The sequence below is a fragment of the Hyperolius riggenbachi genome, chromosome 2 (assembly GCF_040937935.1).
Source record: "Hyperolius riggenbachi isolate aHypRig1 chromosome 2, aHypRig1.pri, whole genome shotgun sequence".
Lineage (NCBI taxonomy): Eukaryota > Metazoa > Chordata > Amphibia > Anura > Hyperoliidae > Hyperolius > Hyperolius riggenbachi.
The window spans coordinates 112,562,598-112,634,686 of NC_090647.1; positions in this window are offsets into that span (position 1 = coordinate 112,562,598).

Consider the following 72,089-nt stretch of genomic DNA (forward strand, 5'->3'; position numbering starts at 1 on the left):
CAGGCATAGGGGCTCCCACTATCGCCAGGCATAGGGGCTCCCACAATCGAAAGGCATAGGGGCTCCAACTATAGCCAGGCATAGGGGCTCCCACTATCGCCAGGAATAGGGGCTCCCACTATCGCCAGGCACAGGGGCTCCCACTATCGCCAGACATAGGGGCTCCCACTATCGCCAGGCATAGGGGCTCCCACTATCGCCAGGCATAGGAGCTCCCACTATAGCCAGGCATAGGGGCTCCCACTATCACCAGGCATAGGGGCTCCCACTATAGCCAGGCATAGGGGCTCCCACTATCGCCAGGCATAGGGGCTCCCACTATCGCCAGGCATAGGAGCTCCCACTATCGCCAGGCATAGGGGCTCCCACTATCGCCAGACATGGGGACTCCCACTATCGCCAGGCATAAGGGGCTCTCACTATAGCCAGCCATAGGGCCTCCCATAGGGGCTCCCACTATCGCCAGGCATAGGGTTTCCTGCTATCGCCAGGCATCGGGGCTCCTACTATAGCCAGGCATAAGGGGATCTCACTATAGCCAGGCATAGGGGCTCCCACTATCGCCAGGCATAGGGCCTCCCACTATCGCCAGGCATAGGGGCTCCCACTATCGCCAGGCATAGGGTTTCCCACTATCGCCAGACATAGGGGCTGCCACTATGGCCAGGCATAAGGGTTTCCCACTATCGCCAGGCATAAGGGGCTGTCACTATAGCCAGGCATAGGGCCTCCCATAGGGGCTCCCAGTATCGCCAGGCACAGGGGCTCCCACTATCGCCAGGCACAGGGGCTCCCAGTATCGCCAGGCATAGGGGCTCCCACTATCGCCAGGAATAGGGGCTCCCACTATCGACCAGACATAGGGGCTCCCACTATCGCCAGGCATAGGGGCTCCCACTATAGCCAGGCATAGGGGCTCCCACTATAGCCAGGCATAGGGGCTCCCACTATCGCCAGGCATAGGGGCTCCCACTATCGCCAGGCATAGGGGCTCCCACTATCGAAAGGCATAGGGGCTCCCACTATAGCCAGGCATAGGGGCTCCCACTATCGCCAGGAATAGGGGCTCCCACTATCGCCAGCCACAGGGGCTCCCACTATCGCCAGACATAGGGGCTCCCACTATCGCCAGGCATAGGGGCTCCCACTATAGCCAGGCATAGGGGCTCCCACTATAGCCAGGCATAGGGGCTCCCACTATCGCCAGGCATAGGGGCTCCCACTATCGCCAGGCATAGGGGCTCCCACTATCGAAAGGCATAGGGGCTCCCACTATAGCCAGGCATAGGGGCTCTCACCATAGCCAGGCATAAGGGGCTCCCATTATCGCCAGGCATAGGGGCTCCCATTATCGCCAGGCATAGGGGCTCCCACTATCGCCAGGCATAGGGGCTCCCACTATCGCCAGGCATATGGGCTCCCACTATAGCCAGGCATAGGGGCTCACACTATAGCCAGGCATAGGGTTTCTTACTATCGCCAGGCATAGGGGCTCCCACTATAGCCAGGCATAGGGCTTCTCTCCATAGCCAGGCATAAGGGGCTCCCATTATCGCCAGGCATAGGGGCTCCCATTATCGCCAGGCATAAGGGCTCCCATTATCGCCATGCATAGGGGCTCCCACTATCGCCAGGCATAGGGGCTCCCACTATCGCCAGGCATAGGGGCTCCCACTATCGCCAGGCATAGGGGTTCCCACTATCGCCAGGCATAGGGTTTCTTACTATCGCCAGGCATAAGGGGCACCCACTATAGCCAGGCATAGGGGCTCCCATTATCGCCAGGTATAGGGGCTCCCACTATCGCCAGGTATAGGGGCTCCCACTATAGCCAGGCATAAGGGGCTCCCACTATAGCCAGGCATAAGGGGCACCCACTATAGCCAGGCATAGGGGCTCCCATTATCGCCAGGCATAGGGGCTCCCACTATCGCCAGGTATTGGGGCTCCCACTATAGCCAGGCATAAGGGGCTCCCACTATAGCCAGGCATAAGGGGCTCCCACTATAGCCAGGCATTGGGGCTCCCACTATAGCCATGCATAGGGGCTCCCACTATCGCCAGGCATAGGGGCTCCCACTATAGCCAGGCAAGGGGCTCCCACTATAGCCAGGCATAGGGGCTCCCACTATAGCCAGGCATAGGGGCTCCCACTATAGCCAGGCATAGGGGCTCCCACTATAGCCAGGCATAGGGGCTCCCACTATAGCCAGGCATAGGTGCTCCCACTATAGCCAGGCATAGGGGCTCCCACTATAGCCAGGCATAGGCAGATTTCCCCACAAAATGCATCCAGATTTTTGGCAGATTTCCTGACAAAATGCAACCAGATTGTCGGCAGATTTCCCTACAATATGTAACCAGATTGTCGGCAGATTTCCCAACAAAATGCAACCAGATTGGCGGCAGATGTCCCCACAAATCGCAACCAGATTGGCGGCAGATTTCCCCAAAAAATGCAACCAGATTGGCAGCTGATTTCCCAAAAAAAGTTAGGCAGTTAGGAAGTCGGGTAGGCAGTAAGGTAGCTGGGTGGGAGGGTGGGCAGTTAGGTAGCCAGGTGGGAGGGTGGGCAGTTAGGTAGCCGGGTGGGAGGGTAGGTAGCCGGGTAGTTTAGTGGGGTAGGGGCCTGACTCCTATCCCTCCTGCCTCACCTGGGATCCCCCTGCCTTTTATCAGCGGCGGGAGAGAGGCATATGCAGCAGCCTCCGGCGGGGTAATCAGGCGCTAGAGGTCCAGCTGCCTCCCGGGCTACGGTGTCTCCTCTATATTGCTGCTCACAATAAACCAGGAAGCGGTGCGAGCAGCAATACAGAGGAGACAGCGTAGCCCGGAGGCAGCTGGACCTCTAGCGCCTGATTACCCCGCCGGAGCCTGATTACCCCGCCGCTGATAAAAGGAAGGGGGGGCGCGCCAAGGTGAGGGAGGGGGGGCCCGGGCCGGCATAATTAAAAAAAAAAAAAAAGTTCTCTCAGCTGCAGTCCTCTCAGCTGCAGGCTGTGACGTAGAGCTGCCGCGGGCCCCATAGCAACGCTATGGTTGCTATACCCATTGCTACGCCTCTATTCGCACGCCCACTTAAAGTGAGTTATCACTCTTTTTCATGCTTATATGTGGCCCCGTGTTCCCCTAGCATAGACCAGGCGCGGACTGTCCCCGGGGGAGATTCACCTCTCCCAAAACAATCTGGGCCGGTGTAGTGGATGTCCGATTTGAAGCCCCGCTCCGTCTATAAGCCCCGCCCCCACGCATAGGCCTCAGAGAAGCCCGTGGACGGGAGGGCAGAGGGGGTACTTTTATTTGCTAGTGGAAAGACACTGTGTGCAGCGCAGGCTGCTTTGCTGTGAGTGACAAAGATTCAGAATCTTTTTAAAGAAAAAAAAATACACCGAGTATGCTGAGCAAAGCTCAATGTCCCCTCAGCTGCTTCTGTCCAATCCAAGTGCTGCAAGGCAGAAAGTAGGCGTGGCTTCACACCCACATACACGAGTTGGTGTTGTGATAGGAAGCAGCATGGGGGACACAGAGAGCTGCTATAGCATAAACTGCAGTGACCAAGCAGGTATGCATCAACTCCTGTGTCATTCAGCAGTCACTTGAGCCTTTTATCAGGTACAGGGAGCGCAGAATTATTAGGCAAATGAGTATTTTGACCACATCATCTTCTTTATGCATGTTGTCTTACTCCAAGCTGTATAGGCTCGAAAGCCTACTACCAATTAAGCATATTAGGTGATGTGCATCTCTGTAATGAGAAGGGGTGTGTCCTAATGACATCAACACCCTATATCAGGTGTGCATAATTATTAGGCAACTTCCTTTCCTTTGGCAAAATGGGTCAAAAGAAGGACTTGACAGGCTCAGAAAAGTCAAAAATAGTGAGATATCTTGCAGAGGGATGCAGCACTCTTAAAATTGCAAAGCTTCTGAAGCGTGATCATCGAACAATCAAGCGTTTCATTCAAAATAGTCAACAGGGTCGCAAGAAGCGTGTGGAAAAACCAAGGCGCAAAATAACTGCCCATGAACTGAGAAAAGTCAAGCGTGCAGCTACCAAGATGCCACTTGCAACCAGTTTGGCCATATTTCAGAGCTGCAACATCACTGGAGTGTCCAAAAGCACAAGGTGTGCAATACTCAGAGACATGGCCAAGGTAAGAAAGGCTGAAAGACGACCACCACTGAACAAGACACACAAGCTGAAACGTCAAGACTGGGCCAAGAAATATCTCAAGACTGATTTTTCTAAGGTTTGATGAAATGAGAGCGAGCCTTGATGGGCCAGATGGATGGGCCCGTGGCTGGATTGGTAAAGGGCAGAGAGCTCCAGTCCGACTCAGACGACAGTAAGGTGGAGGTGGAGTACTGGTTTGGGCTTGTGGGGCCTTTTCGGGTTGAGGATGGAGTCAAGCTCAACTCCCAGTCCTACTGCCAGTTTCTGGAAGACACCTTCTTCAAGCAGTGGTACAGGAAGAAGTCTGCATCCTTCAAGAAAAACATGATTTTCATGCAGGACAATGCTCCATCACACGCGTCCAAGTACTCCACAGCGTGGCTGGCAAGAAAGGGTATAAAAGAAGAAAAACTAATGACATGGCCTCCTTGTTCACCAGATCTGAACCCCATTGAGAACCTGTGGTCCATCATAAAATGTGAGATTTACAAGGAGGGAAAACAGTACACCTTTCTTAACAGTGTCTGGGAGGCTGTGGTTGCTGCTGCATGCAATGTTGATGGTGAACAGATCAAAACACTGACAGAATCCATGGATGGCAGGCTTTTGAGTGTCCTTGCAAAAAAAGGTGGCTATATTGGTCACTGATTTGTTTTTTGTTATGTTTTTGAATGTCAGAAATGTTTATTTGTGAATGTTGAGATGTTATATTGGTTTCACTGGTAAAAATAAATAATTGAAATGGGTATATATTTGTTTTTGTTAAGTTGCCTAATAATTATGCACAGTAATAGTCACCTGCACATACAGATACCCCCCTAAAATAGCTAAAACTAAAAACAAACTAAAAACTACTTTTAAAAATATTCAGCTTTGATATTAATGAGTTTTTTGGGTTCATTGAGAACATGGTTGTTGTTCAATAATAAAATTATTCCTCAAAAATACAATTTGCCTAATAATTCTGCACTCCCTGTAGATATACATTTCACTAGACATTCTTTGGCTCCCTTTATTTCCTCACCTGAAGCTAAGCCTTCACTGTTTCACTGAGGTTTTGAAAAAATTTAACATTACATTCAATATAAATATTGCATTTAATAAAAAAAAATATGAGAACAAGTGGACTCCTGATCCATAATAAAAATCGATCTGACATTTTTTAAGAACCCCAGTGCCCTTTCTTTATACAAATGATGCTGTTGGGTGCAAGACAGAATTGGCTGCATAGCTGCACAAGCAGCATTCTCACTTCTCTGTACAGAAATAGGTAGTGGCTGCAGGACACTGCGATATGCTATCACAGGGCTTTTCAACCTTTCCACTAATTGTACCACTTTTATTGCCTGAAAACTTTCAAGTACCACCAGTGTGCCTGCACAGTAGATTGGATGCGATCGGGCTTGCCTGTTTCTGCTGGAGCCTGAACGGAGAGCAGCTACTGTGCATGCGCACACCGATAAGGAGAACTATGGGGCTCCCAGCACTGGATCCCATCTACTGAGGACTCGGAGGAGGGGGGAAACCTCTTTAGGATACAAAGGCCTCTTCTTCCTTGAGGTAAGTACCCCTGAGGCACTCTTTTCTTACAAGGTACACTTTAAAGTCAGGAAAAAAAAAACGAGTTTTACTCACCTGGGGCTTTTACCAGCCCCCTGCAGCAGTCCTGTGCCCTCGCAACCAGTCACTAATCCTCTGGTCCCCCGCTGCCAGCTAGTTTCATTTTTGCCGACAGGCCCGTCAGGACTGGCCACGCGTAGCTTTTTCCGCATTCCTGGCCCGGCAATTAACGCTATTGCGGGCCGCAACGTGTACAAAAATACACGTTGCCGCATTACGAACGCTTAGATATGCGGCAACGCGTATTTTTGCACGCGTTGCGGCCCGCAATAGCGCTAATTACAGTCGGGAATGCAGAAAAAGCTACGCGTGGCCAGTCCTGACGGGCCTGTCGCCAAAAACGAAACTAGCTGGCAGCGGGGGACCAGAGGATTAATGAGTGGCTGCGAGGGTACAGGACTGCTGCAGGGGGCTGGTAGAAGCCTCAGGTGAGTAAAACTCCTTTTTTTTCCTGACTTAAGTGTCCCTTTAAGAAAAAAAGGCATTTGGGAGGGGAAAAGTAGGAGACATTGGTGGGGAAAAAAACTACAATTAGATTGCCAATACTGACAATATGTAGGCTAGCAATCTAGAGGTAGATTGCCAATATAGGTAGCCATACAAGTTCCACCCCTCACGTGCTTAATTATAGGTAACCTGGTCCCACCACCTGTGAGCTAAGCAGTGACTCACCACAAAGTTCGGCTCCCCCCTTGCTCCCTCCTTGCTGTGCTGCCCTGCGGAATAGTTCACACCTCATTGGTAAGCCAGCCGCAGTGAAGAGACAGCCAGGCAAACGGTGCACAGTGACGGCGTGTATACTTCAAATGAGCAGTGATGTCACTTTCTGTATCTGCGCCATCACTGTGCACCGTAGGCCTGGCTGTCTCCTCCACACTAATCTGAGGTCTGAAGTATGCCGCAGAGAAGCACAGCAAGGAGCGAGGGAGGGGGAGCTAAACTTTATGGAGGCAGGACAGGACCAGGACAAGTGGCAGGTGGACAAAAAAGTGGCAGGCAAATATGGTGTGTACCACCTGGCCAACAACAAATCACCACCGGTGGCAAGCGTACCACAGGTGCAAAGCCCTGGTCTAGAGGGATTAGCCTGTCTAATTAGGCCTTATCAACAAGTAAACAGCAAGTGTAAATTAGGGTTGTCAGGTGTGCCACTCTATGCCATAGTTTGGGCTAATATGTAAACAAAGGAGGTTAACCCTTTTGTGTTCCTAGGACACCAGAAAGTAAACACTGCAGGGTTTTTGTAAGATTTCTGTAAATTGTAACAAAGAAATGTTTTTCTTTAAAGTTATGATGCTGTTGCTTATCTCCTTAGAGCAGAGAGGAAGCTCTCAGTTTAGGACTGCTTCAAAAGCTGACAGAACCAACAGGTTTTGGACTAGTCCATCTCCTCACGATGGAGTCTCAGGGTTTCCCTTTGTTTTCAAAAGCATTTGCTGAACGGCCATTGTTAAGTCTGACTGCCAACATAGTGTGCGATTAGGGATGCTGGCTGGCCCTATTTTGGCAGTTAGACTTAGCAACTGCCATTTAGGAAATTATTTTAAAACACCAAGAAAACCCTTTGTATCCCCAATTAGAGTTGGGCCGAACCTCCGATTTTAGGTTCGCGAACTTCCGCGGAACGTTCGCTTCGCGGAAAAGTTCGCGAACCGCAATAGATTTCAATGGGGAGGCGAACTTTGGAAAAAAAAATTCTGCTGGCCACAAAAGTGATGGAAAAGATGTTTCAAGGGGTCTAACACCTGGAGGGGGGCATGGCGGAGTGGGATACACGCCAAAAGTCCCCGGGAAAAATCTGGATTTGACGCAAAGCAGCGTTTTAAGGGCAGAAATCACATTGAATGCCAAATGACAGGCCTAAAGTGCTTTAAAACATCTTGCATGTGTATACATCAATCAGGTAGTGTAATTAAGATACTGCTTCACACTGACACACCAAACTCACCGTGTAACGCACCGCAAACAGCTGTTTGTGTAGTGACGGCCGTGCTGGACTGGTGCGCACCATGGCGAGAGTGCAGGTTTTGGTGGCTTTACAGCCCATATGGTCGTCCGGCTGATGTAGCTGATTGACAGAACAGCAGAGCTGGGACAAGGTCCTTCAGCACCCAAGGCTGAGACACCAAGTGCGCCCCTCCATCCCTCCCACTCCAGCCGTCACACACTGATTGCTACTAGACTAAGAGGCGCCCCAGGGCCCCCAACCTCCCCAATACCTTAATCTCTAGTTATCTGACTTGCAGTCACTGCCATGTATCCCCTTTTCCTATTTCTTTCTGCTTCAAACACAATTGGGAATGACAACTGAATGAATTGTGCGCCCCCTCCTACACTGCGCCCTGAGCCTCGGCCCGGCCCTGCAGAACAGTGACTGTCCAGCTGATCAAATTTGGTCTGACCACAATGAATCAACGACCTTATTATCTTTTGTGTGCCCCCCGAGACACTCATCTAGGCGCCGGTCATTGCTTCATTGTGATACGCAAGCCCCTTCACCACGGCAGGGTAATGATCACGAAGGGGAATGGGCGCATGTACATGCCTTTTCTTTTGTTGTTGCAGCTGCCCGCAGTGCAGCCAGAAAAATTGGGCAGTCATGTACACGCACCAGAAAAATTATTACAGCGGCCGCTGATAGCAGCGGCCTAAAAAATTCAGCAATCCGCCTGGAGTCCCGGACCCTGTTGGTGGTGGCGGAGAAGGTAGTCAAGTGGCCTGCAGGCAGACATGCTGTGTGGAGGGACTGGGAGCGACTTAGTCTTCTTGGGGCAGGCCAGGCAGCCAGTCACACGGCGTGCAGGCAGAGATGCTGTGTGTGAGGGGACTGACTTAGTCTTGGGGCGGGCAGCAGCCCTCCGGGATCCATGCCTCATTCATTTTGATAAAGGTGAGGTACTTAACACTTTTGTGACTTAGGCGACTTCTCTTCTCAGTGACAATGCCTCCAGCTGCGCTGAAGGTCCTTTCTGACAGGACGCTTGCGGCAGGGCAGGAGAGAAGTTGGATGGCAAATTGGGACAGCTCTGGCCACAGGTCAAGCCTGCGCACCCAGTAGTTCAAGGGTTCCTCATCGCTGTTCACAGCAGTGTCTACATCCACACTTAAGGCCAGGTAGTCGGCTACCTGCCGTTCCAGGCGTTGGTGGAGGGTGGATCCGGAAGGGCTACGGCGAGGCGTTGGACTAAATAACGTCCGCATGTCCGACATCACCATGAGATCGCTGGAGCGTCCTGTCTTTGACTGCGTGGACGCGGGAGGAGGATTAGTGGCAGTGGTACCTTGCTGGCGTTGTGCTGTCACATCACCCTTAAAGGCATTGTAAAGCATAGTTGACAGCTGGTTCTGCATGTGCTGCATCCTTTCCACCTTCAGGTGAGTTGGTAACAGGTCCGCCACTTTGTGCCTGTACCGAGGGTCTAGTAGTGTGGCCACCCAGTACAGCTCATTCCCCTTGAGGTTTTTTATACGGGGGTCCCTCAACAGGCAGGACAGCATAAAAGACGACATCTGCACAAAGTCGGATCCAGTACCCTCCATCTCCTCTTGCTCTTCCTCAGTGACGTCACGTAAGTCAACCTCCTCCCCCCAGCCGCGAACAATACCACGGGAAGGTTGAGCAGCACAAGCCCCCTGCGACGCCTGCTGCGGTTGTTCTCCTGCCGCCGTCCCCTCCTCCTCCTCCTCCCCCAAAGAAACACCTTGCTCATCATCCTCTGAGTCTGACTCGTCTTCTGCACACGACTTCTCTTCTTCCTCCTCCTCCCCCCTCTGTGCTGCCGCAGGTGTTGAGGAAACAGCTGGGTCTGATGAAAATTGGTCCCATGCCTGTTCCTGCCGTAACGGTTCCTGGTCACGCTCATTCTCAGCTTCATCCGCCACTCTACGCACAGCACGCTCCAAGAAGTAAGCGTAGGGAATTAAGTCGCTGATGGTGCCCTCACTGCGGCTCACCAGGTTGGTCACCTCCTCAAACGGCCGCATGAGCCTGCATGCATTTTTCATCAGTGTCCAGTTGTCGGGCCAGAACATCCCTATCTTCCCAGACTGTTTCATTCTACTGTAGTTGTAGAGGTACTGGGTGACGGCTTTCTTCTGTTCTAGCAGGCGGGAGAACATGAGCAGGGTCGAATTCCAGCGAGTCGGGCTATCGCAAATCAGGCGTCTCACCGGCATGTTGTTTTTCCGCTGAATTTCCGCAAAGCGTGCCATGGCTGTGTAAGACCGCCTCAAATGCCCACAGAACTTCCTGGCCTGCTTCAGGACATCCGCTAAGCCAGGGTACTTTGCCAAAAATCCTTGAACAACTAGATTCATGACATGTGCCATGCAGGGTATGTGTGTCAGCTTCCCCATATGCAAAGCGGCAAGCAGTTTGCTGCCGTTGTCGCACACCACGTTGCCTATCTCCAGGTGGTGCGGGGTCAGCCACTCATCCACCTGTTTCTTAAGAGCAGCCAGGAGAGCTGCTCCAGTGTGACTCTCCGCTTTGAGACAAGACATGTCTAAGATGGCGTGACACCGTCGTACCTGGCATGCAGCATAGGCCCTGCGGAGCTGGGGCTGTGTAGCTGGAGAGGAGAACTGCCACTCAGCCAAGGAGGAGGAGGACAGCGAAGAGCATGTAGCAGGAGGAGAGGAGGTGGCAGGAGGCCTGCCTGCAAGCCGTTGAGGTGTCACAATTTGGTCCGCTGCGCCCTGCTTGCCATCGTTCACCACCAGGTTGACCCAATGGGCTGTGTACGTAATGTAGCAGCCCTGCCCATGCTTGGCAGACCAGGCATCCGTGGTCAGGTGGACCCTTGACCCAACGCTCTTCGCAACAGATGATACCACTTGCCTCTCAACTTCACGGTGCAGTTGGGGTATGGCCTTTCTCGAAAAATAAGTGCGGCCTGGCATCTTCCACTGCGGTGTTCCGATGGCCACAAATTTACGGAAGGCCTCAGAGTCCACCAGCCGGTATGGTAACAGCTGGCGAGCTAACAGTTCCGCCACGCCAGCTGTCAGACGCCGGGCAAGGGGGTGACTGGCCGAAATTGGCTTCTTCCGCTCAAACATTTCCTTCACGGACACCTGACTGCTGCTGTGGGCAGAGGAGCAGGAAGCGCTCAAGGGCAGAGGCGGAGTGGAGGAGGGTGCCTGTGAAGGTGGAAGGGAGAAAGCGTCAGAAGCAGATGATGCACCTGAAGGAGGAAGAGGAGAAGGAGGGTGACTTTTCTTTTGTGTGCTGCTGCTGCTTTTGCTCAGGTGGCCATCCCATTGCTGTTTGTGCCTTTTCTCCAGGTGCCTTCGTAAGGCACTTGTCCCTACGTGAGTGTTGGCCTTTCCACGGCTCAATTTTTGTTGGCAGAGCGAACAGATGGCTTTGGTCCGATCTGAGGCACACACATTAAAAAATTTCCACACCGCTGAGCCACCCTGGGATGTGGGCACTATGGGGACCTCAGCAGCTGATGCTGAAGGGCAAGTTGGCTGGCTGTACATAGGTGGCGATACATGGTGCCGGACACTGCCACCAGCTGTTTCTGACGAAGAGCTGCCCCAGCTTCTTTCAGCAACTTCTCTCCTCCTACTACTCTCTGACTCCCCCTCTGAACTGTCCCCCTCTTCATCTCCTCTATTGGGAACATACAGAGGATCCCTATCATCGTCATCATCGTAATCATCCTGCCCAGCTTTGCTTGCCTCAGAAAAATCCAAACATGCACCATCAGTAGGTCCTTCATCCTGCTTACACGTTACATCCATAGTGTTGCCGCGTAACTCAGACATATAAGCTGGTGAAAATTCATCTGGCTGTAACAACAATGGCTGTGCATCAGTGATTTCAACACTAAATAATTCTTGCGAAGTGTCAAATGCAGCGGAAGTGGTGCTAGTAGTAGCGCTGGTGGCTGAGCAAGATGAGGTGTTCTGTGTCGCTAAATACTCAACCACGTCCTGACAATCTTGGGAGGTGATGGGACGTGCCTTCTTCCGAGCACTGTACTGTGGGCCAGGTCCACACGAAATTACATTTACACGACCTCGCGCAGACCTGCCGGGTGGCCTTCCTCTGGCACTACCTCTTCCTCTACCTGTTTTGTCCATATCGGGTATGCACGGAGTGGTATATCACACTGCGTGCATTCACGTAGGTAGGTGGGTTCACTTAACTGCACAGGTATGCGCACTGATGCGGTGGGTTCACTGAACACAACAGGTATGCAGTGGCGGGTTCACTGAACACAACAGGTATGCAGTGGCGGGTCCACTGAACAGGTATGCAGTGGCGGGTTCACTGAACACAACAGGTATGCAGTGGCGGGTTCACTGAACACAACAGGTATGCAGTGGTGGGTTCACAGAACAGGTATGCAGTGGTGGGTTCACAGTACAGGTATGCAGTGGTGGGTTCACAGAACAGGTATGCAGCCAGGAACAAGCTAAGCCTAACTAATCTTTCCCTATGAGAGACAGTCTGCAGCAGCTCGCCCTACTCTCACTAATGCAGGCACACGAGTGACCGTAATGGCCGCCGCTGCCTGCCTTATATAAGGGGGGTGGGGCTCCAGGGGCTAGTGTTGCCTAATTGGCTACACTGGGCCTGCTGACTGTGATGTAGAGGGTCAAAGTTGACCCTCCATGGTGCATTATGGGGCGAACCGAACTTCCGCAAATGTACGCCTGCGGGACGCAAACGCGAACCATGGACGTTCGCATGGAACCGTTCGCAGGCGAACAGTTCGGCCCAACTCTATCCCCAATGAGGAACTCGACTAGTCTAAAACATGGTTCTGAAAGATTTTAACTGCTTACTTTTTCACTATAGTGGTCCTTTAAAATGGTAATTTGATAACAACCGTGAAGGTCAGGATGTACTGCTGCATTGCTAAGCTTATTTCAGTAATGTGTTAGGCCCAGTGCACACCAAAACTGCTAGCAGATCCGCAAAACGCTAGGCGTTTTTGAGAGCGGATTTCAGAGTGATTCTAGGCATGTTTAGAGACGTTTTCTAAACATACCTAGCGTTTTTGGGCGCGTTTTTGTGTAGCAGATTACAAATATTGCTACAGTTAAGGTGTTACTGAACAGCTTCTGTAACAAAAACGCCTGGAAAACCGCTCTGATGTAGCGTTTTCCAGAGCGGTTTGCGTTTTTCCTATACTTTACATTGAGGCAGAAATGCTTCTGCAAACCACAAAAGTGCAGCAGGAGGGAAGTTTGCGGTTTGCTAAAAACTTCAAACCGCTGGTGTGCACCATCCCATTGAAATACATTAGCCAAGCATTTTCTCAGGTGGATGCGGTTGGCGGATCGCTGCTAAAACCGCTCGGTGTGCACTGGGCCTTTCAGACTCTCGTGCTGTGCTGTGTTCTGACAATAAACTGCTGACAACACAGTGCTGTCTGTCTCATTTCAATTAATACTGCCATGCAGAGCAACACACGTGCCATACATTTTTGTAAAGAGAAGTAAATGGTTGGCACTCCAAAAAATTGGTACAGAAAGATCTGTAATTCATTCTGTAATTAAGATATTTCAAAGTTCCAAAGCAACAAAGTACCTCTTTATCAAGAAAAAAACAGTGCAAGTTAATCTGAAAAACAACTCCACAACAATAAATCACCATAATGCACAATAAATAAATACATTTGAAGTAGCCCAAGAAAAAGAGGGTTACCATCGTAGAGGAACACCAGTACCAAGCACTAAGGTAGAGAATGTGTGGACAAGTTTCAAAGGTGGCTAAAAGTGCTAGCCTGGAAAGAGAACCACTATGAAAGTTGAAAACAATAAATGCGTCATTAGACTGGGAGCAAGATAGGAAGATAAAAAGCCAACATAGGCTTTTTCCTCCACTCCCTCTCTACAGTTATCCATATAATAATTCCTTTTTTTGTATAGCGCTTTTCTCCTGTCGGACTCAAAGCGCTTGTGAGGCAGCCACTAGAGCGCACTCAGTAGGCAGTAGCAGTGTTAGGGAGTCTTCCCCAAAGAACTCCTTACTGAATAGGTGCTGGCTTACTGAATAGGAAGAGCCAAGATTTGAACCCAAATCGTGATGCAAATCTAGCCCCCAAAACACAAAATTAGGTGGCAAATCAACATTCAACATTAATACCACTTAAGGACCAGGGGATTTTCCAGTGGTCGGTGCTGCGTGGGCTCTACAGCCCGCAGCACCGATCAGGTATGTGCCAGGGCGATCAGACTTCCCCCCCCTTTATTCCCCACTAGGGGGATGTCCTGCTGGGGGGGTCTGATCGCCGCCGGCTATTATTGATTTGCGGGGGGGGGGGCTCCTCAAAGCCTCCCTCCGCAGCGTTTTCTGCCCTCACCTCCGTTCCCTCCCGCTCCCTTCCCCTCTGAGCGGCGCAGGACGGATATCCGTCCTGGGCCGGATAGGATAGGCTTCAGCCTATCAAATGACGACGATCCCCGGCCAATCAGAGGCCGGGGATCGCCGATCTCCGTCACTGCGCTGCTGCGTAGCAGCGCCGTATTGATGTAAACAGCAGGGATTTCTTCCCCGCGTGCTTGCACACTGTTCACGGAGGCACCCTCCATGAACTGGCATGGAAAGGCCTCCATGCTATACCACTAACGACCCGCCGAGGCGGTCGTTAAGTGGTTAAGGACCTCAAGGTATGTGTTTGCGAAATAAATAAAATAGGAAAGGAAGAAGGAAACAATTGGAAAAGGATAGTCGAAAAATGGAAGTTGAAAAATGACAGTTAAAATGTGGCTGTTGGAAAATGACAGTTGAGAAATGGCAGTTGTAAATTGACAGTTGGAAAATGGCAGTTGGAAAATGACAGTTGGAAAATGGCAGTTGGAAAATGGCAGTTAAAATTTGACAGTTGGAAAATGGCAGTTAAAAAACAACAGTTGAAAAATGATAGTTAGAAAATGGCAGTTGGAAAATGACAGTTGGAAAATGACAGTTAAACTTTTAACTGCCATTTTCCAACTGTCATTTTTCAACTGCCATTTTCCAACTGTCAAATTTTAACTGCCATTTTCCAACTGTCATTTTTCAACTGCCATTTTCCAACTGTCAAATTTTAACTGTCATTTTCCAACTGTCACTTTCCAACTGTCATTTTTCAACTGCCATTTTCCAACTGTCACATTTTAACTGACGTTTTCCAACTGTCATTTTCCAACTGCCATTTTCCAACTGTCATTTTTCAACTGCCATTTTCCAACTGTCAAATTTTAACTGCCATTTTCCAACTGTCATTTTTCAACTGCCATTTTCCAACTGTCAAATTTTAACTGTCACTGACGTTTTCCAACTGTCATTTTCCAACTGCCATTTTCCAACTGTCATTTTTCAACTGCCATTTTCCAACTGTCAAATTTTAACTGCCATTTTCCAACTGTCATTTTCTAACTGCCATTTTCCAACTGTCAAATTTTAACTGCCATTTTCCAGCTGTCATTTTCCAACTGACATTTTCTAACTGACATTTTCCAACTATCAAATTTTAACTGCCATTTTCCAACTGTCATTTTTCAATTGCCATTTTCCAACTGCCATTTTCTAACTGTCATTTTTCAACAGCCAAATTTCAACTGCCCTTTTCTAACTGTCCTTTTTAAACTGTCATTTTCCAACTGTCAAATTTCAACTGTTTAAAGGACCACTACAGTGAAAAAAGTAAGCAGTTGAAGGAGAAATTAAGTGAGAGGCAGATTGAGGATGCTATATTTAATTCCAGTACCTGGCTATCATGCTGATCCTCTGCCTCTAATACGTTTAGCCACAGCTCCTGAATAAGCACATGCAGATCAGGTGTTTCTGACATTATTGTCAGATCTGACAAGATTAGCTGCATGCTTGTTTCTGGTGTGATTCAGACACTTCTGCAGAGACATAGATCAGCAGGGCTGCCAGTCAACTCATATAGTTTAAAAGGAAATTAATATAGCAACCACCGTGTTCTTCTCACTTAAGTTGCCCTTTAAAGGAGTTCTTTTGCATCCTAAGAATCAAACAAGCTGACATTTACCTGGGGCTTCTATTGGCCCCCTGCAGCGGTAATGTCCCACTCCGTCCGCTTGCGATGCTCTGTTCCCCGCCTGCTGTAATCACACAAGTTAATACACTGCGGCTGTGCAGTAAGCTCCCAATGACGCGAGCAGGAGCTAACATTATTGGTCTCTTTAGATGAATATTAAACCAGGACCAGCGGCGGGAAATGGAGCATCGTAGGAGGACGGCACAAGACATTACAGCTGCAGAGGGCCGATAGAAGCCCCAGATCGGCCCCCCCCTTGCTCACTCCTTGCTGTGCTGCCCTGTGGAATAGTTCACACCTCAGATCATCGGTAAGCCAGCCGCAGAGAAGTGACAGTCAGGCAAACAGTGCACAGTGACAGCGCGTATACTTCAAATACAGGAAGTGAGCAGTGATGTCCCTATCTGTATCTGCGCCATCACTGTGCACTATTTACCTGGCTGTCTCTTCCCCACTGATCTGAGGTCTGAAGTATGCTGCAGAGCAGCACAGCAAGGAGCGAGGGAGGAGGAGCCAAACTTTGTGGAGGCAGGACAGGACCAGGACAAGTGGCATGCGGGCAATAAAGTGGTAGGCAAACTTGGGGTGTACCACCTGGCCAAAAGCAAAGTACCACTGGTGGTACGTGTACCACAGGTTTTAAAGCCTTTTGCTATCATTTAGGCCTACTGAGTTGGGGGAAGTGGCTGCACTATGTGGGGTTACAGGGTTCTTGCTACATGTACAAGGAGACACCACACTGAGCATGTGAGGAAGTATCTGTGTGTGTGTACTGGGAGTGTGTGGTAGGCTGCAGTTGAGAGGACATCGTAAAATATTGGTGGTGGGGGAAAAAACAGTTAGGGCCCTTTCACACTGAGACTCACCCCACCGGCGTGCCATGAAAGTTTATGGAGACTTTCACACTACGACGTTATGGCACGACGCAATGGAAGTGACATTTTCGCCGCATCCCCGACGCAGGTCAAGAACTACGTTACCGCTGGCGCAGCGTTGAGTTGCGGCGATCTGTGTCGGCCCGGAAGTCATGGTAGTCTATGGCGAGGCATGAGTGTTTTTTGATTTCAATAATTTTTATTGAGAAAGTTAACACAGAAATACACATATAAGCATATAATTAAGCATATAATTCAACTGTATGACAATCAGTATACAATAAAATTGTAGTTCAAATAGGGTAGGATAAGGTAAGAATTCTGGTGACAGAGAAACACAAGAAACAGTATAGAGATGTTAACAGTAATATCTTCAATCGCTGCATGAACTATGTCATGCAGAGCAGAACACAATGTTCTTATAATATAACTTATAAAACGTAACACATAACGTTGGTGTGGGTAACATAATGATAAAATAGAATATAGTATGTAGTATGCAGGGATGCTCGGATGTGCCTCATCCACGAATTCGGAAATCCGCGTGGTTGCAAAAAAAAATCCGCATTCGGCCCCGCCGCATGCGGATTTTCGTCCGCGTCCACGCAACCACGCGGATTTTCTGCCGTGAATGGCGTAATCACGTGTTGATTCCCGCCCGGAGGCGGATTTTCTTTTAACGTTAATAACAAAGCCCCCATACATGCTACAATCCCCCAAATTGCATGGATTATCGAGGTGATAAGGGGCAACATAACTTCAACATAAAAAATTCCCCCAAAATTTTTTTTTCTAGAGAAAATGGATTTTAAAGTGAAATCAACACTTTAAATGGGGCTATTAATTGGTAATAAGTGGTTTTAAAAAGGGATATACGCGCTAAGCAGTCAAAGAGGTGAAGGCGAGTTCCAATGGCACTTGGCGGCGAAGGTACCGCTGGAGGAGGATGAGTGGCTGACACCAAAAAGGCCCCAGAGAGGTTTTTGTAATTTTTTTTTTTTGCAGCAATTAGCAATGACATCGCAGCAGAGTTGTCAGTGGACACGGGCAGTGTGAACGCAGAGTGCAGTGGTGGTAGCGACTGAGTCAGGAGAAGGACTATGCGGGCGGTCAGTTCAGCAGCACAGAAGGACCACGGCAACATACTGGTGGTAGTAGTAGTAGCAGCACAGCGTCATAGTGCTGGCCAAAAAATTAAATGCACCCGGTGACCCGGGCAGTGTGAACGCAGACAGAGTACATTGGTGGAAGCGAGTCAGTCAAGAGGAGGAGGACAATGCCGGCGGTCAATTCAGCAGCACAGAAGGACCATGGCAACATACTGGTGCTAGTAGTAGCAGCACAGCGTCATAGTGCTGGCCAAAAAATTAAATGCACCCGGTGACCCGGGCAGTGTGAACGCAGACAGAGTACATTGGTGGAAGCGAGTGAGTCAGGAGGAGGAGGACAATGCCGGCGGTCAATTCAGCAGCACAGAAGGACCATGGCAACATACTGGTGCTAGTAGTAGCAGCACAGCGTCATAGTGCTGGCCAAAAAATTAAATGCACCCGGTGACCCGGGCAGTGTGAACGCAGACAGAGTACATTGGTGGAAGCGACTGAGTCAGGAGGAGGAGGACAATGCGGGCGGTCAGATCAGCAGCAGCAGCACAGAAGGACCATGGCAACATACTGGTGGTAGTAGTAGTAGTAGCACAGTGTCATAGTGCTGGCCAAAAAATTAAATGCACCCGGGTGACCCGGGCCGTGATAACGCAGACAAAGTGCATTGGTGGTACCGTGGTAGCGACTGAGTCAGGAGGAGGAGGAGGACAAAGCGGGCGTTCAGTTCAGCAGCAGCAGCAGCACAGAAGGACCATGGCAACATACTGGTGCTAGTAGTAGCAGCACAGCGTCATAGTGCTGGCCAAAAAATTAAATGCACCCGGTGACCCGGACAGTGTGAACGCAGAGTGCAGCAGCGGGAAGCGACTGAGTCAGGAGGAGGAGGACAATGCGGGCGGTCAGTTCAGCAGCAGCAGCACAGAAGGACCATGCCAACATACTGGTGGTAGTAGTAGCAGTAGCAGCACAGCGTCATAGTGCTGGCCAAAAAATTAAATGCACCCGGTGACCCGGGCAGTGATAACGCAGACAGAGTACATTGGTGGTACCGTGGTAGCGACTGAGTCAGGAGGAGGAGGAGGACAAAGCGGGCGTTCAGTTCAGCAGCAGCACAGAAGGACCATGGCAACATACTGGTGCTAGTAGTAGCAGCACAGCGTCATAGTGCTGGCCAAAAAATTAAATGCACCCGGTGACCCGGGCAGTGTGAACGCAGAGTGCAGCAGCGGGAAGCGACTGAGTCAGGAGGAGGAGGACAATGCGGGCGGTCAGTTCAGCAGCAGCAGCACAGAAGGACCATGCCAACATACTGGTGGTAGTAGTAGCAGTAGCAGCACAGCGTCATAGTGCTGGCCAAAAAATTAAATGCACCCGGTGACCCGGGCAGTGATAACGCAGACAGAGTACATTGGTGGTACCGTGGTAGCGACTGAGTCAGGAGGAGGAGGAGGACAAAGCGGGCGTTCAGTTCAGCAGCAGCAGCAGCAGCACAGGAGGACCATGGCAACATACTGGTGCTAGTAGTAGCAGCACAGCGTCATAGTGCTGGCCAAAAAATTAAATGCACCCGGTGACCCGGGCAGTGTGAACGCAGACAGAGTACATTGGTGGTACCGTGGTAGCGACTGAGTCAGGAGGAGGAGGAGGACAAAGCGGGCGTTCAGTTCAGCAGCAGCAGCAGCACAGAAGGACCATGGCAACATACTGGTGGTAGTAGTAGTAGTTTTGGCCAGCGTCATAGTGCTGGCCAAAAAATTAAATGCACCCAGTGACCCGGGCAGTGTGAACGCAGAGTGTAGTAGCGACTGAGTCAGGAGGACAAAGCGGGCGGTCAGTTCAGCAGCTCAGAAGGAGGACCATGGCAACTTACTGGTAGTACCATAACACCAAAAAATGAACCAAGGTATGCACTAGGCAGGTAGTAACTGTCTTTATAAAGGCAGGCATAGTTAACAACAGCACATGCAGCAGCCACTTCATGTCCCCCTGTGTCCGACAATAGGGGCCAGGAACTCACCTTCCACCCAAGCCTGGTTGATTTTCAGGAAGGTGAGTTTGTCCACAGAGGCGTGGGAGAGCCGAGAGCGCTTCTCTGTGACCACGCCACCGGCCGCACTAAAGCATCTCTCTGAGAGGACACTGGAAGGAGGGCAGGATAGGAGTTCCAGGGCGTACTGGGAAAGCTCGCTCCAGATGTCCAGTCTCTTGACCCAGTACTCCATGGGGTCCACGGGGCTGTCGGTGTCATTGAGCCCACTGGATGACCTCATATAGTCAGACACCATGGTGGTCAGTCGTTGCTTGTGCTGGTTGGTGGTGGATGCTGTGGCGGGCACCTCTGTTCTGGGCTGCTGCACTGCATACAGGCTCTTGCTTAGGCTCTTCAGGTCTCCGGGGCGCCAGTTGCTGCTGCTGCTGCTGGTGGTTGTTGTTGTGCTGCTAGTGGCAATGGCAGGCACCTCTTGCTGGCTTGGGAGAGCAGTTACAGTGGGGGTGGAAGGCTGGGGGAATGCTTCCAGTAGTCTGCGCACAAGGGCCTCCTTCAACTCGCTTGTGCGTTGCTCGGTGGTGGATGGCGTCATTAAGTCTCCCAGCTTCCCTTTCAGACGGGGATCAAGCATCAAGGTAATCCAGATGTCCTCCCTTGAATGCATCTGGATCACCCGGGGGTCCCTGCGAAGGCAGCGCAACATGTGCACAGCCATGGGAAACAAGTGGGCCCTGCCAGCAAGATCTTCCTTGTCCTCGCCATTGTCCCATAACGCATGCCTGGACTCTTCCTGTGCCATGTCGTTGTCCTCCTCAAACCGCCATCCACGTACAACGCCTGCTGCACTCTGCTCTTCCTCCTCCTCCTCATTCAGGTTAGGGACCTCCAACTCTTCCACTACCTGCTGTGAGCCCTCCTCTGAGCTGGACTGTGCTGCCATCTGCTCCTGTTCTTCCAACTGCCTCAGGGCTTCATCCCCACGCTCAATTAAATTGTCCATTGCCTGCTCCAGTAGACAAACCAAGGGCACCCACTGGCACACAGAGGCCCGCTCCTCACTGACCATCTTGGTTGCCTCCAGGAAGGGACTCAGCACCAGGCATACTTGCTGCATCAGTGTCCACTGAGTGGCAGTAATCATGGGGACTTGCTGGTTTCTGGGGACACTTGGGTCTAGCATGTAGGCCCTAAGAGCCAGCCTGTGCTGACACAGCCGCTCCCCTGGTAGGTGCGCAAGAAGCGCTGCACCACAAGATTGAGCACGTGGGCCAAGCAGGGGATGTGCTGGAGGTTTCCCTGCTGCACTGCTGCCACCAGGTTGGCCCCGTTATCAGCTGCCACATACCCCACTTCCAGGCCTCTAGGGGTCAGCCACCTCCGCTCCTGATTCCTGAGGGCGGCCAGGACGTTGGTGGCCGTAAGCCTCTCCTTCCCCAGGGTCACCAATTTTAAAAGGGCTTGGCAGTGCCGAGGCTTGGCGCTGCTGCTGCCGAGGCGGGCTTGCTTCCCAGGTGCAGAGGGAGTGTCGTGACAGGACCCTTCTGCATCCCCCCTGATCCCGCGTGGTGGCACCACTAGCTGGGCTGATGCGCTCTTGTCCTCCCTCCCTTCCATCAGTGTCACCCAGTGGGCCGTAAAGGACAGGTAGCGACCTGTCCCAAATCTGCTACTCCACAAGTCCATGGTCACGTGGACCCGCTTGCCCACAGAGTAGTCCAGGGAACGGGCCACGTTTTCCACCGCAAACTTGTGGAGTGCTGGGATCGTGCTCCTGCTGAAATAGTGGTGACTGGGGACTTGCCACTCGGGGATGCCAAATTGGAGCAGCGTCCGCATGGCGCTCCCCTCCTGCGCCAGGGAGTAGGGAAGCAGCTGTGATGCCATGGCCCGGGCCAGCAAGCCATTTAGTTTGCGGATCCGCCTGTGGCTTGGAGGCAGAGGCTTGGTCAGACCCTGAAAGGTGTCGCTCAGCAGGGTCTGACGACGCTGGGATGCAGGGGAGACAGAGGAGAGAGACGAACACTGGCTGCCAGCCTCAATGTCTGTGTCCTGAGTAGCCGAGGTGGAGGAGCGCTTGCGTGCTACTACTGCTGCTGCTGTGGGGGATTCACGACCCTGAGGGAGGGATGATGCTGCTGCGCTGGTGGGCCTTCTGCTCTCAGGAACCTCTGCCAGCAGTGCCTGCTTCCTCTTAAACTCCACATACTCGCGGCAGTGGCAGCTTCTCAGGTGGCCCTGGAGGGATGAGGTACCCATCTTGCTCTGACTTTTCCCACGGCTCAATCTTTTGCTGCAAAACCTGCACACCGCATACCTTTTGTCATCAGTACATTCCTCAAAGCAATCCCACACTGGTGACTTTAATTTACTGCGGTCCCCACTAGCAGAGGGTGCAGCGGAACAATGTGTGGTAGTAGTTGCCTACGGTTGCATGGTGGTGGTGCCGGCTGAAGCAGTGTCCTGTCTACTTCCTCCACGCCCACTGCTGCCGATGCCCCTGCCTGACATATGGCGATATCCTTGCCTAGGCCGAGGTGACTCGTCATCCTGCTCTGCCTCTGACCATTCTTCCACGGACTCAGCAGGCTGCACATAGTTAGGGTCCACAACGTCGTCATCATCAGCAGCATCATCATAATCCAGCTCTTCCTCTGACTGCCCCGCCTCCTCTTCTGTCCCTACATCCCCAAACACAGACCCCTCTTCTTCATCACCAGAACTCAACAACGCTTGTGATTGTGGCCCGATCTCAATCTCTGCCACATCAGTCCCCAGTAAGTCCTGAGCTTCTTGCATCAGCAGGTTTCCAGAAGCCGGACTGAGGGACAGAACGCTGTCATCCTGGGAGGGTTGCTGACCAGTGGGTGCTGGGGTGGATGTCACAACAAGCGTGGGACGTTGGCTGCTGCTGCTGCTTGGAGTAGTGCTCACAGTAGAGGTCTGGGAGGAAGTCATGATGTCCATGAGTACGTCAGGTTCCATTTGCTCAACCACCACACGGGGACCAGAAACTTTAAAATATTTGGACAATGGCGTCCGCTGACTCGGCCCAGGCTTTGCTGCCCCCCTTTCTGCTGCATCACGACCACGTACAGCTGGGCGTCCTCTCCCTGGACGTGGAGCAGTCCCAGAAGTGGCTGAGGCAATTGAACTCCCTTTCCTCTCACCCCGCGAAACCCTGCCAGACATGTTGCTAGTAATGAATCACTGGATGCAGTGGGCACAGTACAAGGTCACTGAAGGATGCACCAGGCACAGTACAACGGCACTGAAGGATGCAGTGGGCACAGTACAAGGTCACTGAAGGATGCAGTGGGCACTGGATATACAACTAGGTCACTGAAGGATGCAGTGGGCACAGTACAAGGTCACTGAAGGATGCAGTGGGCACAGCAGTGGGCACTGGATATACAACTAGGTCACTGAAGGATGCAGTGGGCACAGTACAAGGTCACTGAAGGATGCAGTGGGCACAGCAGTGGGCACTGGATATACAACTAGGTCACTGAAGGATGCAGTGGGCACAGTACAAGGTCACTGAAGGATGCAGTGGGCACAGCAGTGGGCACTGGATATACAACTAGGTCACTGAAGGATGCGGTGGGCACAGTACAAGGTCACTGAAGGATGCAGTGGGCACAGTACAAGGTATAGACAGGGGACAAGGATAAAGGGAAATAAGGGAACGTTAGTAGTAATAATATGCATCACCTTTCCCAGTGAGGATAAGTGTCCTGAACTATATTTGTATTACAAAATCTTTTGAACAAAGAGCTCATGAGGACACAGCGGTGTATGCAAATGAAAAACCACTTTATTAGCTATACATGAAAGTGAGACCAATCGAACAATACACAACGGAGCTATAAAAGCAACAGCGCTGTTGTCATTAAAACCATAGCTGTCAATCAAACCATACTGACACACCTACCCATACACACACACCAAAGCACTGGGGTACCCCATGAGCAGTAAAAAAGCAGTCCACCTGTAAAAAGCTTAAGCGAGTGGCAAATGACACTGACAAAAGGAGGGGAGAGCAGCACAAAAAGCAGATGTCAAAAGCAGCTTGTCCAGTATCATCCAAACAGACGTAGTAGAGTCTCATTCAAGTGAACCGGCATGCCCGATACTTTACATTCACTCAACCAGTGGTTATACTCACGACCTCCTGAGTGTCCGTCATGAGCAATACGCCTCCAAGCTTCGCCTGGCTATATGATGCCAGCCGCTCAGGCAGGCTGCAAATACTGTAATCCAAAGGGGGCCCCCTGCTTTTGAGTTGTGTTCCGGCGTGAGACCAAGTACCGCTGCAGATCCAGCTCGTTCCGCTGGAGCACCGGTGCAACACGTGTGCGCCTTGTCATCTAGCGCATCTCGTCAGCCTCCGCTGTGCACAGTTCACCAAATGCCCGGGGATCAACCAGCACAGCCGTCTCGTGCTCAGCCTTTCTCCCCAGGAGGGTAGGATGCTTCCGGCGTGAGACGCCGATCTCCACGCGCCGCAGCGGGATTCCCAGCACGTCACCGCCTCTGGGTAGGGGGTCAGCAGTACAAGGTCACTGAAGGATGCAGTGGGCACAGCAGTGGACACTGGATATACAACTAGGTCACTGAAGGATGCAGTGGGCACAGTACAAGGTCACTGAAGGATGCAGTGGGCACAGTACAAGGTCACTGAAGGATGCAGTGGGCACAGCAGTGGGCACTGGATATACAAGTAGGTCACTGAAGGATGCAGTGGGCACAGTACAAGGTCACTGAAGGATGCAGTGGGCACAGCAGTGGGCACTGGATATACACCTAGGTCACTGAAGGATGCAGTGGGCACAGTACAAGGTCACTGAAGGATGCAGCGGGCACAGTACAAGGTCACTGAAGGATGCAGTGGGCACAGTACAAGGTCACTGAAGGATGCAGTGGGCACAGCAGTGGGCACTGGATATACAACTAGGTCACTGAAGGATGCAGTGGGCACAGTACAAGGTCACTGAAGGATGCAGTGGGCACAGTACAAGGTCACTGAAGGATGCAGTTGGCACAGCAGTGGGCACTGGATATACAACTAGGTCACTGAAGGATGCAGTGGGCACAGTACAAGGTCACTGAAGGATGCAGTGGGCACAGCATATACAACTAGGTCACTGAAGGATGCAGTGGGCACAGTACAAGGTCACTGAAGGATGCAGTGGGCACAGTACAAGGTCACTGAAGGATGCAGTGGGCACAGCAGTGGGCACTGGATATACAACTAGGTCACTGAAGGATGCAGTGGGCACAGTACAGGGTCACTGAAGGATGCAGTGGGCACAGCAGTGTGCACTGGATATACAACTAGGTCACTGAAGGATGCAGTGGGCACAGTACAAGGTCACTGAAGGATGCAGTGGGCACAGCAGTGGGCACTGGATATACAACTAGGTCACTGAAGGATGCAGTGGGCACAGTACAAGGTCACTGAAGGATGCAGAGGGCACAGTACAAGGTCACTGAAGGATGCAGTGGGCACAGCAGTGGGCACTGGATATACAACTAGGTCACTGAAGGATGCAGTGGGCACAGTACAAGGTCACTGAAGGATGCAGTGGGCACAGCAGTGAGCACTGGATATACAACTAGGTCACTGAAGGATGCAGTGGGCACAGTACAAGGTCACTGAAGGATGCAGTGGGCACAGCAGTGGGCACTGGATATACACCTAGGTCACTGAAGGATGCAGTGGGCACAGTACAAGGTCACTGAAGGATGCAGTGGGCACAGCAGTGGGCACTGGATATACAACTAGGTCACTGAAGGATGCAGTGGGCACAGTACAAGGTCACTGAAGGATGCAGTGGGCACAGTACAAGGTCACTGAAGGATGCAGTGGGCACAGCAGTGGGCACTGGATATACAACTAGGTCACTGAAGGATGCAGTGGGAACAGTACAAGGTCACTGAAGGATGCAGTGGGCACAGTACAAGGTCACTGAAGGATGCAGTGGGCACAGCAGTGGGCACTGGATATACAACTAGGTCACTGAAGGATGCAGTGGGCACAGTACAAGGTCACTGAAGGATGCAGTGGGCACAGTACAAGGTCACTGAAGGATGCAGTGGGCACAGCAGTGGGCACTGGATATACAACTAGGTCACTGAAGGATGCAGTGGGCACAGTACAAGGTCAGTGAAGGATGCAGTGGGCACAGCAGTGGGCACTGGATATACAACTAGGTCACTGAAGGATGCAGTGGGCACAGTACAAGGTCACTGAAGGATGCAGTGGGCACAGCAGTGGGCACTGGATATACACCTAGGTCACTGAAGGATGCAGTGGGCACAGTACAAGGTCACTGAAGGATGCAGTGGGCACTGGATATACAACTAGGCCACTGAAGGATGCAGTGGGCACAGTACAAGGTCACTGAAGGATGCAGTGGGCACAGCAGTGGGCACTGGATATACAACTAGGTCACTGAAGGATGCAGTGGGCACAGCACAAGGTCAGTGAAGGATGCAGTGGGCACAGCAGTGGGCACTGGATATACAACTAGGTCACTGAAGGATGCAGTGGGCACAGTACAAGGTCACTGAAGGATGCAGTGGGCACAGCAGTGGGCACTGGATATACAACTAGGTCACTGAAGGATGTAGTGGGCACACAAGAATGTCACACTGTGTAATGATATGCTCATATGCCAGCGAGCGAGCAGTGGGCACTGGGTACGGCACAAGGTCACTGACAGAATGAATGAACAGCGCTGGCAGAGAGTGGCGGCGCCGGCGGTGTGACTGGCTGCCTGCAAATAGTACAAGTGTATAACTGTCACTGGAATATGCAAGTGAACACTGCAGTTGAACTAACCTGCCTGCCTGCACTACACACAGATAATCCCCACTCCCACTACACTGACTACACTGCAGCACTGAACCTGCCTGCACTACACACAGTTAAATAATCACTAGACTCCCACACTCCCACTACACTACACTGACTACAACTAACTACAGCAATCACTCACTGACTAGCTAACTGTGTACAGTATAAGAGCAGTGTTAGCAAAAAAAACGCTTTGTTTTTAACACAATAAATGCACTTGCTCAAACAACAATGGCCTGGAGATAATCCTCTCAGCACCACAGTCTAGCAAGGACAGAGCTTTTCCATCATGGCCGCCGCTTTATATTCAGGAGGGGAGGGCATAGCTCCCCTCCTGTGATTGGTTGCTAGGGCCTGGCTGGGGCACTCTGATTGGCCTGCAATGTGTCACTTCCGCATAGTTTGACGCATTTCCGCAAACCACGACTTCAGCGCCGGGTTTCACGAGCGTGAATGCGGATTTCTGTCCGCATTCCTCGCGTAGCCGAAGCAGATTTTCGTGGTTGAAAATCTATTCACGGATTTTCGTGTCCGAGGCGGAATGCGTCAAAATGGTCGTGAATCCACGCGTAAGCGTGATCCCGACCTGGTGGTGAGCACCACTGGTAGTATGTAGCCAGCAAAAACATGAACACCAATAACCAATATTTAAAGGTTAATATGACTATTTCCTCTAGAATGTTAGTATTTTGATACTCGGATTATGCTGTGATTGGTATTATCTGATAAGATTGGATTGGAAGAAGGTAAGAGGTAGAGAGATAAGTGAAGGGTCACATACAGAGTGATGTACAGGAGTTACTGTTAAGGCGAGCTGAGAAGAGCATTTCAAAATTCATGTTTGTTTGAGCAGTTGCCTTAACTTGTATTATGGACGGGACCTGTGGGGATGCCCAATTTGCTAGGAGGAGTTGTCTAGTGGCAAACAATATGTGTGAGACAATAAGTCTGTACGATGGAGGGATACAATCCATATTAATATGGAGGATGGCTAATGCTGGGTCTGGGAGAGTCTGGTGACCTACAATGTCACTAATGGTTCTGAAGAGGCATGAGTGTTTAAGAAATTACCGATACGAAGTCGCGGCGCGCATGCGCAGAAGTGTATTTAAGCAATACACTTCCGCATACCCGAAGCGGGAAGTGATGGCAAGCGCGCCACTTCCTACTTTGCCGGGGTCAGACAGGGGACACCGCGCAGTAGCGTGACGCACCGCTGATGCTGGTTTCTGGTGTGAAACCAGCCAGCCTCAGGGACAGACAGTGTGGCTGCATTATGGGGGAGATGGCATATGTGACATACAGGGTCGTAAACTACATAGTGGCGTTCCCCATAACAAAGATCTGTTAGCTTAGCCCCCCAACCTTCGTCATGGGGTGGGGAGAAACTAGGGGGTCCCGGTCCTGTGGGCATGCAGAGCAACAGCATTATATGTTACCTGCTTCCAGCGAAGATACAGGTCCATTTCACGCCTCGCCAGGGCACAAGCGCTGTGCAGCCAGCTAATCATTATGCGGCGTCTCTCCCATGTCATGTGATAGGGACGTAAGCTGCATAGCAATTGGCTGGCTGCATGGCACTTGTATCCTGAAGGGGAGTGAAGTGGACCTGTATCGCCTCTCTACATTCCTACAGGACTGGTCCCCCCAAGCTGTCACCCCCCCACAATGACATCTGATGTCACAGCGCAAATGTTACACGTGGTGACATGCTTCATGGAGGGCAACGGCTACACTATGGGTGGTACTGGCTGCATGACCAAGAGGACACTGGCTGCACCTGACACCATATTGAGCAGAGCAGGCAAGGAGGTGTCTGTGTGTGTACTGTGCAGAGGGCAGGTTGCAGTTGAGGAGGCATAGTGAAATATTGATGTGAATGGGGGTAATGGGACAGGCAGTGTGGCTGAAATATAAGAAACACATGCTTCATTTAGGAAAGCCACCATTCATGTACAGGGTCCGTCTGAACATATTTGACAAGAGATTGTTGGACATGTTCTCCTGGCTGAATTCCCCACTGTGTATGAGCTGTATGGCCGTACTGTGCATGCGGGAGTACAGGCCACACCTGCGCTGTAGCACGAAGGAACAGAGCGAAAAAAAAGCTGTGCACAAGCAACTTTGTGCACATAGGACTCAATTCGTTGGGTGACAGATCAGGGTCCAGGCTGTAGAGATGCATCACTAGCCTGGAGGGCTCCCGTACATGCACTAGATTCTCTCTTGGTGCAGTCTTTATAAGCTGACCCTACAGAGTTTAAAAGACACCTGAAGTGAGAGTGAGAGGGATATGGAGGCTGCCATATTTATTTCTTTTCGAACAATACGAATTGACCAACCTTCTGCCGGTCTTTAACCTCCTGTGCCGGGCATGCAGCTCTAGGGGTTTTAATAGGCTCAGGAGTCCTGCACTATAAAACTATTAGATTACATACGATCAGTACATATTAGCTAGCACTATGCTAGCTAGAATAGGTGGCCGGCTTCCACCGATTTCCTAGAATCCCCCCGATCAGTTCGCTTATACATTACCCAGCCAGGATCCAGCGATCGCCGCAGCCTCGCCGGACAGCTCCGCTCTTCTCTATTGGGAGGATCGGGTCTGCGCATGACGTCATGTATGATCCCCCCATAGAGAAAAGTGGAGCTGGTCAGGGAGGCTGCGGCGATTGCTGGATCCTGGCTCAGTTTCTATGACAATGGGGAAATGTATTTTTTTTTCTTTTTTTAACATAATCTTTATTTAGTGAAAGGCGATACATCAGGTTTATCACAACAGAAAACAACCATTTATCTACCCACGCAGGGGTACTGCATACAAAACAGTCTGTTTGACAAAGTGGTATGAAATTGTCACCATTGCCTTCCGTATCTGGGCCCATAGTCCTTATAGCATCTATCATACTAGTATCTTAGAAACTCTCAATATGGGGCCTAGCAGCTACGACCCCACCAAAACTAAACAGTTTAGCATCTTATCTCATCTGAAATGAAAGAGATAACCAGTGAAACCAACATGTGAAGAAATAAAAGGAAGGGGGGGATAATCAATTAGGTCAATACAGGCGTTCAATAAGATTCACAGATATTCAGCGTGTTCATAAGAGAAAATCATGTCCTTTATGTTGTAAGTCTTGTAAGCCGGGCGGATCGCTCAGAAACAGCCGTATCAGTCCGCCGACAGTGCGTACACACGCCGGACTGTCGTTGGAACGTCCACCCAGCGGGAGGCAACGACGGACCCGTCGTTGCCTCCAGTCCGACGTGTGTACGGACCTTTAAAGGAGTTATCAGGGGAAAAATTAATTAAATAATTGATACTTACCGAGGCCTTCCTCCAGCCCCAAACTCCCAGCATGTCCCTCGCTGCAGCTCTCCCCGCAGCCGTCCGCCGCAGCTCGCTCCCGGTCCCCAGCGATGACGTCAGGCAGACCTGTACTGCACCTGCCCGAGCAGCGCTGTCAATCACCGCTTGTGTGCCGGAGCAGACTGTGCAGTCCGCTCCGGCCCACGTGGCGGTTTAGATGGGGCGATAGTGTAGAAGGGGATTGGTAAATAAAAAGATGAATTTTAGGAGGCTTCAGAGTCTCTTTAAGGCTGGTGCACCCCTAAAAGCGCTAGTATAACTGCAAACGCTCAGAGCTTTTAGAAGTGATACATTAGGGGGGCAGCCATGGCAGGCTTAGCAGATTCCCTGAAGATTTCCTGCTGAAATCAGATGGGAATCGGCCTGCAGTATTTTGGCAGCTTCGACAAAGAGACAAATTTATCTCTAATCAGATTCGATAAGAGATAAAATTTGTCTCTTTGTAAAATCTGCCCATAATCTTCAGATGTATGGGTACCTTTAGGCTCAACAGTAAATCAAAGTTCCAACTTGATCACAAATATGCATCAGGACCGCTCCATCAAAGTCATCAACACATCTCTGTACCAGTAACAATTGAATACAAGTATGGTGTGATATTGGATCCTTACTGGGTGCAATAGAGAATAACAATTTGTAATGTAAAAACAAAAGGCAATCCATGGCATCAACAGCTTACTAAACAAGAACTAAGGAGATCATTCAGGACACTTAGACAACAGATCTCTGGCAGAGACTGATCAAATTTGCAGAGAAAATTGACACATGTATGGCCATAAGTTTATTACATTTGTATAGAAAAGCTTAAAGTTGCCCATTAATGATACAATTTTAGCAGACAAACTACGTCCAATCTGATTATTGTGATCGGAAGGCAGTGATCATATCAATAAATGGGATAAAAAGTGACCAATTCAATAATATCAAACATCAAAATAGGTAGTGGCTGCAGGACACTGCAATATGCTATAATTTAGGCCTACTGAGTTGGGGGAAGTGGCTGCACTATGTGGGGTTACAGGGTTCTTGCTACATGTACAAGGAGACACCACACTGAGCATGTGAGGAAGTATCTGTGTGTGTGTACTGGGGGTGTGTGGTAGGCTGCAGTTGAGAGGACATAGTAAAATATTGGTGGTGGGGGAAAAAACAGTTAGGGCCCTTTCAAACTGAGACTCACCCCACCGGCGTGCAATGAAAGTTTATGGAGACTTTCACACTACGACGTTATGGCACGACGCAATGGAAGTGACATTTTCGCCGCATCCCCAACGCAGGTCAAGAACTACGTTACCGCTGTGGCGCAGCGTTGAGTTGCGGCGATCTGTGTCGGCCCGGAAGTCATGGTAGTCTATGGCGAGGCATGAGTGTTTAAGAAATGACCGATACGAAGTCGTGGCGCGCATGCGCCGAAGTGTATTTAAACAATACACTTCCGCATACCCGAAGCGGGAAGTGATGGCAAGCGCGCCACTTCCTACTTTGCCGGGATCAAACAGGGGACACCGCGCAGTAGCGCGACGCACCGCTGATGCTGGTTTCTGGTGTGAAACCAGCCTCAGGGACAGACAGTGTGGCTGCATTAGGGGGGAGATGGCATATGTGACATACATAGTTACATAGTTATTTTGGTTGAAAAAAGACATACGTCCATCGAGTTCAACCAGTATAAAGTACAACTCCAGCCTGCTCCCTCGCATATCCCTGTTGATCCAGAGGAAGGCGAAAAAACCCTTACAAGGCATGGTCCAATTAGCCCCAAAAGGGAAAAATTCCTTCCCGACTCCAGATGGCAATCAGATAAAATCCCTGGATCAACATCATTAGGCATTACCTAGTAATTGTAGCCATGGATATCTTTCAACGCAAGGAAAGCATCTAAGCCCCCTTTAAATGCAGGTATAGAGTTTGCCATAACGACTTCCTGTGGCAATGCATACCACATCTTAATCACTCTTACTGTAAAGAACCCTTTCCTAAATAAATGGCTAAACCGTTTTTCCTCCATGCGCAGATCATGTCCTCTAGTCCTTTGAAAAGGCCTAGGGACAAAAAGCTCATCCGCCAAGCTATTATATTGCCCTCTGATGTATTTATACATGTTAATTAGATCTCTTCTAAGGCGTCTTTTCTCTAGACTAAATAAACCCAGTTTATCTAAACTTTCTTGGTAAGCGAGACCTTCCATCCCACGTATCAATTTTGTTGCTCGTCTCTGCACCTGCTCTAAAACTGCAATATCTTTTTTGTAATGTGGTGCCCAGAACTGAATTCCATATTCCAGATGTGGCCTTACTAGAGAGTTAAACAGGGGCAATATTATGCTAGCATCTCGAGTTTTTATTTCCCTTTTAATGCATCCCAAAATTTTGTTAGCTTTAGCTGCAGCGGCTTGGCATTGAGTACGATTATTTAACTTGTTGTCGATGAGTACTCTTAAAGAGAGCCCGAGGTGGGTTTGAAGAATATTATCTGCATACAGAGGCTGGATCTGCCTATACAGCCCAGCCTCTGTTGCTATCCCAAACCCCCATAAGGTCCCCCTGCACTCTGCAATCCCTCATAAATCACAGCCACGCTGCTGACAAACAGCCTGTCAGAGCTGGCTGTGTTTATCTCTATAGTGTCAGTCTGCTGCTCTCCCCACCTCCTGCAGAACTCCAATCCCCGCCTGCATCCCTTCCCTCCCTGCTGATTGGAGGGAAGGGACGGGGGCAGTGCCCGGAGCTATGCAGGAGGCGGGGGAGCAGCTGAGACTGACACTACAGATGTAAACACAGCCTCACAGCATGGCTGTGATTTATGAGGGATTGCAGAGTGCAGGGGGACCTTAGTGGGGTTTGGGATAGCAACAGAGGCTGGGCTGTATAGGCAGATTTAGCCTCTGTATGCAGATAACATTCTTTAAACACACCTCGGGTTCTCTTTAAGTCCTTCTCCAAGTTTGATGTCCCCAACTGTATCCCATTTATTTTGTATGGTGCTAGACCATTGGTACGACCAAAATGCATGACTTTACATTTTTCAACATTGAATTTCATCTGCCATTTATGTGCCCATATAGCCATCCTATCCAGATCCTGTTGCAATATGTCACTATCTTCTTGAGAGTTGATGATTCTGCACAATTTTGTATCATTTGCAAAAATAGCAACATTGCTCACTACTGCATCTACTAGGTCATTAATAAATAAATTGAAGAGCACTGGACCCAGTACAGACCCCTGTGGGACCCCACTGCTAACAGTCTCCCATTTTGAGTACGATCTATTGACCACAACTCTTTGTTTTCTGTCCATTAGCCAGTTCCCTATCCATGCACACAGACTCTTCCCCAGTCCTTGCATCATCAACTTTTGCGGGGAACAGTGTCGAAGGCCTTTGCAAAGTCCAAGTATATCACATCTACAGCATTCCCAATATCCATATTAGCATTCACTACCTCATAAAAGCTGAGCATGTTTGTCAAACAGGACCTGTCTTTAGTAAACCCATGTTGATGCTGAGAAATAAGATTATTTTCTACTATGAAGTCATGTATAGTATCTCTTAGTAACCCCTCAATTAGTTTGCATACAACTGATGTTAAGCTTACAGGTCTATAATTTCCTGGATCTGATTTTTTGCCCTTCTTAAATAATGGGAAAACATGGGCTGTACGCCAATCAACTGGGACTCTGCCAGTTGAAAGAGAGTCACAAAAGATAAGATAAAGGGGTTTATCTATAACTGAACTTAATTCCCTTAGGACCCGAGGATGCATGCCATCCGGGCCAGGTGCCTTGTCTATTTTTAATTTATTTAGTCTTGCCTTCACTTCTTCCTGCGTTAAGTATTTAATATTACAGTTAGAAGATTGAGACTCTTCTGCCTCTGTAATTTGCAACAGTGCTGTTTCCTTTGTGAAGACAGAAGCAAAGAAAGCATTTAATAACTCTGCCTTACCTTGGTCATCCACCATTGAGTTCCCACCCTCATCCTTTAGGAGTCCTATACAGTCAACCTTTCTTTTTTTTTAGAGTTTATGTACTTGTAAAACTTTTTTGGGTTAGATTTGATATCCCTAGCGATTTGATTTTCAGCTTCGATCTTTGCCAGCCTAATTTCTTTTTTACAATTTTTATTGCACTCCTTATAATTGCTTAGTGCAGCCTCGGTCCCCTCCTGTTTTAGGACCTAATAGGCATTCTTTTTCCTCTTCATTTTATCCCTAACCTTTCTATTTATCTATAGAGGCCTTTTTTTATTCCTAGAAATTTTGTTTCCATATGGGGTATACATACTACAATATTGATTGAGAATAAGTTTAAAAGTTTGCCATTTCCCTTCAGTGTCCTCCCCTTGTAGTACATTATCCCAGTTCACCAAACTTAGTGCCTGCCTAATTTGATTGAACTTTGCTTTTCTCAAATTCATAGTTTTAGTGGTCCCGCTGCCCCGTGGCCTATCAGTCACCAGATCAAACGTTATCATGTTGTGATCACTATTTCCCAAATGTTCTTGAACCTGCACATTTGATTCATTATCTGGTCTATTAGAAATGATCAGATCCAGTAACGCATTCCCCCTAGTTGGTTCCGTTACCATTTGAGTCAAGTAATTGTCCTGTAGTGCTGCCAGAAATCTGCTGCTTTTACCAGAATGGGTAGCCTCAATACCCCAGTCAATGTCTGGAAAGTTGAAGTCGCCCATAACTATGACCTCATTTTTACTTGCAGCTTTTTCAATCTGCTGTAGTAATCACAGTTCTGCAGGTTCATTAATATGAGGTGGTCTGTAGCATACCCCAATAAGCAATTGGCAACTTTTATTTCCACCATGAATATTTACCCAAACGGACTCCACATCTTCGCAATCTTCCTCCATCTCATCGTTGAGGACAGCTGTAAAAGAATTCTTAACAAAGAGACAAACCCCTCCACCTTTTTTCCCCTGTTCTATCCCTCCTAAACACATTGTATCCTTTTAAATTAGCTATCCAGTCATGGCTTTCATCCATCCATGTCTCGGTTATTCCCACAATGTCATAGCCTTTGTCATTCAGAATGAACTCTAGTTCGTCTATTTTATTTGCAAGGCTCCGAGCATTGGTTACCATGCACTTTATATTTTTACCACCACATTTACCAATTTTGTTTACATGAAATGGGCTACTTAAAGTTTTATCAACCTCCTTAATCTTTACACTGTCCCCACCCCCCTCTCCACCCCCCATAATGTTAGGCTCCCACTGTCTTTTTACCTTATCTTGTCTACATATTGAGACTTTATCTTCCCGCCTCCCCCCAGATCCTAGTTTAAAATCTCCTCCAACCGTTTAGCCATCTTCTCCCCCAATGCAGCTGCACCCTCCCCATTAAGGGTCGTAAACTACATAGTGGTGTTCCCCATAACAAAGATCTGTTAGCTTAGCCCCCCAACCTTCGTCATGGGGTGGGGAGAAACTAGGGGGTCCCGGTCCTGTGGGCATGCAGAGCAACAGCTTTACAGGGAGTGCAGAATTATTAGGCAAATTAGTATTTTGACCACATCATATTCTTTATGCATGTTGTCTTACTCCAAGCTGTATAGGCTCGAAAACCTACTACCAATTAAGCATATTAGGTGATGTGCATCTTTGTAATGAGAAGGGGTGTGGCCTAATTACATCAACACCCTATATCAGGTGTGCATAATTATTAGGCAACTTCCTTTCCTTTGGCAAAATGGATCAAAAGAAGGACTTGACAGGCTCAGAAAAGTAAAAAATAGTGAGATATCTTGTAAAGGGATGCAGCACTCTTAAAATTGCAAAGCTTCTGAAGCGTGATCATCGAACAATCAAGCGTTTCATTCAAAATAGTCAACAGGGTCGCAAGAAGCGTGTGGAAAAGCCAAGGCGCAAAATAACTGCCCATGAACTGAGAAAAGTCAAGCGTGCAGCTGCCAAGATGCCACTTGCCACCAGTTTGGCCATATTTCAGAGCTGCAACATCACTTGGGTGCCCAAAAGCACAAGGTGTGCAATACTCAGAGACATGGCCAAGGTAAGAAAGGCTGAAAGACGACCACCACTGAACAAAACACACAAGCTGAAACGTCAAGACTGGGCCAAGAAATATCTTAAGACTGATTTTTCTAAGGTTTTATGGACTGATGAAATGAGAGTGAGTCTTGATGGGCCAGATGGATGGGCCCGTGGCTGGATTGGTAAAGGGCAGAGAGCTCCAGTCCAACTCAGACGCCAGCAAGGTGGAGGTGGAGTACTGGTTTGGGCTGGTATCATCAAAGATGATCTTGTGGGGCCTTTTCGGGTTGAGGATGGAGTCAAGCTCAACTCCCAGTCCTACTGCCAGTTTCTGGAAGACACTTTCTTCAAGCAGTGGTAAAGGAAGAAGTCTGCATCTTTCAAGAAAAACATGATTTTCATGCAGGACAATGCTCCATCACACGCGTCCAAGTACTCCACAGCGTGGCTGGCAAGAAAGGGTATAAAAGAAAAAAAAACTAATGACATGGCCTCCTTGTTCACCTGATCTGAACCCCATTGAGAACCTGTGGTCCATCATAAAATGTGAGATTTACAAGGAGGGAAAACAGTACACCTCTCTGAACAGTGTCTGGGAGGCTGTGGTTGCTGCTGCACACAATGTTGATGGTGAACAGATCAAAACACTGACAGAATCCATGGATGGCAGGCTTTTGAGTGTTGGTTCATTGAGAACATGGTTGTTGTTCAATAATAAAATTATTCCTCAAAAATACAACTTGCCTAATAATTCTGCACTCCCTGTATATGTTACCTGCTTCCAGCGAAGATACAGGTCCATTTCACGCCTCGCCAAGGCACAAGCGCTGTGCAGCCAGCTAATCATTATGCGGCATGTCTCCCATGTCATGTGATAGGGACGTAAGCTGCATAGCAATTGGCTGGCTGCATGGCACTTGTATCCTGATGGGGAGTGAAGTGGACCTGTATTGCCTCTCCACACTCCTACAGAACTGGTCCCCCCAAGCTGTCACCCCCCCCCCCCAAATAACATCTGAGGTCACAGCGCGAATGTTACACGTGGTGACATGCTTCATGGAGGGCAACGGCTACACTATGGGTGGTACTGGCTGCATGACCAAGAGGACACTGGCTGCACCTGACACCATATTGAGCAGAGCAGGCAAGGAGGTGTCTGTGTGTGTACTGTGCAGAGGGCAGGTTACAGTTGAGGAGGCATAGTGAAATATTGATATGAATGGGGGTAATGCGGCAGGCAGTGTGGCTGAAATATAAGAAACACATGCTTCATTTAGGCAAGCCACCATTCATGTACAGGGTCCGTCTGAACATATTTGACAAGAGATTGTTGGACATGTTCTCCTGGCTGAATTCCCCACTGTGTATGAGCTGTATGGCCGTACTGTGCATGCGGGAGTACAGGCCACACCTGCGCTGTAGCACGAAGGAACAGAGCGAAAAAAAAGCTGTGCACAAGCAACTTTGTGCACATAGGACTCAATTCGTTGGGTGACAGATCAGGGTCCAGGCTGTAGAGATGCATCACTAGCCTGGAGGGCTCCCATACATGCACTAGATTCTCTTTTGGTGCAGTCTTTATAAGCTGACCCTACAGAGTCAGACACCTGAAGTGAGAGTGAGAGGGATATGGAGGCTGCCATATTTATTTCTTTTCGAACAATACGAATTGACTAACCTTCTGCCGGTCTTTAACCTCCTGAGTGGTATGTCCGACACTGTGTCGGGCATGCCTCTCTAGGGGTTTTAATAGGCTCAGGAGTCCTGCACTATAAAACTATTAGATTACATACGATCAGTACATATTAGCTAGCACTAGGCTAGCTAGAATAGGTGGCCGGCTCCCACCGATTTCCTAGAATCCCCCCGATCAGTTCGCTTATACATTACCCAGCCAGGATCCAGCGATCGCCGCAGCCTCGCCGGACAGCTCCGCTCTTCTCTATAGGGAGGATCGGGTCTGCGCATGACGTCATGTATGATCCCCCCCATAGACAAAAGTGGAGCTGGTCAGGGAGGCTGCAGCGATCGCTGGATCCTGGCCAAGTTGCTATGACAATGGGGAAATGTAATTTTTTTCTTTTTTTAACATAATCTTTATTCAGAGAAAGGCGATACATCAGGTTTATCACAACAGAAAACAACCATTTATCTACCCACGCAGGGGTACTGCATACAAAACAGTCTGTTTGACAAAGTGGTATGAAATTGTCACCATTGCCTTCCATATCTGGGCCCATAGTCCTTATAGCATCTATCATACTAGTATCTTAGAAACTCTCAATATGGGGCCTAGCAGCTACGACCCCACCAAAACTAAACAGTTTAGCATCTTATCTCATCTGAAATGAAAGAGATAACCAGTGAAACCAACATGTGAAGAAATAAAAGGAAGGGGGAATAATCAATTAGGTCAATACAGGCGTTCAATAAGTTTCACAGATATTCAGCGTGTTCATAAGAGAAAATCATGTCCTTCATGTAAGTCTTAAAGGAGTTATCAGGGGAAAAATTAATAAAATAATTGCTACTTACCGGGGCCTTCCTCCTGCCCCAAACTCCCAGCATGTCCCTCACTGCAGCTCTCCCCGCAGCCGTTCGCCGCAGCTCGCTCCCGGTCCCCGGCGATGATGTCAGGCCGAACTGTACTGCGCCTGCCCGAGCAGCGCTGTCAATCACCGCTTGTGTGCCGGAGCAGACTGTGCAGTCCGCTCCGGCCCACGTGGCGGTTTAGATGGGGCGATAGTGTAGAAGGGGATTGGTAAATAAAAAGATGAATTTTAGGAGGCTTCAGAGTCTCTTTAAGGCTGGTGCACCCCTAAAAGCACTAGTATAACTGCAAACGCTCAGAGCTTTTAGAAGTGATACATTAGGGGGGCAGCCGCGGCAGGCTTAGCAGATTCCCTGAAGATTTCCTGCTGAAATCAGATGGGAATCGGCCTGCAGTATTTTGGCAACTTCGACAAAGAGACAAATTTATCTCTAATCAGATTCGATAAGAGATAAAATTTGTCTCTTTGTAAAATCTGCCCATAATCTTCAGATGTATGGGTACCTTTAGGCTCAACAGTAAATCAAAGTTCCAACTTGATCACAAATATGCATCAGGACCGCTCCATCAAAGTCATCAACACATCTCTGTACCAGTAACAATTGAATACAAGTATGGTGTGATATTGGATCCTCACTGGGTGCAATAGAGAATAACAATTTGTAATGTAAAAACAAAAGGCAATCCATCAACAGCTTAATAAACAAGAATTAAGGAGATCATTCAGGACACTTAGACAACAGATCTCTGGCAGAGACTGATCAAATCTGCAGAGAAAATTGACACATGTATGGCCATAAGTTTATTACATTTGTATAGAAAAGCTTAAAGTTGCCCATTAATGATACAATTTTAGCAGACAAACTACGTCCAATCTGATTATTGTGATCGGAAGGCAGTGATCATATCCATAAATGGGATAAAAAGTGACCAATTCAATAATATCAAATGGAATGGATTAATAAATTGATTATCTGTCATCGATTGGAATTATCAACTCTATCCAATCTGACTGATCAGAAGGTGAATAGCTTACCAAATCTTATGCTAGGTACACATGATACAATTTTCTGACAGATTTACTGTCAGATCGATTATTTCCAACAGGTCCGATCTGATTTCCGATCAATTTTCCGTTTACTTCTATGGAAAAATCGATCAAAAATCAGATTGGACCTGTTGGAAATAACCCGACAGTAAATCTGTCAGAAAATTGGGTACTATTCCGTTAGCCGGGCGCAACCACTAGGTGGCGTTAATTACTATTACCCCTCCAGGCCGCCATGGATAGTAGGGAAAGATGTAACTCTGCTGCCAGCGATCGCTGGAGTTTTATCGCCACCTAGTGGTTGCGCCCGGCTAACGGAAAAGAACCGAAAATTGTATCCCTTGTAGGTAGCATTACTGCTGATGGGCTCCTTCACTGACACTTTCCCGAAGGACATTCCCTATCAGCGTGCTATGGGAAGGAGCTGGGACACCTCATCCAGCTGTCACAACAGCAGCAGCCTGCCTGGAGGTGTGGTGAAATCTTTTGCAACTTTATCAGATTTTGCAACCGGTTGCACTTATTTATAGGTATAGCTATCAGAAAGTGCAACCTAACCATTGACTTTAACCTATCTGTATCAGAAAATGCAACCCAACCAAACCCTTTACTCACACAGAACCCTCCCCTCTTGCTCAACTAATAACCCCCCCCGGAGGGAACAATCCCCCCTTTTGCTCAACTAATAACCCCCCCTGGAGGGAACAATCCTCCCTCTTGCTCAACTAATAACCCCCCCCCAGGGAACAATCCCCCCTCTTGCTCAACTAATAACCCCCCCTGGAGGGAACAATCCCCCCTCTTGCTCAACTAATAACCCCCCCCCCCCCGAGGGAACAATCCCCCCTCTTGCACAACTAATAACCCCCCCTGGAGGGAACAATCCCCCTTCTAGCTCAATGGAATCTGTGGTTGCAAAAAATTACAGGCGTGTTAACAGAGAGGAGCCACGCCTACACCGTCATACATTGTCCTCTATGGCAAGTTGCAAAATATGATGGTTAGCAAAATTTTTCACTACACCGGCACCGCTCAGCAATGTCACGGGCAGCTGAGCGTGACATCCCCGCCGGAAATCCAGCAGCCTCGCAGACACTGACCGGGCGCTCCTCTCTGCTCGAGCTCCGCACGGCTCTGATCAGCAGCTCCTGCTCCGTGCAGCTGCAGTGACAGAGAGGCGGTAGCCCTCCGCCACAGCATCTCTCCTGCCTCCATCCCGCACTGATGTCACATACTACAGCACGTCACTCAGAGGTATATCCAGGCTCCTCCCACACCCCCACATGGCCCCTCCGCTGCATGAATGATTCTTGGCCCCTCCCACAGCTTACAGGTGACTTCGCACGCCCACTTACAGTGAGTTATCACTCTTTTTTATGTCTATATGTGGCCCCGTGTTCCCCTAACATAGAGACAGGCGCGGACTGTCCCCGGGGGAGATTCGCCTCTCCCAAAACAATCCGGGCCTGTGCAATGGATGTTCAATTCCAAGCCCTGCCCCGTCTATAAGCCCCGCCCCCACGCATAGGCCTCAGAGAAGCCCGTGGACAGGAGGGCACAGGGGGTACTTTTATTTGCTAGTGAAAAGACACTGTGTGCAGCGCAGGCTGCTTTGCTGTGAGTGACAAAGATTCAGAATCTTTTTAAAGAAAAAAAAATGCACCGAGTATGCTGAGCAAAGCTCAATGTCCCCTCAGCTGCTTCTGTCCAATCCAAGTGCAGCAAGGCAGAAAGTAGGCGTGGCTTCACACCCACATACATGAGTTGGTGTTGCGATAGGAAGCAGCATGGGGGACACAGAGAGCTGCTATAGCATAAACTGCAGTGACCAAGCAGGTATGCATCAACTCCTGTGTCATTCAGTAGTCACTTCAGCCTTTTATTAGGTAGATATACATTTCTCTAGACATTCTTTGGCTCCCTTTATTTCCTCACCTGAAGCTAAGCCTTCACTGTTTGAGGTTTTGAAAAGATTTAACATTACATTCAATATAAATATTGCATTTAAAGAGGAACTCCAGTGAAAATAATGTAATAACAAAGCGCTTAATTTTTACAATAATTATGTATAAATGGTTTAGTCAGTGTTTGACCATTGTAAGATATTTTAAATCCCTGATTTATATTCTGACTTTTATCACATGGTGACATTTTTACTGCTGGCAAGTGATGTAGCTGCTGCTTGCTGTTTTGGCAGTTGGAAACAGCTGTAAACAGCTATTTCCCCACAATGAAACAGGGTCCACAGACGGGAAACTGCCAAGAGTAGTACTCAGAATTTCTTTGTGGGAGGGGTTTCACCACAATATCAACCATACAGCGCCCCCTGATGGTCTGTTTGTGAAAAGGAATAGATTTCTCATGTAAAAGGGGGTATCAGCTACTGATTGGGATAAAGTTCAATTCTTGGTCGGAGTTTCTCTTTAATAAAACGAAATATATGAGAACAAGTGGACTACTGATCCATTATAAGATTTTTTTTTAAAGAACCCCAGTGCCCTTTCCTTATGCAAATGATGCTGTTGGGTGCAAGACACAATTGGCTGCATAGCATGTACTTCTCTGTACAGAAATAGGTAGTGGCTGCAGGACACTGCGATATGCTATCATTTAGGCCTACTGAGTTGGGGGGCAGTGGCTGCACTATGTGGGGTTACAGGGTTCTTGCTACATGTACAAGGTGTGGGGCAGGCTGCAGCTGAGGGGACATAGTGACATATTGGCAGTGAGGGAAAATAGTGAGGGACAGACAGTGTGGCTGCATTGGGCCCCGTTCACACTGCACGCGTTGTGTCTGGATTTCGGCAACGCGTGCAGGAGGCCGACACGCACATCAGACAGTGCATAGACTGCACTGTCTGATGTTCATACTGTATGCGTTCCGGACCAGTGCGGTCCAGGAACGCATGCTGCACGCATTTTTTCATAAAACACGCGGCTGACCCATTCACTTCAGTGAATGGGATCAGCCAAGCAACGCATAGAAATGCAGATGGCGTGCATTCGTACTCGTTGCGTTCCGAACGCACGGCCATCAGCATTTCATGATGTGAACGTAACCTTACAGGACAGAAGGCACGTGTGACATACAGGGTCGTAAACTACATAGTGGCATTCCCTGTAGGGGCGTTCCCCCTAACAGAAATATGTTCACTTAGTCCCTCCCAATCTCCATCACGGGGTGGGGGAACTAGGGGGTCCCAGTCCTCTGGGCAGGGAAAGCAACAGCATTATATGTTAACTGCTTAGCCTTAAAGGGAAGGTTCGCACAGACTATAAAAAACAAACTGCACTTACCTGGGGCTTCTTCCAGCTCCTGGCAGTCGATTGGTGCCCTCGCTGCAGCTCCTCTCCCTCCCGGCATCCAGTGGTGAAGAAGCCGACCTCGCCAGGTCGGCTTCTGTGCGCTCCACGGCGGGGGGGGGTCACGTGGTGTAGGGATGTCATCGGGTCTCTACTGCGCAGGCGCTAAACGACTGCGCATGCGCAGTAGAGACCAGATGACGTCACTTACACCACGTGACCCGGCCTGGCGAGGTCGGCTTCTTCACCGCTGGACGCCGGGAGGGAGAGGAGCTGCGGCGAGGGCATCAATCGACTACCAGGAGCTGGAAGAAGCCCCAGGTAAGTGCAGTTTGTTTTTTATAGTCTGCGCGGATCTTCCCTTTAAAAAGACTCAGAGATGAAAAATTTTTAAGAATCGATACTTACCCAGGGCTTTCTCCAGCCCAAAAAGCATGTGAGCTCCTCGCCGTCCTCCCGCAGTCTGCCGTTCAGCCGCGACCAGCTCCGATACCAGGCTGAGTCGGGATCAGTCTAGGTCTTCAGTGCATGCGCAGTAGACCCGGACAGACACGACTGAGCCTGTTACCAGGGCTGATTGCGGCTGAACGAGAGACCGCGGGAGGACGGCGAGGGACTTGCGTGTTTATAGGGCTGGAGGAAGCCCCTGGGAAGTATCAATTCTTATTTGTTTTTTCATCTCTGAGTCTCTTTAAAGTATTAGGCTAAGGTCACACGTGTCCATGCGGCCGTTTTTCCTCCATTTGCCTTTTTCCATATGCATTTTAAGCATTTCCTTTTTTTAATAATCATTCATTTAACTAGTAAAAATAAATGCAAAACACATGCTTTTTTTTTCACCATGGAAAGCATTGCATGCAAAATGCATGCGATCTACATATAGTGTGCAGAAAGAATGAACTTACTGAGCGTTTTAAAAACGTATCAAAAACGCATAGCAATGGGTTTTTTGTGTAGCCCATAGACTATCACTATGTGCGTTTTGTGACCCTGGCCTTAGAGACAGAAGATCAGCAGGGACAGCCAGGCAATGTGTATTTTTAAAAGTAAATAAATATGGCATCCCACATATCCCTCTCACTTCAGGTGTTCCTTTTAAATAATACCGGTTGCCTGGCTATGCTGCTGATCCTCTACCTCTAATACTTTTAGCCATAAACCCTGAACAAGCATGCAGCAGATCAGGTGTTTCCGACATTGTCACAACTGACTGGTTTAACTGCATGCTTGTTTCTGGTGTGATTTAGACACTACTGCAGCCAAATAGACCAGCAGGGCTGCCAGGCAACTGATATTGTTTAAAAGGAAATAAATATGACAGTTTCCATATTCTTCTCACTTCAGTTGTCCTTTAAAGGAATACTGTAGGGCGGTCGGGGAAAATGAGTTGAACTTACCCAGGGCTTCTACTGGTCCCCCGCAGACATCCTGTGCCCGTGCAGCTCCGGCACCGCCTCCGGTTCACTTCTGGAATTTTCGACTTTAAGGTCCGAAAACCACTGCGCCTGCGTTGCCGTGTTCTTGCTCCCACGGACGTCACCAGGAGTGTATAGCACAAACCCAGTACGCTCCTGGTGACATCAGCGGAATCGAGGGCATGGCAACGCAGGCGCAGTGGTTTTCCGACTTTAAAGTCTGAAATTCTAGAAGTGAACCGGAGGCGGAGCCGGAGCATCGGTGAGTGGCTGCGCAGGCACAGGATGTCTGCGGGGGACCATTAGAAGCCCCAGGTAAGTTCAATTCATTTCCCCCCGACTCCCCTACAGTAGTCCTTTAAAGTTCTTTGGATACTAAAAAGAAACAAAAACAGACACTTACCTGGGGCTTGTATCGGCCCCCTGTAGCTGTCATGTCCTGCGCCGTCCTCCTCTGTTCCTCACCGCCAATCTCGGTCTGATTGTCCCTCTAGGGAGACTGCAGCAGTGCGGCGCGTGCTCGCTCCCGCACGTCATCAGGAGCCTACTGCATAGGCGCAGTACGAGAAAACCTTGTACTGCGCCTGCGCAGTAAGTGCCCGGAGACGTGAGCGGGAGCGCGCACTATTCGTCTCGTTAGACGAATAATTGATCGGTCCCGGCGGCGGGGAATAGAGGATCGGAGGAGGATTGCGCGGGACATGTCAGCTACAGGGGGCCGATACAAGCCCCAGGTAAGTGTCTGTTTTTATATTTTCATACTATCCACAGAACCCCTTTAACCTAGCATGTGTATGTAGCTGTATTCCTCTCTGTGACACTGTGGCTGGTCTTGGCATATTTTTGTGCTCTATATCAATCATGTATAGAGTGCTTGGGTTCAATATGTAGTTTGTACTGGGGACCATAGCTACAACACTGCTCCAAACTATCCCTTTGTTGGCGTAATAGTTCCTCTTCTGGAACCAAATTCATCTGTACTTTCTGCCTCATTGTCCCTCCTACAGAACAAATGAACAGACCTTACACGATTCTCTATTTAAAAAAAAATAAATTAAAAGTGTTCATGAGATCCTTAAAGTGTACCTGTGACGAGAAGCATCTCAGGTACCATACTTACCTGGGGCTTCCTTAATCCCTTAAAGAGGACCTCCATACAAAACAGAAAACTCCGTCAGTGCTGCTGTAATGAAAAGTTATATTTACCTCCGGAGTCTTGTCCCACAAAGCTGCCCCGAAGTCCCTGCATCACTACATTTCTGGTGCTTAGCCCCGCCTCCGGTCTCTCCTCCGAGAAATACGACAAACTATTTACTGCATTAAATTGCCAGGCGTTTTTTCTTGGAGGAGAGGGGAGGCGGGGCCAAGCGACGGAAGGGGAGTGATGTAGGGGGGAGGGGTGGCGGCTTCGTAGGACAAGACTTCGGTGGTAAACATAACTTTTCATTACAGCAGCACTGACGGATTTATCTTTTTTGTATGGAGGTCCTCTTTAAGGCGGCTCTTCCTTCGCCGCCTCGGTGACTCAGGTCCCCCGCAATTCAGCCCGAAAGCCTGGTGGAGTCGCCCTTACGTCGTCCATTTGCAGCCGTCGCGCTCCCCCTGCTGGGAGCATTCTGCGCTTACGCTTCAGTGTTCTCCCCAGGCTCTTTTACCCGGGTGCTCCACCCGGCTAGTTTTGATGAGCACCCGGCTGTCATCCGCTCACCTCCTCCTATGTTATAAGGAGAGTTGCACGCAGAAGTACCAGCCCAGCATTTTCTCATATTGCCCCACCCGGCTACTTTTTCATGCCACCCGACTGGAAAAAAATTCTGGGGAGAACACTGCGCTTGTCATCTCAGGTTCCCTCTAACTGTATTCCCATTCGTTAAATTGATAGTGACCCTTTTTTTTATGTTAAAGGGTCCCTGAGTTGAGAGGGATATGGTGGCTGCCACATTTATTTCCAGTTAAACAATACCAGTTGCCTGGCTGTCCTGCTGATTTCTTGGTGTGATATTGGATTAATACTGGGTGCAATAGAGAATAACAATTTGTAATGTAAAAACAAAAGGCAATCCATCAGCAGCTTACTAAACAAGAACTAAGATTATTCTGGCAGAGACTGATCAAATCTGCTAAGAAAGTTGATGCTGGGAATACACCATAAGTTTTTTCAGCAGATAGATGGATTGATAGATCATTTCTGACATGTCCGATTTTATTTTCGATCGTTTTTCTGATCGATTTCTCATAGAAGTGGATGGAAATTTATAAGAAAATTGATCAGAAATAAGATTGGACAGTACATCGACTGAAAAATCTCATTGTGTATCCCCAGCATGACAAATGTATGTTTTACATTTGTATAGAAAATCTTAAATGTGCCCAATAATGATACAATTTTAGCAAACTACCTTCCGATCTAATAATTGTGATCGAAAGGAAATGATCAGGCCCATACATGGAATAAAAAAAAGGGACCAATCCGATCATTTCAAATGGAACAGATTAATACATTGATAATTTGTTGTCGAGTGGCATTATCCAATCTGACTGATCAGAAGGTCGATGGTGTGCCAAATCTTATGCTAGGTACACATGATACAATTTTCTGACAGATTTACTGTCAGATTGATTATTTCCAACAGGTCCGATCTATTTTCCGTTTACTTCTGTGTAAAAATCGATCAAAAATCAGATTGGATCTGTTGGAAATAATCTGACAGTAAATCTGTCAGAAAATTGTATGGTGTGTAGGTAGCCTTATTGCTGATGGGCACCTTCACTGACACTTTCCCGAAGGACATTCCCTATCAGCGTGCTATGAGAAGGAGCTGGGATGCCTCATCCAGCTGTCACAACACTGGGCACGTGTGACAGCAGCAGCCTGCCTGGCGGCACCGCTCAGCAATGTCCCCGCCGGAAATCCAGCAGCCTCACAGACGCTGACCGGGCGCTCCTCTCTGCTCGAGCTCCGCACGGCTCTGATCAGCAGCTCCTGCTCCGTGCAGCTCCAGTGACAGAGAGGCCGGAGCCTTCCGCCACAGCATCTCTGCTGCCTCCATCCCGCACTGATGTCACATACTACAGCACGTCACTCAGAGGGAAATCCAGGCTCCCCCCACACCCCCACATTTGCCGCCCGCTGCATGAATGATTATTGGCCCCTCCCACAGCTTTCAGGTGACTTCGCACGCCCACTTACAGTGAGTTATCACACTTTTTTTTATGTTTATATGTGGCCCCGTGTTCCCCTAACATAGAGCCAGGCGCGGAGTGTCCCCGGGGGAGATTCGCCTCTCCCAAAACAATCCGGGCTTGTGCAATGGATGTTCAATTCCAAGCCCTGCCCCGTCTATAAGCCCCGCCCCCACAAATAGGCCTCAGAGAAGCCCGTGGACGGGAGGGCAGAGGGGGTACTTTTATTTGCTAGTGAAAAGACACTGTGTGCAGCGCAGGCTGCTTTGCTGTGAGTGACAAAGATTCAGAATCTTTTTAAAGAAAAAAAAATACACCGAGTATGCTGAGCAAAGCTCAATGTCCCCTCAGCTGCTTCTGTCCAATCCAAATGCAGCAAGGCAGAAAGTAGGCGTGGCTTCACACCCACATACATACAAGAGTTGGTGTTGTGATAGGAAGCAGCATGGGGGACACAGAGAGCTGCTATAGCATAAACTGCAGTGACTAAGCAGGTATGCATCAACTCCTGTGTCATTCCGTAGTCACTTCAGCCTTTTATCAGGTAGATATACATTTCACTAGACATTCTTTGGCTCGCTTTATGTCCTCACCTGAAGCTAAGCCTTCACTGTTTGAGGTTTTGAAAATATTTAACATTGCATTCAATATAAATATTGCATTTATTAAAACAATAGCTATGAGAACAAGTGGACTCCTGATCCATAATAAAAAAAATAAAAATCGATCTGGCATTTTTTAAGAACCCCAGTGCCTTTTCTTTATACAAATGATGCTGTTGGGTGCAAGACAGAATTGGCTGCATAGCTGCACAAGCAGCATTCTCACTTCTCTGTACAGAAATAGGTAGTGGCTGCAGGACACTGCAATATGCTATAATTTAGGCCTACTGAGTTGGGGGGCAGTGGCTGCACTATGTGGGGTTACAGGGTTCTTGCTATATGTACAAGGTGTGGGGCAGGCTGCAGTTGAGGGGACATAGTGACATATTGGTGGTGAGGGAAAATAGTGAGGGACAGACAGTATGGCTGCATTAGGCCCCATTTACACTGCACGCCTTGCCGTCCAGATTTTAGCAACGTGTGCAGGAGGCCGACACACACATCAGACAGTGCATAGACTGCACTGTCTGATGTTCACACTGTATGCGTTCCGGACCAGTGCGGTCCGGGAACGCATGCTGCACGCATTTTTTCATAAAACGCGTGGCTGCCCGTACTTGTTGCGTTCCGAACGCACGGCCATCCGCGTTTCATGATGTGAACGTAGCCTTACAGGACAGAAGACACATGTGACATACAGGGTCGTAAACTACATAGTGGCATTCCCTGTAGGGGCGTTCCCCCTAACAGAAATTATTATTATTATTTTTTTATTTATATAGCGCCAACATATTCCGCACCGCAAATCTGTTCGCTTAGTCCCTCCCAACCTCCGTCACGGAACTAGGGGGTCCCAGTCCTCTGAGCAGGGAAAACAACAGCATTATATGTTACCTGCTTAGCCTTAAAGTAGAGTGACCAGATTTTTGTGGGTCCAACCTGGGACAGGGAGGGGGGGGGCAAAAAGTGGGGGGGACTGAGGAGCGCGCAGTGACGAAGACTGGGGGTGGGGGGAATTGGGCGTGGCCATGACATTGTATGGGCGGAGCTAACTTAATGATGTAACAGCGAGGCATAAGAAAGCAGTATTTACGCCATGATGTGGTCAAACGAGACTTTGCTTCATGGGTGTGCAGAAACTGTGTGATGCTAATAGTACTGTAACCACAAAGCAGCAAACATAGCCATCTATGACCATTAAATAATAAATGCAGTAACAGTTACCCCGGACACCAGAAAATAAACGCAATGGGCAACATGTCAGCACAAAATAAACGTAATGCGGGCAACATGTCAGTACAAAATAAACGCAATGCGGGCAAACATGTCAGTACAAAAAAAATGCAATGCGGGCAACATGTCAGTACAAAATAAACGCAATGTGGGCAAACATGTCAGTACAAAATAAACGCAATGCGGGCAAACATGTCAGTACAAAATAAATGCAATGCGGGCAAACATGTCAGTACAAAATAAATGCAATGCGGGCAAACATGTCAGTACAAAATAAACGCAATGCGGGCAACATGTCAGTACAAAATAAACACAATGCGGGCAACATGTCAGTACAAAATAAACGCAATGCGGGCAATCATTTCAACAGAAAATTAACGCAATACGGGCAAACATTTCACCTGGAAAAGAAAGCATTTACTCACCTGGCAGAAGTCTCCGGCCTCTGACGCGCTGCTCCCTGGACCACCTTCCTCCTTCTTTTGTCTCCCGCGCTGACAGGGCTACGGCAAGATGGCGCCCGAAGCCCTGTACTGGAGACACAAATAGTCTCCAGTACAGGGCTCCGGCAGCCATCTTGCCGTAGCCCTGCTCGCCTGCCGGTGTCGGAACACCGGAAGAAGACAAGACACTAAGGAGGCTGGAGCGGGGCTGCAGGCAATGAACTGGCACGGCGTCTATAGACGCCGCTGCCAGTTCATGCAGAAACAGTGGCCAGAGTCCCGAAGCAGGGACGTCCCTCTGCTAAAAGCGGGACGTTTCCCGGGACCTCATGCTGCCTGGGACAGCGGACCCCGAATTCGGGACGCGTCCCGGGCAATCCGGGACGTCTGGTCACTCTACTTAAAGAGACTCAGAGATGAAAAAATTGTAAGAATCGATTCTTACCCAGGGCTTTCTCCAGCCCAATAAACATGCAAGCCCCTCACCGTCCTCCCACGGTCTGCCGTTCAGCCGCGACCAGCTTCGATACCAGGCTGAGTAGGGATCAGTCTGGGTTTTCAGTGCATGCGCAGTAGACTTGGACAGACTCGACTGAGTCTGTTACCGGGGCTGATTGCAGCTGAACGGGAGACCGCTGGATTTATAGGGCTGGAGGAAGCCCCGGGGAAGTATCGATTCTTATTTGTTTTTTCATCTCTGAGTTTCTTTAAAGTATTATGCTGGGCATACACAGCCCAGATTCCTCTTATCAATCGAGTCGCTGATGGCTCGATCGATAATATCCGACAGGTCCGATGACCTGCCGGAAAGATTCCCCGCGGACGAGCGGGGGGCGACCCGTGTATGCCCAGCATTAGGCTAAGGTCACACGTGTACGTGCGGCCGGTTTTCCTGCATTTGCCTTTTTCCATGTGCATTTTTATGCATTTCCTTTTTTTTTTTTTTTTTTTATAATAATTCATTTAACTAGTAAAAATAAATGCAAAACACATGCTTTTTTTTCACCATGGAAAGCATTGCATGCAGAACGCATGCAATCTACATATAGTGTGCAGAAAGAATGAACTTATTGAGCGTTTTAAAAACGTATCTAAAAACGCATAGAAATGCGTTTTTTGTGTAGCCCATTGACGTTTTGTGACCCTGGCCTTAGAGACAGAAGATCAGCAGGACAGCCAGGCAATGTGTATTGTTTAAAAGTAAATAAATATGGCATCCCACATATCCCTCTCACTTCAGGTATCCTTTCACTTCAGGTGTTCCTTTTAAATAATACCGGTTGCCTGGCTATGCTGCTGATCCTGTGCCTCTAATACTTTTAGCCATAAACCCTGAACAAGTATGCAGCAGATCAGGTGTTTCTGACATTGTCACAACTGACTGGTTTAACCGTTTAACTGCATGCTTGTTTCTGGTGTGATTCAGACACTACTGCAGCCAAATAGACCAGCAGGGCTGCTAGGCAAGTGATATTGTTTAAAGAGTAACTGTTAGCCCCCAAATTGAAATTTAAAACACTATTGCAATGTTTTATTTATTATATAAGTGAGCCAAAAAGCCAATGTACAAGTTAAAAATCAATCTAATTTTGTTACTATCTAACCTTTTCCCCCAGCTCCGGACGCAAGCCGCATATCAGATACTGTAGCATGCAGAGCATGCCTATGTCTGGCCGACCCCCCTCTCCCCCCCAGGACCAGGTGCCAATATATTCTCCCCACCGCAGCTGACCGCTCTGACACGGAGAGAGCGGCAGCACTTCCAGAGCAGCACCGCAGAGCAGCCAGCGCCGTGCATCTCTCTCACATGTGATTCTCTCACTTGTGACTCGGCGGCGGCTGCTCTGCGGTGCTGCTCTGGAAGTGCTGCCGCTCTCTCTCCGTGTCAGAGCGGTCAGCTGCGGTGGGGAGAATATATTGGCACCTGGTCCTGGGGGGGAGAGGGGGGTCGGCCAGACATAGGCATGCTCTGCATGCTACAGTATCTGATATGCGGCTTGCGTCCGGAGCTGGGGGAAAAGGTTAGATAGTAACAAAATTAGATTGATTTTTAACTTGTACATTGGCTTTTTGGCTCACTTATATAATAAATAAAACATTGCAATAGTGTTTTAAATTTCAATTTGGGGGCTAACAGTTACTCTTTAAAAGGAAATAAATATGACAGTTTCCATATTCTTCTCACTTCAGTTGTCCTTTAAAGGAGTTCTTTGGATACTAAAAAGAAACAAAAACAGACACTTACCTTGGGCTTGTATCGGCCCCCAGTAACTGTCATGTCGCCGTCCTCCTCCGTTCCTCACCGCCAAACCCGGTCTGATTATCCTCTAGGGCAGCGTTGGCGAACCTATGGCACGCGTGCCAGACTCGGTACACGTAGCCTAATCTGCTGGCACGCCAACGCTGCTTATGAACTGTTCGCAGCGTTTACTAGACGCTGCCAAGTCAGTTCATAGCCCACAGCCCCGCAGTCTCCTGGGAAGCAGAGCAAGGCTACGGGAAGATGGCGTCCGTAGCCCTGTACTGGAGACTTTGTGTCTCCAGTACAGGGCTTCGGGCGCCATCTTCCCATAGCCCTGCTCTCTGCGCGGGAGACTGCAGGAGGATCGTCCGGGGGAGATGTGCAGCAGAGGACGGCCGACAGAGAAGACTTCTGTCAGGTGAGTACATTCCTTATTTTGCAGGTGAAATGCCCACTGTGTTATTTTCTGCTAAAATGTTTCCCACATTGCATTATTTTCTGGTGAAATGTTTCCCACATTGCGTTATTTTCTGGTGTGGCCCACATTGCGTTATTTTCTGGTGAAATGTGGCCCACATTGCATTATTTTCTGCTGAAATGTGGCCCACTGCATCTATTTTCGGGTGAAATGTGGCCCACTGCGTTTATTTTCTGGTGAAATGTAGCCCACATTGTGTTATTTTCTGGTGAAATGTGGCCCACATTGCGTTATTTTCTGGTGAAATGTGGCCCACATTACGTTATTTTCTGGTGAAATGTGGCCCACTGTGTTCATTTTCTGCTGAAATGTGGCCCACTGCATCTATTTTCTGGTGAAATGTGGCCCACTGCGTTTATTTTCTGGTTAAATGTGGCCCACTGCATTTATTTTCTCGGTGAAATGTTGCTCACATTGCATTATTTTCTGGTGAAATGTTTCCCACATTGCGTTATTTTCTGGTGAAATGCTGCCCACTGCATTTATTTTCTGGTGAAATGTAGCCCACATTGCGTTATTTTCTAGTGAAATGTGGCCCACTGAGTTTATTTTCTGGTGAAATGCAGCCCACTATGTTTATTTTCTGGTGAAATGTAGCCCACTGCGTTTATTTTCTGGTGAAATGTGGCCCACTGCGTTTATTTTCTGGTGAAATGTGGCCCACTGCATTTATATTCTGGTGAAATGTGGCCCTCTGCGTTTATTTTCTGCTGAAATGCTGCCCACTGCGTTTATTTTCTGCTGAAATGTTGCCCACATTGCACGATTTTCTGCTGAAATGTTGCCCACATTGCGTTTATTTTCTGGTGTCTGGGGTAACTGTTGCTGCATTTATTATTTAATGGTCATAGTTGGCTAAATTTGCTGCTTTGGTGTTACGGCGGGTATACTAATAAATAGCATCACACAGTTTATGCACACCCATGATGCGAATCCTCGTTTCACCACATCATGGTGGAAACACTGCTTTCTTATGCCTCGCTGTTACATCATTACGTTAGCTCCGCCCATACAATGTCATGGCCACGCCCATACCCCTCCCCCCCTGTCAGGAACCGGCCCGTGGCACGCCTGCGTATACGGTTCCCAACTGCGGGTTTGACCAGACTGAGAGGGGAAGCAGCCTTAGTCAAGCTAAAACAAGGCTGGGACCCCTCAGAACACCTCTCACTGCCACCACTAGCGGTTCGCTAGACACTTCCACTCTGCTGTCGAGTCCTCAGCGCGCACTCCGCGTTTGCGTATTTGGGTCAGCTTTGCGCTTAGGCCGAATACGAGAACGCCACGCACCCACACACACAGTACAGTTGTACAGTAACACAGCACAATCAGACACTGACTTGTAATGCGAGTTACACTGTCGTGCAGCAAAACCACTAACAGTTGTTCCGAACGATACTGTTAGCTACTCGCACTGGCGTTTCGTACGTTGGGTCAGCTGCGCGCTTTAGGCCAACGTATGACAAACGCCCCCACACACACAATGCAATTGCAATTTCATATGGTAGTGTTGCTCAAACATACAACTAGGCACGGACTTATACACAGCTACACTGCAGTCTCCTTTAGGCTATGAGTGTTAGTTTAGTACGGCAGAAGTCAAGCTTATTAAATAATAATTTAATATTCCAGAAAAACATAGAACAATGCAGAACTTAATATATACAAAAGATTACAAAAAACAAAGTAAAAATAGTTACAAGATAAAAGTTACAAAGATAACACACACGGATATTTGCGTAAAATAAAAATGGGGATTAAAAAAACGTTACCAACTTGAAGGTCTCAACGTTGTCGGCAGGAGCATGCCGCTTGTTCGACCAGAAGTCGAGATCAACTCTAGCTATGCGCTATCTCCAAGAGCAGATCTTTATTAGGTATCTGCCTCTGCTTTTTATACTCTGAAGTGTCCCCTGGGGCATTTAATGTCCAGCCCCCAGGAACTAATGCAGTTTCCTCGTTTGTGACGTCACCGAACGCTTGTCATAATCTTTCTTGTGATATGCAAACTTCAAAGGGGTTCCTGTTTTAGCTTCTTGAAGTCTGCAGAATTCAATAGGTGAGATTGTACCCTACCAGACATCAAAAAGCTTCCTCCCCATTATTTCCTTGGTTAAAGTGTATTTTAGCACCTACATGAAAAGATTGAATTTTGGTTACAGGTAGCAGTTTGCCTGTAATTGCCTGTAGACAGACGCAGACAATCACACCTGGGACAGCAGATCAAAAATGAGCCGCTTCCTTGCCTATTGAAGGTGACTGGTCTTATTCACTGAAGACCTCTTTAGATGCAAATGCAGGTCTAGTGACCCACCCACGCAAATACATGAACAGTCCATGAATCTAGCCTGCATATCTACACCTTTGACATACCACAGCAGATATAAAAATGGGAAAATGAAAATATATTACTGTATTATCCTTAACAGCATCAGCACCCCAATATATTCCTGACCCCCCCCCCACACCCATCCCATTGGCACTCGGTGATAAATAAGTCGATGTTAGGTCGCAGTTTGGGCACTCGGCCTCTGAAAGGTTAGCCATCACTGCTCTAGGGAAACTGCGGCTGCGCGGCCGTGGCCGCATGAGTGCTCGCTCCCGCACATGTCACCCGGAGCCTACTGCGCAGGCGCAGTACAAGAAAACCTTGTGGTAAGCACCCGGAGACACGAGCGGGAGTGCGCACTATTCGTCTTGTTAGACGAATAATCGATCGGTGCCGGCTGCAGGGAATGGAGGATCGGAGAAGGATGACGCGGGACGTGTCAGCTACAGGGGGTCGATACAAGCCCCAGGTAAGTAAGTGTCTGTTTTTGTATTTTTGTACTATCCACAGAACCCCTTTAACCTATCATGTGTATGTAGCTTTACTCCTCTCTGACACTGTGGCTGGTCTTGGAATATTCTTGTGCTCTATATCAATCATGTATAGAGTGCTTGGGTTCAATATGTAGTTTGTACTGGGGACCACGGCTACAACACTGCTCCAAACTGTCCCTTTGTTGGCGTAATAGTTCCTCTTCTGGAACTAAATCCATCTATACTTTCTGCCTCATTGTCCCTCTTACATTACAAATGAACAGATCTTACATGATTCTCTATTTAAAAAAAATAAATTAAAAGTGTTCATGAGATCCTTAAAGTGTACCTGTGACGAGAAGCATCTCAGGTACCATACTTACCTGGGGCTTCCTTAACCTCCTTGCCGGTTATCCCGAACACAGTTCGGGGTAATCTGCGCAGGAGGATTTCTCAGGCCCCGCTGGGCCGATTTGCATAATTTTTTTTTCCCTACACGCAGCTAGCACTTTGCTAGCTGCGTGTAGTACGCGCTCGCCGCCGATTCGCCGCTACCCGCCGCGCCGAGCCGCCCCCCCCCGCCCCAGACCCCTGCGCAGCCTGGCCAATCAGTGCCAGGCAGCGCTAAGGGGCGGATCGGGATTCCCTCTGACGTCACGACGTCCATGACGTCGGTGACATCATCCCGCCCGGTCGCCATGGCGACCGGGGAAGCCCTGCAGGAAATCCCGTTCTCAACGGGATTCCCTGCATACTCGGGTGGGGGGATGCCGCCGCTCAGCGGCTATCATGTAGCGAGCCCTGGGCTCGCTACATGATTTAAAAAAAAAAAAATTAAAAAAAGTGCAGCGCTGCCTCCTTGCCGGATTTTTTAGAACGGCAAGGAGATTAATCCCTTAAAGAGGACCTCCATACAAAACAGAAAACTCTGTCAATGCTGCTGTAATGAAAAGTTATATTTACCTCCGGAGTCTTGTCCCACAAAGCTGCCCCGAAGTCCCTGCATCACTACATTTCCGGCGCTTAGCCCCGCCTCCTGTCTCTCCTCCGAGAAATACGCCAAGCTATTTACTACATTAAATTGCCAGGCGTTTTTTCTTGGAGGAGAGGGGAGGTGGGGCCAAGTGACGGAAGTGGAGTGATGTTGGGGGGAGGGGTGGCGGCTTCGTAGGACAAGACTTCGGTGGTAAACATAACTTTTCATTACAGCAGCACTGACGGATTTATCTTTTTTGTATGGAGGTCCTCTTTAAGGCGGCTCTTCCTTCGCCGCCTCGGTGATTCAGGTCTCTCGCAATTCAGCCCCAAAGCCTGGTGGAGTCGCCCTTTCGTCGTGCATGTGCAGCCGTCGCGCTCCCCCTGCTGGGAGCATTCTGCGCTTACGCTTCAGTGTTCTCCCCAGGCTCTTTTACCCGGGTGCTCCACCCGGCTAGTTTTGATGAGCACCCGGCTGTCATCCGCTCACCTCCTCCTATGTTATAAGGAGAGTTGCACACAGAAGTACCAGCCCAGCATTTTCTCATATTGCCCCACCCGGCTACTTTTTCATGCCACCCGACTGGAAAAAAATTCTGGGGAGAACACTGCGCTTGTCATCTCAGGTTCCCTTTAACTGTATTCCCATTCGTTAAATTGATAGTGACCCTTTTTTTTATGTTAAAGGGTCCCTGAGTTGAGAGGGATATGGTGGCTGCCACATTTATTTCCAGTTAAACAATACCAGTTGCCTGGCTGTCCTGCTGATTTCTTGGTGTGATATTGGATTAATACTGGGTGCAATAGAGAATAACAATTTGTAATGTAAAAACAAAAGGCAATCCATCAGCAGCTTACTAAACAAGAACTAAGATTATTCTGGCAGAGACTGATCAAATCTGCTGAGAAAGTTGATGCTGGGAATACACCATAAGTTTTTTCAGCAGATAGATGGATTGATAGATCATTTCTGACATGTCCGATCTTATTTTCGATCGTTTTTCTGATCGATTTCTCATAGAAGTGGATGGAAATTTATAAGAAAATTCATCGGAAATAAGATTGGACAGTACATCGACTGAAAAATCTCATTGTGTATCCCCAGCATGACAAATGTATGGTTATAAGTGTTTTACATTTGTATAGAAAATCTTAAATGTGCCCAATAATGATACAATTTTAGCAAACTACCTTCCGATCTAATAATTGTGATCGAAAGGAAATGATCAGGCCCATACATGGAATAAAAAAAAGGGACCAATCCGATCATTTCAAATGGAACAGATTAATACATTGATAATTTGTTGTCGAGTGGCATTATCCAATCTGACTGATCAGAAGGCCAAATCTTATGCTAGGTACACATGATATAATTTTCTGACAGATTTACTGTCAGATTGATTATTTCCAACAGGTCCGATCTATTTTCCGTTTACTTCTGTGTAAAAATCGATCAAAAATCAGATTGGATCTGTTGGAAATAATCTGACAGTAAATCTGTCAGAAAATTGTATGGTGTGTAGGTAGCCTTATTGCTGATGGGCACCTTCACTGACACTTTCCCGAAGGACATTCCCTATCAGCGTGCTATGAGAAGGAGCTGGGATGCCTCATCCAGCTGTCACAACACTGGGCACGTGTGACAGCAGCAGCCTGCCTGGCGGCACCGCTCAGCAATGTCCCCGCCGGAAATCCAGCAGCCTCACAGACGCTGACCGGGCGCTCCTCTCTGCTCGAGCTCCGCACGGCTCTGATCAGCAGCTCCTGCTCCGTGCAGCTCCAGTGACAGAGAGGCCGGAGCCTTCCGCCACAGCATCTCTGCTGCCTCCATCCCGCACTGATGTCACATACTACAGCACGTCACTCAGAGGGAAATCCAGGCTCCCCCCACACCCCCACATTTGCCGCCCGCTGCATGAATGATTATTGGCCCCTCCCACAGCTTTCAGGTGACTTCGCACGCCCACTTACAGTGAGTTATCACACTTTTTTTTATGTTTATATGTGGCCCCGTGTTCCCCTAACATAGAGCCAGGCGCGGAGTGTCCCCGGGGGAGATTCGCCTCTCCCAAAACAATCCGGGCTTGTGCAATGGATGTTCAATTCCAAGCCCTGCCCCGTCTATAAGCCCCGCCCCCACAAATAGGCCTCAGAGAAGCCCGTGGACGGGAGGGCAGAGGGGGTACTTTTATTTGCTAGTGAAAAGACACTGTGTGCAGCGCAGGCTGCTTTGCTGTGAGTGACAAAGATTCAGAATCTTTTTAAAGAAAAAAAAATACACCGAGTATGCTGAGCAAAGCTCAATGTCCCCTCAGCTGCTTCTGTCCAATCCAAATGCAGCAAGGCAGAAAGTAGGCGTGGCTTCACACCCACATACATACAAGAGTTGGTGTTGTGATAGGAAGCAGCATGGGGGACACAGAGAGCTGCTATAGCATAAACTGCAGTGACTAAGCAGGTATGCATCAACTCCTGTGTCATTCCGTAGTCACTTCAGCCTTTTATCAGGTAGATATACATTTCACTAGACATTCTTTGGCTCGCTTTATGTCCTCACCTGAAGCTAAGCCTTCACTGTTTGAGGTTTTGAAAATATTTAACATTGCATTCAATATAAATATTGCATTTATTAAAACAATAGCTATGAGAACAAGTGGACTCCTGATCCATAATAAAAAAAATAAAAATCGATCTGGCATTTTTTAAGAACCCCAGTGCCTTTTCTTTATACAAATGATGCTGTTGGGTGCAAGACAGAATTGGCTGCATAGCTGCACAAGCAGCATTCTCACTTCTCTGTACAGAAATAGGTAGTGGCTGCAGGACACTGCAATATGCTATAATTTAGGCCTACTGAGTTGGGGGGCAGTGGCTGCACTATGTGGGGTTACAGGGTTCTTGCTATATGTACAAGGTGTGGGGCAGGCTGCAGTTGAGGGGACATAGTGACATATTGGTGGTGAGGGAAAATAGTGAGGGACAGACAGTATGGCTGCATTAGGCCCCATTTACACTGCACGCCTTGCCGTCCAGATTTTAGCAACGTGTGCAGGAGGCCGACACACACATCAGACAGTGCATAGACTGCACTGTCTGATGTTCACACTGTATGCGTTCCGGACCAGTGCGGTCCGGGAACGCATGCTGCACGCATTTTTTCATAAAACGCGTGGCTGCCCGTACTTGTTGCGTTCCGAACGCACGGCCATCCGCGTTTCATGATGTGAACGTAGCCTTACAGGACAGAAGACACATGTGACATACAGGGTCGTAAACTACATAGTGGCATTCCCTGTAGGGGCGTTCCCCCTAACAGAAATTATTATTATTATTTTTTTATTTATATAGCGCCAACATATTCCGCACCGCAAATCTGTTCGCTTAGTCCCTCCCAACCTCCGTCACGGAACTAGGGGGTCCCAGTCCTCTGAGCAGGGAAAACAACAGCATTATATGTTACCTGCTTAGCCTTAAAGTAGAGTGACCAGATTTTTGTGGGTCCAACCTGGGACAGGGAGGGGGGGGGCAAAAAGTGGGGGGGACTGAGGAGCGCGCAGTGACGAAGACTGGGGGTGGGGGGAATTGGGCGTGGCCATGACATTGTATGGGCGGAGCTAACTTAATGATGTAACAGCGAGGCATAAGAAAGCAGTATTTACGCCATGATGTGGTCAAACGAGACTTTGCTTCATGGGTGTGCAGAAACTGTGTGATGCTAATAGTACTGTAACCACAAAGCAGCAAACATAGCCATCTATGACCATTAAATAATAAATGCAGTAACAGTTACCCCGGACACCAGAAAATAAACGCAATGGGCAACATGTCAGCACAAAATAAACGTAATGCGGGCAACATGTCAGTACAAAATAAACGCAATGCGGGCAAACATGTCAGTACAAAAAAAATGCAATGCGGGCAACATGTCAGTACAAAATAAACGCAATGTGGGCAAACATGTCAGTACAAAATAAACGCAATGCGGGCAAACATGTCAGTACAAAATAAATGCAATGCGGGCAAACATGTCAGTACAAAATAAATGCAATGCGGGCAAACATGTCAGTACAAAATAAACGCAATGCGGGCAACATGTCAGTACAAAATAAACACAATGCGGGCAACATGTCAGTACAAAATAAACGCAATGCGGGCAATCATTTCAACAGAAAATTAACGCAATACGGGCAAACATTTCACCTGGAAAAGAAAGCATTTACTCACCTGGCAGAAGTCTCCGGCCTCTGACGCGCTGCTCCCTGGACCACCTTCCTCCTTCTTTTGTCTCCCGCGCTGACAGGGCTACGGCAAGATGGCGCCCGAAGCCCTGTACTGGAGACACAAATAGTCTCCAGTACAGGGCTCCGGCAGCCATCTTGCCGTAGCCCTGCTCGCCTGCCGGTGTCGGAACACCGGAAGAAGACAAGACACTAAGGAGGCTGGAGCGGGGCTGCAGGCAATGAACTGGCACGGCGTCTATAGACGCCGCTGCCAGTTCATGCAGAAACAGTGGCCAGAGTCCCGAAGCAGGGACGTCCCTCTGCTAAAAGCGGGACGTTTCCCGGGACCTCATGCTGCCTGGGACAGCGGACCCCGAATTCGGGACGCGTCCCGGGCAATCCGGGACGTCTGGTCACTCTACTTAAAGAGACTCAGAGATGAAAAAATTGTAAGAATCGATTCTTACCCAGGGCTTTCTCCAGCCCAATAAACATGCAAGCCCCTCACCGTCCTCCCACGGTCTGCCGTTCAGCCGCGACCAGCTTCGATACCAGGCTGAGTAGGGATCAGTCTGGGTTTTCAGTGCATGCGCAGTAGACTTGGACAGACTCGACTGAGTCTGTTACCGGGGCTGATTGCAGCTGAACGGGAGACCGCTGGATTTATAGGGCTGGAGGAAGCCCCGGGGAAGTATCGATTCTTATTTGTTTTTTCATCTCTGAGTTTCTTTAAAGTATTATGCTGGGCATACACAGCCCAGATTCCTCTTATCAATCGAGTCGCTGATGGCTCGATCGATAATATCCGACAGGTCCGATGACCTGCCGGAAAGATTCCCCGCGGACGAGCGGGGGGCGACCCGTGTATGCCCAGCATTAGGCTAAGGTCACACGTGTACGTGCGGCCGGTTTTCCTGCATTTGCCTTTTTCCATGTGCATTTTTATGCATTTCCTTTTTTTTTTTTTTTTTTTATAATAATTCATTTAACTAGTAAAAATAAATGCAAAACACATGCTTTTTTTTCACCATGGAAAGCATTGCATGCAGAACGCATGCAATCTACATATAGTGTGCAGAAAGAATGAACTTATTGAGCGTTTTAAAAACGTATCTAAAAACGCATAGAAATGCGTTTTTTGTGTAGCCCATTGACGTTTTGTGACCCTGGCCTTAGAGACAGAAGATCAGCAGGACAGCCAGGCAATGTGTATTGTTTAAAAGTAAATAAATATGGCATCCCACATATCCCTCTCACTTCAGGTATCCTTTCACTTCAGGTGTTCCTTTTAAATAATACCGGTTGCCTGGCTATGCTGCTGATCCTGTGCCTCTAATACTTTTAGCCATAAACCCTGAACAAGTATGCAGCAGATCAGGTGTTTCTGACATTGTCACAACTGACTGGTTTAACCGTTTAACTGCATGCTTGTTTCTGGTGTGATTCAGACACTACTGCAGCCAAATAGACCAGCAGGGCTGCTAGGCAAGTGATATTGTTTAAAGAGTAACTGTTAGCCCCCAAATTGAAATTTAAAACACTATTGCAATGTTTTATTTATTATATAAGTGAGCCAAAAAGCCAATGTACAAGTTAAAAATCAATCTAATTTTGTTACTATCTAACCTTTTCCCCCAGCTCCGGACGCAAGCCGCATATCAGATACTGTAGCATGCAGAGCATGCCTATGTCTGGCCGACCCCCCTCTCCCCCCCAGGACCAGGTGCCAATATATTCTCCCCACCGCAGCTGACCGCTCTGACACGGAGAGAGCGGCAGCACTTCCAGAGCAGCACCGCAGAGCAGCCAGCGCCGTGCATCTCTCTCACATGTGATTCTCTCACTTGTGACTCGGCGGCGGCTGCTCTGCGGTGCTGCTCTGGAAGTGCTGCCGCTCTCTCTCCGTGTCAGAGCGGTCAGCTGCGGTGGGGAGAATATATTGGCACCTGGTCCTGGGGGGGAGAGGGGGGTCGGCCAGACATAGGCATGCTCTGCATGCTACAGTATCTGATATGCGGCTTGCGTCCGGAGCTGGGGGAAAAGGTTAGATAGTAACAAAATTAGATTGATTTTTAACTTGTACATTGGCTTTTTGGCTCACTTATATAATAAATAAAACATTGCAATAGTGTTTTAAATTTCAATTTGGGGGCTAACAGTTACTCTTTAAAAGGAAATAAATATGACAGTTTCCATATTCTTCTCACTTCAGTTGTCCTTTAAAGGAGTTCTTTGGATACTAAAAAGAAACAAAAACAGACACTTACCTTGGGCTTGTATCGGCCCCCAGTAACTGTCATGTCGCCGTCCTCCTCCGTTCCTCACCGCCAAACCCGGTCTGATTATCCTCTAGGGCAGCGTTGGCGAACCTATGGCACGCGTGCCAGACTCGGTACACGTAGCCTAATCTGCTGGCACGCCAACGCTGCTTATGAACTGTTCGCAGCGTTTACTAGACGCTGCCAAGTCAGTTCATAGCCCACAGCCCCGCAGTCTCCTGGGAAGCAGAGCAAGGCTACGGGAAGATGGCGTCCGTAGCCCTGTACTGGAGACTTTGTGTCTCCAGTACAGGGCTTCGGGCGCCATCTTCCCATAGCCCTGCTCTCTGCGCGGGAGACTGCAGGAGGATCGTCCGGGGGAGATGTGCAGCAGAGGACGGCCGACAGAGAAGACTTCTGTCAGGTGAGTACATTCCTTATTTTGCAGGTGAAATGCCCACTGTGTTATTTTCTGCTAAAATGTTTCCCACATTGCATTATTTTCTGGTGAAATGTTTCCCACATTGCGTTATTTTCTGGTGTGGCCCACATTGCGTTATTTTCTGGTGAAATGTGGCCCACATTGCATTATTTTCTGCTGAAATGTGGCCCACTGCATCTATTTTCGGGTGAAATGTGGCCCACTGCGTTTATTTTCTGGTGAAATGTAGCCCACATTGTGTTATTTTCTGGTGAAATGTGGCCCACATTGCGTTATTTTCTGGTGAAATGTGGCCCACATTACGTTATTTTCTGGTGAAATGTGGCCCACTGTGTTCATTTTCTGCTGAAATGTGGCCCACTGCATCTATTTTCTGGTGAAATGTGGCCCACTGCGTTTATTTTCTGGTTAAATGTGGCCCACTGCATTTATTTTCTCGGTGAAATGTTGCTCACATTGCATTATTTTCTGGTGAAATGTTTCCCACATTGCGTTATTTTCTGGTGAAATGCTGCCCACTGCATTTATTTTCTGGTGAAATGTAGCCCACATTGCGTTATTTTCTAGTGAAATGTGGCCCACTGAGTTTATTTTCTGGTGAAATGCAGCCCACTATGTTTATTTTCTGGTGAAATGTAGCCCACTGCGTTTATTTTCTGGTGAAATGTGGCCCACTGCGTTTATTTTCTGGTGAAATGTGGCCCACTGCATTTATATTCTGGTGAAATGTGGCCCTCTGCGTTTATTTTCTGCTGAAATGCTGCCCACTGCGTTTATTTTCTGCTGAAATGTTGCCCACATTGCACGATTTTCTGCTGAAATGTTGCCCACATTGCGTTTATTTTCTGGTGTCTGGGGTAACTGTTGCTGCATTTATTATTTAATGGTCATAGTTGGCTAAATTTGCTGCTTTGGTGTTACGGCGGGTATACTAATAAATAGCATCACACAGTTTATGCACACCCATGATGCGAATCCTCGTTTCACCACATCATGGTGGAAACACTGCTTTCTTATGCCTCGCTGTTACATCATTACGTTAGCTCCGCCCATACAATGTCATGGCCACGCCCATACCCCTCCCCCCCTGTCAGGAACCGGCCCGTGGCACGCCTGCGTATACGGTTCCCAACTGCGGGTTTGACCAGACTGAGAGGGGAAGCAGCCTTAGTCAAGCTAAAACAAGGCTGGGACCCCTCAGAACACCTCTCACTGCCACCACTAGCGGTTCGCTAGACACTTCCACTCTGCTGTCGAGTCCTCAGCGCGCACTCCGCGTTTGCGTATTTGGGTCAGCTTTGCGCTTAGGCCGAATACGAGAACGCCACGCACCCACACACACAGTACAGTTGTACAGTAACACAGCACAATCAGACACTGACTTGTAATGCGAGTTACACTGTCGTGCAGCAAAACCATTAACAGTTGTTCCGAACGATACTGTTAGCTACTCGCACTGGCGTTTCGTACGTTGGGTCAGCTGCGCGCTTTAGGCCAACGTATGACAAACGCCCCCACACACACAATGCAATTGCAATTTCATATGGTAGTGTTGCTCAAACATACAACTAGGCACGGACTTATACACAGCTACACTGCAGTCTCCTTTAGGCTATGAGTGTTAGTTTAGTACGGCAGAAGTCAAGCTTATTAAATAATAATTTAATATTCCAGAAAAACATAGAACAATGCAGAACTTAATATATACAAAAGATTACAAAAAACAAAGTAAAAATAGTTACAAGATAAAAGTTACAAAGATAACACACACGGATATTTGCGTAAAATAAAAATGGGGATTAAAAAAACGTTACCAACTTGAAGGTCTCAACGTTGTCGGCAGGAGCATGCCGCTTGTTCGACCAGAAGTCGAGATCAACTCTAGCTATGCGCTATCTCCAAGAGCAGATCTTTATTAGGTATCTGCCTCTGCTTTTTATACTCTGAAGTGTCCCCTGGGGCATTTAATGTCCAGCCCCCAGGAACTAATGCAGTTTCCTCGTTTGTGACGTCACCGAACGCTTGTCATAATCTTTCTTGTGATATGCAAACTTCAAAGGGGTTCCTGTTTTAGCTTCTTGAAGTCTGCAGAATTCAATAGGTGAGATTGTACCCTACCAGACATCAAAAAGCTTCCTCCCCATTATTTCCTTGGTTAAAGTGTATTTTAGCACCTACATGAAAAGATTGAATTTTGGTTACAGGTAGCAGTTTGCCTGTAATTGCCTGTAGACAGACGCAGACAATCACACCTGGGACAGCAGATCAAAAATGAGCCGCTTCCTTGCCTATTGAAGGTGACTGGTCTTATTCACTGAAGACCTCTTTAGATGCAAATGCAGGTCTAGTGACCCACCCACGCAAATACATGAACAGTCCATGAATCTAGCCTGCATATCTACACCTTTGACATACCACAGCAGATATAAAAATGGGAAAATGAAAATATATTACTGTATTATCCTTAACAGCATCAGCACCCCAATATATTCCTGACCCCCCCCCACACCCATCCCATTGGCACTCGGTGATAAATAAGTCGATGTTAGGTCGCAGTTTGGGCACTCGGCCTCTGAAAGGTTAGCCATCACTGCTCTAGGGAAACTGCGGCTGCGCGGCCGTGGCCGCATGAGTGCTCGCTCCCGCACATGTCACCCGGAGCCTACTGCGCAGGCGCAGTACAAGAAAACCTTGTGGTAAGCACCCGGAGACACGAGCGGGAGTGCGCACTATTCGTCTTGTTAGACGAATAATCGATCGGTGCCGGCTGCAGGGAATGGAGGATCGGAGAAGGATGACGCGGGACGTGTCAGCTACAGGGGGTCGATACAAGCCCCAGGTAAGTAAGTGTCTGTTTTTGTATTTTTGTACTATCCACAGAACCCCTTTAACCTATCATGTGTATGTAGCTTTACTCCTCTCTGACACTGTGGCTGGTCTTGGAATATTCTTGTGCTCTATATCAATCATGTATAGAGTGCTTGGGTTCAATATGTAGTTTGTACTGGGGACCACGGCTACAACACTGCTCCAAACTGTCCCTTTGTTGGCGTAATAGTTCCTCTTCTGGAACTAAATCCATCTATACTTTCTGCCTCATTGTCCCTCTTACATTACAAATGAACAGATCTTACATGATTCTCTATTTAAAAAAAATAAATTAAAAGTGTTCATGAGATCCTTAAAGTGTACCTGTGACGAGAAGCATCTCAGGTACCATACTTACCTGGGGCTTCCTTAACCTCCTTGCCGGTTATCCCGAACACAGTTCGGGGTAATCTGCGCAGGAGGATTTCTCAGGCCCCGCTGGGCCGATTTGCATAATTTTTTTTTCCCTACACGCAGCTAGCACTTTGCTAGCTGCGTGTAGTACGCGCTCGCCGCCGATTCGCCGCTACCCGCCGCGCCGAGCCGCCCCCCCCCGCCCCAGACCCCTGCGCAGCCTGGCCAATCAGTGCCAGGCAGCGCTAAGGGGCGGATCGGGATTCCCTCTGACGTCACGACGTCCATGACGTCGGTGACATCATCCCGCCCGGTCGCCATGGCGACCGGGGAAGCCCTGCAGGAAATCCCGTTCTCAACGGGATTCCCTGCATACTCGGGTGGGGGGATGCCGCCGCTCAGCGGCTATCATGTAGCGAGCCCTGGGCTCGCTACATGATTTAAAAAAAAAAAAAAATTAAAAAAAGTGCAGCGCTGCCTCCTTGCCGGATTTTTTAGAACGGCAAGGAGATTAATCCCTTAAAGAGGACCTCCATACAAAACAGAAAACTCTGTCAATGCTGCTGTAATGAAAAGTTATATTTACCTCCGGAGTCTTGTCCCACAAAGCTGCCCCGAAGTCCCTGCATCACTACATTTCCGGCGCTTAGCCCCGCCTCCTGTCTCTCCTCCGAGAAATACGCCAAGCTATTTACTACATTAAATTGCCAGGCGTTTTTTCTTGGAGGAGAGGGGAGGTGGGGCCAAGTGACGGAAGTGGAGTGATGTTGGGGGGAGGGGTGGCGGCTTCGTAGGACAAGACTTCGGTGGTAAACATAACTTTTCATTACAGCAGCACTGACGGATTTATCTTTTTTGTATGGAGGTCCTCTTTAAGGCGGCTCTTCCTTCGCCGCCTCGGTGATTCAGGTCTCTCGCAATTCAGCCCCAAAGCCTGGTGGAGTCGCCCTTTCGTCGTGCATGTGCAGCCGTCGCGCTCCCCCTGCTGGGAGCATTCTGCGCTTACGCTTCAGTGTTCTCCCCAGGCTCTTTTACCCGGGTGCTCCACCCGGCTAGTTTTGATGAGCACCCGGCTGTCATCCGCTCACCTCCTCCTATGTTATAAGGAGAGTTGCACACAGAAGTACCAGCCCAGCATTTTCTCATATTGCCCCACCCGGCTACTTTTTCATGCCACCCGACTGGAAAAAAATTCTGGGGAGAACACTGCGCTTGTCATCTCAGGTTCCCTTTAACTGTATTCCCATTCGTTAAATTGATAGTGACCCTTTTTTTTATGTTAAAGGGTCCCTGAGTTGAGAGGGATATGGTGGCTGCCACATTTATTTCCAGTTAAACAATACCAGTTGCCTGGCTGTCCTGCTGATTTCTTGGTGTGATATTGGATTAATACTGGGTGCAATAGAGAATAACAATTTGTAATGTAAAAACAAAAGGCAATCCATCAGCAGCTTACTAAACAAGAACTAAGATTATTCTGGCAGAGACTGATCAAATCTGCTGAGAAAGTTGATGCTGGGAATACACCATAAGTTTTTTCAGCAGATAGATGGATTGATAGATCATTTCTGACATGTCCGATCTTATTTTCGATCGTTTTTCTGATCGATTTCTCATAGAAGTGGATGGAAATTTATAAGAAAATTCATCGGAAATAAGATTGGACAGTACATCGACTGAAAAATCTCATTGTGTATCCCCAGCATGACAAATGTATGGTTATAAGTGTTTTACATTTGTATAGAAAATCTTAAATGTGCCCAATAATGATACAATTTTAGCAAACTACCTTCCGATCTAATAATTGTGATCGAAAGGAAATGATCAGGCCCATACATGGAATAAAAAAAAGGGACCAATCCGATCATTTCAAATGGAACAGATTAATACATTGATAATTTGTTGTCGAGTGGCATTATCCAATCTGACTGATCAGAAGGCCAAATCTTATGCTAGGTACACATGATATAATTTTCTGACAGATTTACTGTCAGATTGATTATTTCCAATAGGTCCGATCTATTTTCCGTTTACTTCTGTGTAAAAATCGATCAAAAATCAGATTGGATCTGTTGGAAATAATCTGACAGTAAATCTGTCAGAAAATTGTATGGTGTGTAGGTAGCCTTATTACTGATGGGCACCTTCACTGACACTTTCCCGAAGGACATTCCCTATCAGCGTGCTATGAGAAGGAGCTGGGATGCCTCATCCAGCTGTCACAACACTGGGCACGTGTGACAGCAGCAGCCTGCCTGGCGGCACCGCTCAGCAATGTCACGGGCAGCTGAGCGCGACATCCCCGCCGGAAATCCAGCAGCCTCACAGACGCTGACCGGGCGCTCCTCTCTGCTCGAGCTCCGCACGGCTCTGTTCAGCAGCTCCTGCTCCGTGCAGCTGCAGTGACAGAGAGGCTGGAGCCCTCCGCCACAGCGTCTCTGCTGCCTCCATCCCGCACTGATGTCACATACTACAGCACGTCACTCAGAGGGAAATCCCGGCTCCTCCCACACCCCCACATTTGCCGCCCGCTGCATGAATGATTCTTGGCCCCTCCCACAGCTTTCAAGTGACTTCGCACGCCCACTTACAGTGAGTTATCACACTTTTTTTATGTTTATATGTGGCCCCTGTGTTCCCCTAACATAGAGCCAGGCGCGGACTGTCCCCGGGGGAGATTCGCCTCTCCCAAAACAATCGGGGCCTGTGCAATGGATGTTCAATTCCAAGCCCTGCCCCGTCTATAAGCCCCGCCCCCACGCATAGGCCTCAGAGAAGCCCGTGGACGGGAGGGCAGCAGTGTTGCCAACCGCCCGTAAATTTACGGGCAGCCCGTAATTTTGGATACAAATTAAGCTGTCCGTGAATTCCGTAAGGAATTCAGCAGCGTCCGTAAAAGGGCGGCCAGTCGGCCGCCCGCTCAGTTGCAGGACAGCAGCGCAGTGGAGGAAGAGCTGTGGGCAGCGGTGGAGAAGGGGGGCAATCTCCCCCTCCCCTTCTCTCACCTTAGTGCTCTCCCTCCCTCGCTGACTGTCCCCCTCCTAAGTGACTGGCAGTGGCGTTTGGCAGCGGGCGGGACTTACCTTCCGTCTCGCTCCTGCGCCGGAAGTTCTGCTGCTCTGGTCTGGTAGCGGCAAATCATCCCGCGCCGGCGACGAGAGAAGACGCAGGTAAGTTCCGCTACTCTGCCTCATGCCACTGGCAGTCACTCGTCTACTGGGCACATATACATCTGGCTACATCTACTGGGCAGGGCACATATAACCCTGGCTACATCTACTGGGGACATATACATCTGGCTACATCTACTGGGCACATATATACCTCTGGCTACATCTACTGGGCACATATAACCCTGGCTACATCTACTGGGCACATATACCCTGCCTACATATACTGGGCACATATACCTCTGGCTACATCTACTGGGCACATATAACCCTGGCTACATCTACTGGGCACATATACATCTGGCTACATCTACTGGGCACATATAACCCTGGCTACATCTACTGGGCACATATACCTGTGGCTACATCTACTGGGCACATATATACCTCTGGCTACATCTACTGGGCACATATACATCTGGCTACATCTACTGGGCACATATACATCTGGCTACATCTACTGGGCACATATAACCCTGGCTACATCTACTGGGCACATATACATCTGGCTACATCTACTGGGCACATATAACCCTGGCTACATCTACTGGGCACATATACCTGTGGCTACATCTACTGGGCACATATACATCTGGCTACATCTACTGGGCACATATACATCTGGCTACATCTACTGGGCACATATAACCCTGGCTACATCTACTGAGCACATATACATTGGGCTACATCTACTGGGCACATATAACCCTGGCTACATCTACTGGGCACAAATACCTCTGGCTACATCTACTGGGCACATATAACCCTGGCTACATCTACAGGGGACATATACTCTGGCTACATCTACTGGGCACATATACCTCTGGCTACATCTACTGGGCACATATAACCCTGGCTACATCTACTGGGCACATATAACTCTGGCTACATCTACTGGGCACATATAACCCTGGCTACATCTACTGGGCACATATAACCCTGGATACATCTACTGGGCACATATACCTCAGGCTACATCTACTGGGCACATATAACCCTGGCTACCCATGGGCACATATACCTCTGGCTACATCTACTGGGCACATATAACCCTGGCTACATCTACTGGGCACATATACCCCCTGGCTACATCTACTGGGCACATATACCCCCTGGCTACATCTACTGGGCACATATACATCTGGCTACATCTACTGGGCACATATACATCTGGCTACATCTACTGGGCACATATACATCTGGCTACATCTACTGGGCACATATAACCCTGGCTACATCTACTGAGCACATATACATTGGGCTACATCTACTGGGCACATATAACCCTGGCTACATCTACTGGGCACAAATACCTCTGGCTACATCTACTGGGCACATATAACCCTGGATACATCTACTGGGCACATATACCTCAGGCTACATCTACTGGGCACATATAACCCTGGCTACCCATGGGCACATATACCTCTGGCTACATCTACTGGGCACATATAACCCTGGCTACATCTACTGGGCACATATACCCCCTGGCTACATCTACTGGGCACATATACCCCCTGGCTACATCTACTGGGCACATATACATCTGGCTACATCTACTGGGCACATATACATCTGGCTACATCTACTGGGCACATATAACCCTGGCTACATCTACTGAGCACATATACATTGGGCTACATCTACTGGGCACATATAACCCTGGCTACATCTACTGGGCACAAATACCTCTGGCTACATCTACTGGGCACATATAACCCTGGCTACATCTACAGGGGACATATACTCTGGCTACATCTACTGGGCACATATACCTCTGGCTACATCTACTGGGCACATATACCTCTGGCTACATCTACTGGGCACATATACATCTGGCTACATCTACTGGGCACATATACCTCTGGCTACATCTACTGGGCACATATAACCCTGGCTACATCTACTGGGCACATATAACTCTGGCTACATCTACTGGGCACATATAACCCTGGCTACATCTACTGGGCACATATAACCCTGGATACATCTACTGGGCACATATACCTCAGGCTACATCTACTGGGCAAATATAACCCTGGCTACCCATGGGCACATATACCTCTGGCTACATCTACTGGGCACATATAACCCTGGCTACATCTACTGGGCACATATACCCCCTGGCTACATCTACTGGGCACATATACCCCCTGGCTACATCTACTGGGCACATATACATCTGGCTACATCTACTGGGCACATATACATCTGGCTACCTCTACTGGGCACATATAACCCTGGCTACATCTACTGGGCACATATACATCTGGCTACATCTACTGGGCACATATACCTCTGGCTACATCTACTGGGCACATATACCTCTGACTACATCTACTGGGCACATATACCTCTGGCTACATCTACCAGGCACATATAACCCTGGCTACATCTACTGGGCACATATACCTCTGGTTACATCTACTGGGCACATATATCTCTGGCTACATCTACTGGGCACATATAACCCTGGCTACATCTACTGGGC